The sequence below is a fragment of the Carassius gibelio genome, chromosome A6, assembly GCF_023724105.1.
Source record: "Carassius gibelio isolate Cgi1373 ecotype wild population from Czech Republic chromosome A6, carGib1.2-hapl.c, whole genome shotgun sequence".
NCBI classification, from domain to species: Eukaryota; Metazoa; Chordata; class Actinopteri; order Cypriniformes; family Cyprinidae; genus Carassius; species Carassius gibelio.
The window spans coordinates 16,837,606-16,909,694 of record NC_068376.1 but is presented as its reverse complement, the minus strand read 5'-3'; the positions used below and the strand labels follow the sequence as shown (position 1 = coordinate 16,909,694).

General features: G+C 39.4%; 1 protein-coding gene and 2 non-coding genes across 5 annotated transcripts; 2 read left to right on the top strand and 1 right to left on the bottom strand.

Moving 5' to 3' along the window:
• Positions 1-14,567: 14,567 nt before the first annotated feature.
• On the top strand, positions 14,568-30,248 carry LOC128015532 (vigilin). 3 transcript variants are annotated; one of them, XM_052599409.1, is made up of 28 exons: positions 14,568-14,710; positions 15,904-15,975; positions 17,305-17,419; positions 17,506-17,669; positions 17,756-17,971; positions 18,359-18,565; positions 18,703-18,918; positions 19,069-19,275; positions 19,456-19,563; positions 20,437-20,541; positions 20,660-20,738; positions 20,820-20,959; positions 21,257-21,361; positions 21,454-21,567; positions 21,713-21,799; positions 21,869-22,000; positions 23,632-23,850; positions 24,055-24,276; positions 24,620-24,838; positions 24,954-25,092; positions 27,324-27,472; positions 27,561-27,665; positions 27,826-27,960; positions 28,063-28,206; positions 28,305-28,484; positions 28,587-28,703; positions 28,804-28,944; positions 29,081-30,248. In XM_052599409.1, the coding sequence occupies exons 3-28, from the start codon at positions 17,344-17,346 to the stop codon at positions 29,171-29,173; spliced, it is 3,819 nt and encodes a 1,272-aa protein (XP_052455369.1). In that variant the 5' UTR covers positions 14,568-14,710; positions 15,904-15,975; positions 17,305-17,343; the 3' UTR covers positions 29,174-30,248. The 3 variants fall into 3 exon arrangements, with proteins under 3 accessions (XP_052455369.1, XP_052455371.1, XP_052455370.1); XM_052599411.1 differs by lacking the exon at positions 14,568-14,710 and adding an exon at positions 15,098-15,675; XM_052599410.1 differs by lacking the exon at positions 14,568-14,710 and adding an exon at positions 15,104-15,233.
• Positions 30,249-30,591: 343 nt separating this feature from the next.
• Positions 30,592-30,665, bottom strand: trnai-aau (transfer RNA isoleucine (anticodon AAU)). The gene has a single exon. It is a non-coding gene; the product is annotated as a tRNA-Ile (tRNA).
• Positions 30,666-30,920: 255 nt separating this feature from the next.
• Positions 30,921-30,992, top strand: trnap-ugg (transfer RNA proline (anticodon UGG)). The gene has a single exon. It is a non-coding gene; the product is annotated as a tRNA-Pro (tRNA).
• The last annotated feature ends 41,097 nt before the right edge of the window (positions 30,993-72,089 follow it).

Genomic DNA, 72,089 nt, shown 5'->3' with positions numbered 1-72,089 from the left:
AGTTGGGACAAGGCCATGTTTACCACTGTGTGGCATCTTCTCTTCTTTTTATAACTGTCTGCAAACGTCTGGGGACTGAGGAGGAGACAAGTTGCTCAAGTTTAGGAATAGGAATGTTGTCCCATTCTTGTCTAATACAGGCTTCTAGTTGCTCGACTGTCTTAGGTCTTCTTTGTCGCATCTTCCTCTTTATGATGCATCAAATGTTTTCTAGTGGTGAAAGATCTGGACTGCAGTCTGGCCATTTCAGTACACGGTTCCTCCTTCTACGCAGCCATGATGTTGTCATTGATGCAGTATGTGGTCTGGCATTCTCATATTGGAAAATGCAAGGTCTTCCCTGAAAGAGGAAATCGGTTGTTCTAGAACTTGGATATACCTTTCAGCATTGATGGTGCCTTTCCAGATGTGTAAGCTGCTCATGCCACACACACTCCAAATACTTTTTGGAGCCATTGTATACAGTATACTGTATAGGAATAATACCATTATCACACCACTTTTCAATGATTTGGGGTTGGTAAGTGTTTTTATATTTCTGAAATAAGTCTCCCATGCCAAGATTGAATTTATTTGATCAAAAATACAGTATAAATAGTAAAAATGTGAAATATTATTATAATTTAAAATAACTGTTTTTAATTAATTAATTGTGTGTGTATATATATATATATATATATATATATATATATATATATATATATATATATATATATATATATAGGGATGCACGATAATATCGGCACAACATCGGTACGGCAGATAAAAGCCTAAAATGACCATCATCGGTATCGGCCGATATGAATATTTCTGCCGATGAGCCAAACCGATATTCTCCAAGTGAAATAATTGACCTGTTTTTCAGATGTGAATGTCTGTCTACATTTGTAAAATAATACATTTATGGTAGAATCAGTACAGAAGAGATACATGGATTTCTCTTCAGTAAAATTAAAGTTTAAATATATCAGTATATATTTGTATATATATCGATATCGGTATCGGCATCGGCCAAAATTATTTTGAAAATATCGGCATATCGAATATCGGCCAAAATCCAATATCGTGCATCCCTATATATATATATATATATATATATATATATGTGTGTGTGTGTGTGTGTGTCCTGAGTAAGATATTTTACATAAAAGATGTTTGCATGTAGTCCACAAGACAAAAAAATTGCTAAAATTATTAATATAACCCCATTCAAAAGTTTGGCAACCCTTAGTTCTTAAAACTATGTGTGGTTACCTGATGATCCATGACTGTCTTTCTGTTTTGTGATGGTTGTGAATGAGTCACATGTTTGTTCTGAACAGTTAAACTGAGAACTGTTCTTCAGAAAAATCTTTAAGTTCCTGCAGATTCTTCAGTTTTCCAGTTTCATTTGCATATTTGAACCCTTTCCAACAGTGACTGTATGATTTTAAGATCCATTTTTTTCACACTGAAAACAATTGAGGGACTCAAACACAACTATTAAAAAAGGTTCAAACATTCACTGATGCTCCAGAAGGAAACATGATGCATTAAGAGCTGGGGGGTGAAAACATACCAGTATCTTCTGTTGCTTACGAAGGGCAGAACTAAATGGAAAAAATTTATATATTTCAACAAAATAAGAAAAATTGGACATCTTCATCGTGTTCAAAAGTTTTCACACCCCAGCTCTTAATGCATCTTGTTTCCTTCTGGAGCACCTTTTTTCAAGGGACTCATACACAACCATCTCAAAACTGAAATTCAGTCGTGGATCATCAGGTAACCGCACACAGTATTAAGAACTAAGGGTTACCAATCTTTTGAATGGGGTCATTTGAATAATTTCAGAAAAATAAACAAATAACACGCATTTAGTATGATCTCTCTTATTTTGTTAAAATTATTCACATTTTCACAGATTCTGCACTATTATTTAAAAATTAAACCAAACTTTCTTTGCATGGTGTATATAAGACGTCATATCATTATGTATAGGCCCAACGGTATTATTTTCCTAACATGACAATGAACACAGGAAGGAATCAGATCTAAATGTTTTCTCCTCAGACATTATGTAAACACAATGCCTGGTTCTTACCTTTGATTGATCACTGATCTTTGCATTGCTAGAAAACAATGACTTTCTGTCTCAGAGCGTATTTCAGCACTGAAGAATTTCGAAAATGTTCCACAGCCATTGTCAATCTCTGAAGATAAGACTACTTAGAAGTGACAACCTCATACAGTCTGGATGGGAGCATATGTTGTGAAGGGTGGTAAAGGGTGAAAGGGTGTGAATGACAGGCAAGAGCACAGAATGTTGAGAAAGGATAATAGCGGAGGGTGAGGACGGCCCATCTGATGGCAAGGCACTCTTTCTCGATGGTGCTGTACTTAGCCTCTCTCTTTGAGAGCTTCCGGCTAATGTACAGCACCGGCCCTTCCTCCCCCTCTATAGCCTGGGACAGGACTGCCCCCAGCCCCCTGTCCGACGCGTCTGTCTGCAACAGAAAAGGTAGAGAAAAATCAGGAGAGTGTAACAACAGCCCACCACACAGAGCAGCCTTGACCCGAGTAAAGGCCTGCTGGCATGGCTCCGTCCACTGGACCGTATCTGGCACCTCCTTTTTAGTAAGGTCAGTCAAAGGGCTGGTGAGGTCCGAATAATTAGGAATAAACCGTCTATAATATCCCGCCAGCCCCAAGAACTGCCTTACCTCCTTTTTGGTCTTGGGTCGTGGGCAGGTCGCAATAGCGGCTGTCTTACCTTGCGGTAATCTACACAGAATCGGACTGAGCCATCCGTTTTCGGAACTAAAACTATTGGGCTCGCCCAGTTACTAATAGATTCTTCTATTACCCCCATGTCAAGCATAGTGCCCAATTCAGCCTGAACTACTTGTTTCTTGTGCTCAGGTAAACGATACGGCTGGCTGCGAACTACCACGCCCGGCTCGGTCTCGATATGGTGCTGAATTAGGTTAGTACGGCCCGGTAGGGCCGAGAAGACGTCTGCAAACTCTGCCTGCAATCTCGTTAAATCAGTGAGTTGGGACGGCGAGAGGTGATCTCCACCTGGGGCCAGGGCGAGGGATTGTGGTTTGATATTCGCCTCTGGCCCGAGATCATCCTCTCCGCCAATCACCGTTGCCAACATCACTGATTCCGCCTCATTCCATTTTTTAAGGAGGTTGAGGTTGTAGATCTGACGGGACCCGTTCCTATCGGACCGTATTACCTCATAATCGAGATCTCCGACCTGTCGTGCGACCTCAGACGGTCCCTGCCACTTAGCCATTAATTTGGAGCTCGATGTTGGGAGTAATACAAGTACTTTCTCTCCCGGTGCAAATTTACATAGTTCCCCTGTTATACAGCTGGCTCTGGCGGTCCTGGGCTTGTAACAAATTCTCCATTGATAGCTAACCCAATGTGTGGAGTTTTGTTCTCAAGTCCAGCACATACTGAATTTCGTTTTTGCCCTGAGATGGTCCCTCCTCCCAAGTTTCTCTCAGTACGTCAAGCACCCCCCGGGGCTGGCTTCCATAGAGAAGCTCGAAGGGGGAAAACCCCGTGGAGGCTTGTGGGACCTCTCGCACATCGAACAACAAGGGCTCTAGCCACCTATACCAATTTTTGGCGTCTCCGTGAATGAAATTACGGATCATGGATTTAAGTGTGCGATTAAATCGTTCGACCAGGCCGTCGGTTTGTGGGTGATAGACGCTAGTTCAAATTGATTTTATGCCCAACAATCCGTACAGTTCGCTTAGCGTACGTGACATAAACGCCGTGCCCTGATCGGTGAGGATTTCTTTTGGAACCCCCACCCGGGAGATAAGATGAAGCAGGGCATCCGCAACACTTTTAGCGGAAATGTTGCGGAGGGCCACCGCTTCAGGATATCGTGTTGCATAATCAACTATGACTAATGCAAAGCGATGTCCTCGTGCCGATCGCTCTAATGGCCCGATGAGGTCCATGCCAATTCTCTCTAAGGGGACCTGCATTAAGGAAAGATGGCGCAAAGGCGCTTTTGGGGCGGCCGGTGGGTTTACCAACTGACATTCCGGACAAGACGCGCACCATCTGCGCATGTTGTCATGAATGCCCGGCCAAAAGAAACGTCCCAAAAACCTGTCCCAAATGGCCCGCCATAGGATTAGAATGAGCCGCCTGGCAAAAGCATTTCCCTGTGGCTCTTTGGAATTAACGACTGGGTTGTATTAAATTTTGTCCGAGCGTCTTGGGTCACTCGATACAACCGGTCTTTTAAAATGGCAAAATATGGATAGGAGAGCGGATAGAGGAAAGTCATCATTCTCCGAGAGAATTAGTCTCCCGATTTCGTTTGGTTCCCCTGAAGCAGACCCCAGCGGCCCTGGCTCAGTTTCTCCCACCTGTACCCGCATGGTCTCCTTCCATGCCTTATTTCCCCAAGAGGCATCCGCACATAACGACCCCAATAAAACCGTAAACGCGGGGCAATTCGTTCCCAAAATTATCGGATGCCGGAGGTGGGGACTAAACGCCACCTCTACCCTATGCATTTGTCCCCGGAATTGAATGCTAATTGGGACAACCGGATACTCCACCACATCCCCGTGTACACACCGCACCATAACCACGCGGCTTGTATCCAATGCCCCCGGTTGAATCAGGCTTTGATGGATTGAGGTTTGGTTACATCCTGAATCCACCAAGGCCGGATATGTACCCCCGGGGCGGGACACGAGGAGGGCCGGGTGGACGGGACCTGGGGAGCGGGACAGGGCAAGAGAGCGAAGGGGGAGAGAGAGAAGGAGAGAGAGATTTAGTAGGTGGGGGTGCGCCGACCCCTGGGCACGCCACCATGTGGTCCTCCGCCAGGTCCAGCGACGTGGGGCGGTGGCACTGGACCCACTCGGCCATCTTCTTGGGTAGCCGAGGGATGAACTGCTCCAGCACCACCAGGTCGACTACATACTCCACGTCGCTTCCCTCGGCTAGTAGCCACTTGCGGCAGGAGTCCCGGAGCTGTTGGGCCATCGCGAAGGGCCGGCCGGCCTTGCCCAAGTCCAGGGACAGGAACCGCTGGCGATGTTGGCCGACCCGCTGGATGACGGCCCTCTTTAGGTCATTGAAGAACAGGAGGTTCGCCACCGGAAGTTGTTGGGCGGCCACCTGGGCCTCTCCGGAGGGCAGGGGAATGAGGCGCACCGGCCACTGTTCCCGGGGCCACCCACAGGCCTCCGTCGACTTTTCAAAGAGCTCCAGGAAGGCCTCCGGATCGTCCTGGGGCCCCATCTTGTGCAGCGGTAGATGCATAGGCGCGGCAGGCGGCCCGGTGGCCTCGACGCGAACTTCTCGGTCGATCCAGCTCCGGAACCTCTCGCGGTCCTCCTTCTGGGCCTGGACAATGGCCTGGAACCGCCTCTCCTGATCAGTCCTCAGGTCCAGCAGGGCCTGATGTTGTTCGCGGTGAAGGACCACGAGGGAGGCGATGATACCTGCAAGTGGCGTGGCGGCCGGGCTTTGCATGGCGGCGGCGACGACGGTCCTTCTTCCTCCTGGGTTTCGGCACCAGTGTGACAAAGTTTGTGGGATGGAAGGAAGAGGACAAAGGGGTCGGCTGGACTACAGACAGGTTTATTATTAACAAAACAATGTAGGTTACAAACACCCAAACTGTGACTTTTATTCTGACATGCTCAGTAGCACTTTCGTTTCACTCTTTTCCGGTTTCCGCTTCCGGCCTGGGTCAGCAGTCCGTCTCTCTCTCCCTTGCTTCCGTCTCTCCTGACATTTTATACTCTCTCCACGCCAATTACTAGAACAAGAAACAGGTGATGATAATTTTTGCCCAAAGCACTCACTTACCGCTCGTCTCCTGATTCTCTCTCCCGCTGCAGACTTCGCTAAACCACGCCCCCCCTGCCACAACGTCCATGGAGGGTATTCAGGCCAGTAACTACATGGGACTGGATAGCGGACACAAGGGGTCATTAATATATAACCACCCCCCCCCCAATATAAAGTCCCCCCTCTGTGCCCTACTATCTTGCACCGTTTGACAGATGTTAGGCTTTTTTTTTTACCCTGGGAAAAGAAGTTCTCATCCTCCATTTCTGACCAAAAAGTCACAGCAGTTGAAAGGAATGAGAGTCAGTGTTTTGAACATCTGTTGAATGAGACGAATCTGTCCCCATCTTGTGGATGTAAGATTGCACTACTGCAACTAGTTAATCTACATATTGTAAATCTGCAATAAAAATATGGACCTCAAATAAAGCCTAAAGCCCAAAGCATGATTATATTCTCCAATAAATAGCATATAAATAAATATTTATTATTGATTTATTAGATTCCTCTGAATTTACAGCTTCTAAAATAAGAAATAAGGATTATTGTCTTAAAAACTAAGTTCTTTCCTGAGGAGAGCTAACATTACCTCTCAGTAATGAAGAACAGATTTATATGTAAGATTCAAAGAGTCACATTTCTGTTTTGTTTTGGACTTATAGTTTGTCATCACTTTCCTGTTTCCTTTGTTCTAGTTCCCTTTCTAACGGTCTCTCTTGTGGCATTAAAACATGGGTAAACTCCTGTTAACTCTGATACTGAAGCCTGATTTGATCCTGTTTTTGTAGCTGCACGAACCAATGGAGCTTGAACCTGCCAAAATGGGGTAGGGGAGCCATTTGCTATATGAGTCGGCTCTGAGGCCTTTTTGTAACTTTTTCTCCTTTAGCGATGAAGAGCTTCTCCTCACTGGACTCTGAAGCAGGAAGCCAAAGCAAGAAGCTCAGCCTGCTGCTCGCTGCCATGAGAAGAAGCCCCAGCAGCAGAAAATTGCTAGAAGCCTTCCCCTGTGGCTTTTCAGCATTTATTAAAGCAAATTTCCTTGCAACATTGTTGCAAATGTCTCACTGAGAGCATGAATCTTGCCTTTCTCCACTCACAGAACACCTTCTTCAATGAAGTGAGCACCATGAGATGAGAAACAAAATCACTATTAATCACGTGATTAGGACAGTGTGGAAGCTGAACAGTAGCACTGTCTGCAGGACAGATGGAGCTGCCGGTGCATTCACTTGCTCTTAAAATACTCCAATCATTTTTGTTCATACAGATAAAAGTCATAATTTTTTTGGAATATGTAAAGACTCTACGTTTATTTGTGTGCACTCAGAACAACAAAAACGAAACGTTGCACTTCTGTAAAATAATGGATGCACTTTCTGCTGTCTCGATCAAGCGAACTTGAGTGAGAAACTTTGAAACTCCTTATATGATAAATTTATTGGTTGCACATTCTTTTACGTGTACTTACATGTACTTATAGTGTACTTGCAGTGTATTTATCTAAGAAACTTCTGGTAATACAAGGTAACTACATGGGGTAGGTTCAGGGTTTGTACCTAGTATTACATAGTTATTGTAATTACTATAATAAGTACATAGTATGTACACGAGGAACAGGACTGTAAAATAAAGTGTTACTAATATATTTATAGAGAGTGAAATGTGTACTTTTAAATGAAAGAAATTCAAATAGAAAACGTGTGTGTTAGCATGGATGATTTACATTAAATGTAATGTGTGTGCAATGCACTCTGTGCATCATTTAAGCTGACTTTCAGTTCAATAAAATAACAAAAAACTAAATTTTTATTCAACAGATGCTGTGATGTAAACTGTATTTTTACTGTAACTGACTGATTCCGACCAAAAAACACAACACAGGAGTGGGAGGGAATGGGAGTCATTCTTCCGGGATTGAGACTTCCGGAAAACGTGATTTTCCTCCTATTTTTTCGTGGGATTGGGATGGGATTTTTTTTGTGGGAGTGGGATGGGAGGGGTTTGAAAATCCACTCCCGTATCACCCTATAATGTGCAACTGGGCTTGAGTGATCTCACACTGGCACATGCTGACTCTCCCCACAGAACTTTGATCCGCCGGTGTGTCTCGCAATAGGATCAGCAATTCTTGTCTACAATGAGCAGTTTCATCCTTTTAGGTGGATCAGAGGAGAATGCTGTCATCGATGATTCTGCATCGCTGATAGCTTCAGATTTGGGTGTGCCACTTGCATGGACCCCGCCCTCGCTGAGGGTCCACTCAATGAGACAGACTGAACTCACTGCGAGAACATGAGTCTGGCCCTGCCTCGCTCATGGATCACCTTAAATGAAGGTTGCCCCACCCCTCCCACTCTCACTTTTCTCCCCTCCCAGCTGACTCAGAGGAAGAAATCGTGTGATCTCACGCCGGCACAGGTCCCGCATGCTTTACTCTCTCCACTGCACACCGCCAGTGTGTTTTGCATGTTAGGATCAGCACCCCTCATCTACAACAAGCAGTCTGAACTTTTAGGTGGATCAGAGGAGAATAATGCTGCCACTGATAATTTTATATCACTGACAGCTTCAGATTTGGAGGATTGGGCATGCTCTGGAGAGAATCCTGACACTCTTCTCCCCAATGGCTTATTATGGGTCGGTGGAGAAGAATTGATTCGCATTCTCACCAGGCTGTCGAAGAATCTCATTTTAAAATGGTCAGCTCCGGAAGAGCCTGTCCGTAGCCATTTAGATGAATGATGCCCACTGGGCTGTCATCAGTGAATCTCCTGCTAGAGACCAGTACCGTTTTATTCCCTGGAAATTCATGATGAACTCACTGAGGTGTTGTGCGCCTCTACTCATCCTATAGTCTAATTCTTCTGGCCTCAACTCTGTTGACGACACTGAAGCAATAGGGTTTGGCAAGCTCCCCCTTAGAGAAGAGGTCGTCGCTGCACACCTCTACCTGCCAAGTCCCAAGCAGATTTGTAAAGGACTTCACTGCAACTCAGAAGTCATCGTAGAATGAGGTTCCTTGCTCCAGTTATCTCGCAGGCTAACTCATTTCAGAGGCATTGCTCAAACTCAGGTACAGGACAACAATGCTCATGTTCTCCGGTCTGAAGTGCAACTCTGCTTCCTAAAGGAAATGGTTCCTCTAGGGAAAAGCAGGTCAGGATTGTACTGGCTCAAAGCCCATGTCCTGTTTGGCACCTGGGACATTTTTACTTCAGTGTAACCAATCGATGAATCAAAGCTGTGGCCCCTTGGAAAACCCCTCAACTGTTTCAATCACACATCCTGCTGTGGCGGCCTCTATATATCACCAGGGCCGTCTCAGGTCATGCTCCCTTCACAGGTTGGCTAGACGCCTCCTTTTTATGGGCACAGGCAAACTCCTCTTGATGACAGAAGCACATGTGCAGGGCAGACTGAACCAGGGAGCAGACATGCTGTCCAGGGGTAATGAAACTTCAGAAGAAACTTCACCCCTAATCAGTTAAAAAAAACTGTTCTGTCTTTGGGAAGTCAAAGGTAGACCACTTAGCCTCAGAATGCAACTTTCACTGCCCAATTTACTTTCAAATCAGAGAGTTTTCCTGGCCCACAACTGGCCCATTACTCACCTGTGTGTCCTTCCTCCGGCTGCCCTGCTTCTCCAGGTCATCAGACGGTAAGGGAAGACAGATGTTTGCTCCTCCTGGTGGCCCCACACTGAAGGAACCAAATATAGTTGCTGTTGGCAGCCCCCTGACCGATACCACTGAGGACGAAAATCCTCACTCCCAAATGAGGGGCATGATTTGGCATCCCTGTCCAGGTACACCTCCACACAAGTGTGACTAATACCATTTTGGAGGCCCATCGACAAGACACCGCTATGCGCTTAAATGGTCAGTCTTTTCTGACTGGTGTGCAGCACGAAAAACAAGGACCCATACTCTTGTGATGCGTTCCATGTGCTGACCCCTTTTACAAGAGCTACTGGATGGGGCATATCCTAGTATATGTGGCAGCCTTTCGTTCCTTATCTGGCTCGGCTCGGTGTTCATCTTCAGTTCTCTCTTCACAGCAGTTCAGTCAGTGTACTGTTTGAGTACATGAATTACTCCGGGATATTGGTTTGCTTTAACTCAGAGGGAGTGCCAGCCACATTAAAAAAGTTAAAAGCTTAAGTCTTTTGTGGATTAATGTTTATTGGAGATGCGAACTGTTTCAAACGATTCAGTTCGATTTCGTGGACTGGTTCAAGAAGATCCGGTTACATCGAGTGTCATAAAAGGGTGAGGGTGAGTCATAAATGACATAATTTTCCTCTTTGGTTGAACTAACCCTTTAAGTAACCCATGATTCAAAAATCACAATGTCATTGGTGACATATGTAACCATCACTAAGCTACTTTTCCTCCCTAGATTTGCGAAAGCAAATTCACTACAATTTTAGTCCACCGTGGAATTATTAGGTTCTATCTGACATTTTAGTTGAAAATTGGGTTATTCCCATATTGTTATTCTGTGACAACTTATTTACATTATGTGATAGATTGACTCTGAACCTCAATATCTCAAAACTACTCGGAATGCAGATAGAACCTTATAATTCCAAGGGGACGCTGTGTGAGTTCCTCATTGTCATGAGTGTCCAAACTCCATTCTGGAGGGCCACTGTTCTAAAGAGTTCAGCTCCAACTTACCTCTACACCTGCCTGGAAGTTTCTAGTATACCTAGGCTGCATCTGAAAGCTTAGGCCGCTGACTTGCTGCCTCGCTGCTGTATTAGGGAATGACTTTGTAGGCAGCATTTTGCACAAAGGCATCTCATGACAGTGATTACGGACAGGTTTCAGAGGCAGCATAACCGTTTAATGATCTACAATAAAACAGAACGAGTTTTGGTAATAACTAAGTGAATATTTAATTAATAGAATACTAATTTCTTGCTAGAAATAACATCAAAATGTCAAAAAGATAGGCAGAAATATATATTTACACACAAATTGACCACCAAACACACCCTTCAGATGCTATCTTTGGCTGCATTAGAAAAGGAGGATACATTCCAAGGCAGGAAGGCATCAAGGCACATCCGAATTCAATGTTAGCTTCAGTTCCTGTCTCCTGAGATGCCTTCATCTGACCGGTTTTTGAAGGCAGCAAAGATGTACCCTTTGCTGCCTTTGATATCCCACAATCCTGTCTGTTCCATTCTGTGACAGTTAAGCCAAAAAATAAAGACGGTGTCTGAAAGTAGCCATCGGTGTTCAATTTGTGTGTAAATGTATGTTTTTGATCTACGTTTTCCACTTTTTATGTCATTTCTAGCGAGATATTAATATTGCAGTAATGAAATATCCACTTAGTTATCACCAAAGCTCTCTATATTTTGCTGTTGATCATTAAACCATTACTCTGCCTCAGAAGCCTGTCCAAAATCAGATTCATGAGGTGCCTTCATGCAAAATGCTGCCTGCAAAGTCTTTGCCTGATACGGCATAGCATGTCACCTGCCTAAGTTTTCGGATGCAGCCTTTATTTTTTGGCTCAACAGTCATGGAATGGAACACAGAGGATTGTGGGATATCAAAGGAAGCAATGGATACATCTATGCTGCCTTCAAAATTAGATCAGAAGAATGTACCTCTGGAGACAGAAAGCAGAATTTAGATTCGGATGTGCCTTGATGAGTTCTTGCCTTGGAATGCTGCCTTCGTAGAGAGCATTTTAGGGCTTTCGGATTAAGACCTTGATTAAGACCTTGATCTAGGACTGATTCTGCTTCCCAATGTGCCTACTTCCACTACGCCCTTAAAGTATGTACTTTTTGGTGAAGAAATTTACAGACTTTTGAGTGTGTAGTATAAGAGTAGGCAAGCTTTGGGACATACTATAACATCATACAGTTGAGTATTTAACGGAACGCTCTGTCACACAGTTACACTGTAAACTGGCCTGTCAATCATCGTGTCACAGTTAACATCCTCCACATTTCATTTCATTTAACTTCCTACCATATCGGAGAGAAACGAAGTAGCACGTTGATCTGTCAGCCATGGGTCACCATTCAGAGAACTCTGCTCATATTTTCTGCACAATTATGCATTTAAAGTTAATGAAAAAATTTATTTTTATAAAAGTTCACATTGCTGTTGCAGATGAAATATAACACAGATAGCATTAAATAAATGTTGTTTAGGGCTTTTAAATAATATAATAAATAAAAAGAAAAAACAGAATAGAAAAAGAATAGAGCAAGCTAGTGTTAAGAGGTTTTTTTTATAATTGTATAAAAAATGAAAAGAAATTAGAATACAAAAAGATTAGAAAGGTAGTTAGATTTTTTTTTTTAAAGAATAGAATAGAATAGAATAATGTAGAATAGTGAGTGCTAAAGTTAAAAGGTCAAATAAAGATGGAAGACATGGGTTTTAAGCCGATTCTTGAAGATGGCTAAGGACTCAGCTGCTCGGATTGAGTTGGGGAGGTCATTCCACCAGGAGGGAACATTTATAGTATAAACATTTATTTATTAGAGGATCAACCTCATGAGATGAGACATCTCGTTTTCATGGGGGTCCTCAGGATCATGTCCAAACAACATAGAACAGCAGAACAACAGAGTAGATACAGTCAAATAAAACAAAAAATCAAAATAATCATAATTATGGTGTGTCATTCACACAAGCCATAAGGACACGCACGCAACACATGCCCTCATGCACACACCCACAAGTTCTCACTATTGCCACCCATCACAGATGAAGTAAAGTAAGCAACAGTGGTTCCCAAACTGTGGTATGTATACCACTAAACACATTTTATTTTATTTTATCTAATACCCCTTTTGAGTAAAACCTTTTTAATCTAGGACTCAGAGAATGTCAAGTGATTTAAGAGGGGTATTTGGTGTGAGATGTTTGCAAACAACTGATGTAACATATTGCATATAACACAAAATCCCAAATATAACTATCAAAGTTAACATCACTATATATATATATATATATATATATATATATATATATATATATATATATATATATATATACAAGTAGATTCATATATAAACAGGTACATAACATGACACATGTCAATGCCAAAATCTGAAATGCTAGAAACATAGACAAGTGTTCTGAAGATGTGTTAACAAAGCAGTTCGGAACAGAGGAAAAGATCTAAGCGAGCGAATGGATGCAGGAAGACTGTTTCAATCTCGATGGGCTCTAACACAAAAAACATATTTCCCAATTTCTCTCTTAATTAATTCTAGGGACAGAAAAGAAGATCTGTTCATTGTGACGAAGGCTATATTGTGTACTGTAAGTAAACTGTAAGATATTGAAAGTAAATAAATGAGCTGAAGCCATTGATATTGATATTTCATTTAAAAGTCTGTGACTGTGAGCTTCTTTGGGATGGCACAATCAAGCGACATTCACTTGCAGAACAGAAGCTTCTAGAGGGCACAAGTCTGAAGTAATAAATGGGTGCAGAGCCAGTGGTAGTTTTGTAGGCAAACATCAATGCCTTGAATTTTATATGAGCAGCTATTGGTAGCCAGTGCAAATTGATAAACAGAGGTGTGACGGTTTCTGGCTGTTTTTGAAGGAGTTATGGTTGATGTGCCCAACTTGATGGTGAAAATATGATGAAACAATGGGTTTGCTGTATTTTTATTTTTTTATTTTTTTGCATATGTTTTGTTTATGGTTGTGGAGGATGAGTGTATGTCTGATTTGGTTGATAATCCTATTTATATTGTTAGTCTAGGCATTTTGCATGTGACCAAATGACAGTCACCAATCTACTGTTATAGATTCAAGTATTCATAAGTTTAGGATAAAATCCTAAACAAGCAGCAGCCAACCATACTGATTTAAAATTGATTTTTGATCATTGTGTGACATCATGATTGCATTATGCGAAGATCCCAATCTTGTAAATACAAAGTGATGTAATTAGCTACAAACTGTTGTCTTGCAGATGGATGTAATGTAATGTAGCTTAATGGCTATGAGACAAGGCAAGAAAGAAAACTTTCACTCAAATGACACAACCTCTGTTTAATTCTAACACATTAATGGGTGATCTTAGGGACAACGTGTTTTTGTGTAAATATTCAGTCATTCACTGTGTTGATGATTTTAACATGTTTCAGAAAGGTTAGCACAAAGATGAACTATCTCTTAGTACGACGCTGTTTTGACCTCGGTTGGTGATTAATAAATAAATAAAGAACTGCTCGTTTTTATTGTTTAATAATTGATAAAATAAAAATAAAAAATAATAATAAAAAATGATTCAAAGTACAAAAAAATAAAATAATACACTCACCGCCACCTAGCCTACTGCTGGTGTCACCTTCAGAAAAAACGATTCAGTGATAAATGAATCAGTGAATTAAAAAGATTCAGGTCACAAAAATGAATCAAAATTCCTACCAATGTTATTTTAGTTACTGGGTAGATAACGCACTTGGAATATTTGTAAATACGTTTTAATAAAGGACTTTTGGTAAAGGTTTCAGTAAAGTATGATCAAGTTTATCAAGGAATAATTAATTGACTGATTCAAACAATGCACTCATTTATTGCCACCTAATTTTGATGTAACCTGGGGAAAAGAACGACGAGTAAACTGGTGAAGGTTAAAAAGATTTCTGGAGAAAGGATACGAAATACTCAGAGATTCATCTGAGATGAATCCGAATCCCCACCACCATTATAGCTGTTCCTTTTCAGAAAGACATGTATGATCTGTACGGGCAATGTGACGTGAGGGAATGTGATTGGAGGAGGCTTGAGCTATATAACTCACAGGCTGCTGCTCATCCCTTTCGCCAGTGGAGTTTCACTACGAGCTTCTGCACCACACCGGGCAGACAGGAACACAAACACAAGTAAGTCACTCTTCATTCCCCAAATCAGTCTACATGCATTATACATCCTGAAGTCTGCATTGCTTCTTCTTGACTTCTGATACACGTTCATAGAATGGTTTGCTGTGAAAATGTGCTCTGGCTCGACTGTCAATGTCTCCCTACTGTTTCACCCTTTGCACTAATGCCTACGTGGACTTTGTGTGGACAGTCACTAGTGCTGATCTTGACAAAACATTCACTTTCGTCCGTCAGCAAAGGCCTTGTTTTCAGTGTACACTTGTGAGACGTTGCTATTCCCTGGACACTGGGAGTATTAAGGATCAATAAGAGTAAAGTTTTCTTTATCCAGTGTGTGTTAGCGCTCGCGCTAGCTGGTGTACGTGTCACTATCGCGCAGGCGCAGCTCAAAGTTACCGGAGTTGGTGTCTAGCCAGGACAAGTTTTTCATCGCCGCAAGCCAGAAAAACTGTCGTATTTTCCAACAACCCACCCTACTAATTCGGTTAAATATCCACACAGCCAACCATCTCCGAATTAAAATGTTTGTAGACGTGAATAGTTGTGAAATTATTACGTGTTAAACGAGAAATCCGTATGTTAGCCGTTAGCATGGCGTGTCATGAGTTGACGTAGAGCGCATGTATACAACAGGGTGAAGATATTATATACGAAACTCGTTTTTACGCATACTAAAAATGTATTTATTAAATTTGTTAAACAATCTTTCCAGTTGCTTTCCAGTTTGCCAAGAGCAAATGTAAATCCGCCATATTTAAATCCGTCATAACGTAGGAACGGCCACGTTAGCAAGTCGCGAGAGCCTCTGGGCCGTTACAGCAATTCAACTCTTATTTATTTTATTTAGCATGTTTCCAAGTCTTTATATACATTTATTGTCTAGTATTCACAACGTATCTTTTTAAGCGTGCTAATAACTTAATAATTTGAAACTCTTGTATGAGGATCACTATGAATAATTTTAGGTGACTGAACTTGTCTGATCAGACCAGTCTTTTAGTTCATGTTTCCAATGTTATTTAATGAGTCACATTCGCATGTATTTAAATGAGAATTATGCAATATCATAGGAAATGCAAACAAATCATGCCACGTATAACTAAGTTTTGGCAACCTAAAATGGATTTGCATCATTGGTGACAGTCTTGTTTTTTTTTTTTTTCTTCCTTTTCCTTTTTTCTGTTTTGTTTTAGGCAAAAGCTGGCAGGCTGACACTTACGGGCAGCTTTACAGGACGGATTATCTGGTAACTGACCATTTAGCTGGTAAGCTTAATGACCACTGTCTTTGTTTTTACTTGATTAATGTAAAGACAGGCCTAATGTTTGCTTTGAACCACAAGATCCTTGTTTGTACCCATGGGTCACAAGTTATTCAGCCAGATCATTAAAATCAATCACATCATATTTAATTAGTGATATGATTTTAAAGTGTTATAAAACTAGTCATTTGAGCGAGAGAAGGCTTTTTAGTGTTCAGTTTGTCGATCAGTACCCTTGGAGTGCTTTGATCTGCCTTGAGGAGCTGTCGGTCTGAAATGTTTAGCCTCTGGGTCTGAGTTTTTAGGAGGCCTATAGAGGAAGAGGCCCTGGCAGGGGCATGCAGAGAAGCACATTAAAACAGCCTTGTACCATGAAGAGAGGTTTGGGTTTGCATTTGAGGGGGTTGAGGGGCCAGGTTGTCAGAGCCAACTGGAAGGAATGTTGTATGACTTAATACGCGAGTAACATCTATTGATGATGATGATTTTCATTTTACTGTATCATTCTGCACACCAGTTTTGCTACCTACTTCGCATTATTTTGTAAGAGTTGTGTTAGTCTTTGACGTCAGTTTCTGCATCAAATGAGTGGTCTTTCAGGACTCAAGGCTGCATGGCTGAAACCGTAGACTCTCAGCGTTTATAATCTTGTCTTTTCCTCAGTCCTGTACTGGGTGGAGGGGAGCATTCTGCCAAGTAAATATTTCACTGAGGTGTGGCGTGAATGTTTTCAATTAAATGTGACCGTGCTTTGTGGAACTTTTATTTACAAAGTAGAAATGTAGTATTTTTGCTGTTCTACATACTAGGGGTACAGCAAATAAGAGTTAGTGGGGAAATCCTCTTAGCTTTAGAGCTCATTCAACTCGATGGCTTCGAATTAGCGCTTGGCCAAGGTAACAGACGGGCAACTCACTATTGTGACACTTCTAAAGGAAATGGGTTATTGTAAAATAAGAAAAAAAGGCAAGAAAAAGTGGGATGGGGGTCTTTGTTCCATTTAGTTCTCTCTTGTATGGTGGCAGAATTTTAGAAATGGGTTGGTCCACCCGATGTCATCAGAGAGAAGTCCGTAACTTTAACGCAAAACTGATTTGACAGTTTGGAAAATTGAGGTAAACCAAATACAATTTTTATTTATTCCCAATAAGATCATTAACCTGCATATGGGAAATGGATGCGTGTTTCTATAATTGTGAAAAGTTTTTAACTCCACCCATGTTGATAATGTGGATTGTCTTAACTGCCAGTGTGTATTTTGTTTGTCGTAATTTCACAGATACACCAAACACGGTTTCTTTATGCAGTAATCACATGCTATCTCCTCTCTTAGTGGCACACTCGGACTCCGTGTAAACGTGGGATTTCGACCATGAGCTCAGTCGCTGTACTTACGCAAGAAAGCTTTAATGAGCATCGCAGTGGCCTTCTGCCTGAACAGGGCAAAGGTATATGGCGGTTTTGACCATTTCTGACTTGCCGGTAACTGTTCTCTGGCAGTGAATGTTGAATTTTGTATTTCATTTCCCTTTAGCTGCTGTGGCAGGGCCTAGCGGTGTTGAAGAGGAGGATAGCCTTCCCACCTACAAGGATGCCTTTCCCCCTCTGCCTGAAAAGCCTTTGCCAGAGGGGGTACAGGAGACTGGAAATGCCTGGACGTCTAAGATCAAACCTCTCAAGTCCTCATTAATTACCCAGGTACAGCGATCAACTAGATACAGTCACTATCTTACCTGGGGAATTTCGATTCAGGTGTTTGACAGGTTCTGCCTTGATAAATGCAGGTTTTCCATGTGCCTTTGGAAGAGCGCAAGTACAAGGACATTAACCAGTTTGGAGAAGGAGACCAGGCCAAAGTATGTCTTGATATCATGCACAAGACTGGAGCCCACCTGGAACTCTCCATGGCTAAAGATCAAGGCCTCTCCATAATGGTCTCTGGGAAGCATGACGAAGTCATGAAAGCCCGCAAAGAGATTGTGTCCCGACTGCAGACTCAGGTAATGAATTTTTTTTATTCTATCAGTAGTTTCAACATGGTTATATATTGGGTAACTTGCAGGAAGGCACACTATTTTGGTATTTTTTTTTTATTTTTTTTAACCCTCAAAGTCAATTGTTAAAACAAATTGAATGCAATTGCATAAAACGTTCTTTCGCTAATCTCAAAATGGACATCAGTTACCATTTAAAACATCTTATTTTTAATAAAATAAAAAAAATAGATACGATACAATTATTTAATATAATAAAATATAATATTAAAAATAGATTTTTTATATATTGATTTATTGCTAGGGGTCATGAAAATGCTTATCAGCTTGTCTGTATTAGCCAGAATTATATTTATCAATCACTAGTATCTTTTTGTTATTACTTGACTGCAGGCTTCAGCTACTGTGGCCATCCCCAAAGAACATCATCGCTTTGTCATCGGCAAGAGTGGGGAGAAGCTGCAGGAGCTCGAGCTGAAGACTGCCACCAAGATCCAGATCCCTAGACCCGAAGACCCCAGTAACCTCATCAAGATCTCTGGAACCAAGGAAGGCTTGGAGAAGGCCAAGCATGAGATCCTGCTCATCTCTGCTGAGCAGGTCTGGTGCTTCATTTCAGTTTAGGCTTTTATTTTCTTGCTAATCACTGTTGCGTTTCTGATTATGTGAATGAGTGGTAATTTATTGACTGATTTTATTTTAGTACACCTAGTAAATGATGATTTCATTAATTGCAGGATAAGCGTGCTGTGGAGAGAATGCACATTGAAAAGGTGTATCACCCCTTCATCACTGGAGCTCATGCCAAGCTGGTGGGGGAGTTGATGCAGGAGACAGGAGCCCGCATTAATGTCCCTCCACCAAGTGTGAACAAAACGGAGATCGTCATCACTGGGGAGAAAGAGCAGGTGGCCCTGGCCATAGCCAAGATCAAGAAGATTTATGAGGAGAAGGTGAGTAATGACAGAATAATTAATGGACTTTTCCGAAATCCACAGTATGCTTCTGAACCTCACTGGGCTGGATTTTTCAATGTGAAAAGTAATGATTGACCTAAAAAAGTGAGGAGAATGCTTTAATTGTGGCCTTTTTGCTTATTTCAGAAGAAGAATACCACCACTATTGCAGTGGAGGTGAAGAAATCTCAGCACAAGTATGTAATTGGGCCTAAGGGTAACACACTGCAAGAGATCCTGGACAGGACTGGCGTCTCGGTCGAGATCCCACCCCTCGACAGCAGCTCAGAGACTGTAATCCTGCGTGGGGAGCCAGACCGGCTGGGCCAGGCACTAACTGAAGTTTATGCCAAGGTAAACAAGCTCGTTCCCCCCCCCCCCCCCCCCCCTCATGTTTCAGAACAAGAATTCCTTCCATCAACCTCTCTATTTGCTCTCTTCTGTTTTTAATTTAGAAAATATATTGAAAATGTTACTGCAGATGTGCTATCACTGTTACTGTATAACCTTTGACCCTTACTTTTATTTGTACAGGCCAACAGCTACACTGTGTCCTCAGTCTCTGCTCCTTCTTGGCTTCATCGTTTTATTATTGGCAAGAAAGGACAAAATCTGGCAAAGATCACACAGCAAATGCCCAAGGTGAGTCAACTTTCCACTAATGTTGGCGTGCTAAGCCAGTTTTCTCCATTGTCTTGCTCAATGAAGGGAATGTGTAGATGTGGCTTATGTTCAGCAAATGTTTTTGACCAGTGTGACATGTCAAAGTGACAGTACAAAGATTGCAGTGGTTGCGTCATCCAGCACAGGTAGTTTAGAATGACAATGGCCTCTAACCAAGAAGAAACACCCAAGATTTACAAATGTTTTTTTTGTTTTTTTCTTCGTATTGGTCTATTAAAATGACAAACAGCCATCTTCTGTTCGTTCTTGAAATGAATATTTCATGAAACCTGATATGTATCTGTTCCTCTATTGAAGGAACACCAGTCTTGAGGTTTCATAAACACATCATAAAAGTAATCCATATTAATAATTTAATCAGTTTTTCATATGTTGAACAGGTTTAATAGGTTTTTATTCATGTTAACACTAATGCATGCTCACTGCTCAAATTAATTAAACCTTAGTGGGTTGCGCATCAAGTACCCAATCCTTCATTAGCAATATGAATGTGTGGATTTTGTTAAATGTAAGAAAATGCTGAAATGTGTTTATCCTATAAAGTGTCATTTTAGAAGACTTAAGTGTTTTTTTTTTTTTTTATATATATGGATTTTATATGGATTTTTTTTTTATGGATTACCTAAGTATCAAAGTTTTGATGGAATAGACTGTCAGTGGAGGGACAGAAATACTGTGTTTCGTTAAAGCATCTCCATTTTTGTCCTAAGATGATTGGAAGATTTATAGGTTTGGAATGACAAAGATAAGTGACTAAATTTTCAGTTTTTGGGTGAATGGACCCTTTGAAATATGAGGCTAATAAGACCGTGCGCTGTGATTTATCAACAGGTGCACATTGAGTTCACCGAGGGAGAGGACAAGATCACATTGGAGGGTCCCACCAAAGATGTTCAGATAGTACATGAACAGATTGAAGCCATTGTTACAGATCTGGTAAGACTTTTACTTGCCTATTATTTGACACATGCTTCCTCTTGCTTTGTTGTATTTTGGCATATGTTGACCTCTAGGTCCTAAACGTGGTTGTTTTTTCATGTGTTCTTTATTATAGGTTAGCCGAATGGACTACACTGAGATTAGTGTAGACCCCAAGTTCCACCGACACTTAATTGGAAAAGGCGGTGCAAACAGTGAGCGCAGCTGTTTTGATGTTTATAGCAGGTATTATGTGAACACATTCATGTGTCATTCATAAACCCGTATTTTTCTAGTTAACCGCATAAAGGACCATCACAAAGTGTCAGTCCGCATTCCACCTGACAACGAGAAGAGTAACCTGATCCGTATCGAGGGTGACCCCCAGGGAGTGCAGGAGGCCAAGAAGGAGCTGCTGGAGCTAGCGTCACGCATGGCAAGTTGGATAGATCTGTAATTGAATAAAGAGGGCTCTGTTTACCATTCTCTCTTCACAATGTTATTTGGGTTAGGGTTTACTAGTTATATGCGTATATAGTTTGCTTTTGTTTTAGATTTACTTTAGTTACTGTCTGCAGTAAATTTGTTTGTGTAATAGTTAAATTGGTGACAGATGCATATGTGGAAAAAGAAACATCCGTAGTCTCTACAGCCTCGGAGTATAAGGACCTCTGGGTTATTTGGCTGGCAACTCTTGACTGAAAGTCTCTTAAGAATGTCATGATTTTAACAGGAGAACGAGCGTACAAAGGACATGATCATTGAACAGCGTTTTCATCGAGCCATCATCGGACAGAAAGGGGAGAAAGTTAAGGAAATTCGGGATAAGTTCCCTGAGGTAAATGTTTTAAGATACATGGTATATTTATCCAGTAGCACATTTCTGTCTCTTCCAATCGAGAAATAACCTTCTTCCCCCTTTGCTTTCAGGTCATCATCAACTTCCCTGACCCAGCGCAGAAAAGTGACATTGTACAACTACGTGGACCCCGCACTGAGGTGGAAAAATGCACAAAGTTTATGCAGAAAATGGTGGCTGAAATGGTAAACATTTATTTATCTCCTGAATTTTAATTCTAATCAATAACTGCTGATGTTGGGAATAGGGCTGGGTAGTTAAAATGTTTTCTATATTGATTTTGATACTGGTGAATAGCACTTCCTAAACTGCACTTATGCTCTTTTCCAGGTTGAGAACAGCTTTTCTGTCTCAGTTCCCATTTTCAAGCAATTCCACAAAAACATAATTGGCAAAGGTGGAGCAAATATAAAGAAGGCAAGTAGTTACTTTCTTAGATTTAGCCTTTCTCATTCAGTTTACTAACTGGCACTTTTTCTTTCTCAGATCCGTGAAGAGACTAACACTAAGATTGATCTTCCCGCGGAAAACAGCAACTCTGAAATGATTGTCATCACTGGAAAGAAGGCAAACTGTGAGGCAGCAAAAAACAGGATTCTGGCCATTCAGAAAGAACTGGTAAGGGTTGTTTTTTTTCGTCTTCTCTCGGTTAGGGGTGCTCCCTAATAGGGATATGCCGGTATCAAATTTTCCTGTTGCGATTTAATTGCTCATGCTTTTATCACGGTATATGGTATTATCACGGTACTGAAATGGTTTCAAAAAGCGGTCATAATACAGTATAACAGGTTAAATAACCTTTTATAACAAATAACTGAACATTTCAATACAATAAAGCAATACAGAAAAATTACGTTTTACACAGATTAATTTGCAAAAGAACTAGAAAGACCAATACAGGTTACACTTTCAAGCAGCATAGTGTTGTGCATTTTGACCAGCTGATGGGAATATTATTCTTAACATGCGTTCCAAATTCTGAATAATTTGTAATAAAAAATTATTCACTGTATTTAGAAGTGCCCACGATAACCATATAGTGCATATTAATTACCGTGATATCCCATTACCGAATACCCTCCCTAATAGTCTACCAAAAGAGGCTTGAAAATGTTATTAGTCGCACAAGAAGAAGAAGAAAAAAACGAGCGAAGTCACTAACAGATCGTTAACAGCTAGTCTAGTCTAGGGTAATACAGTACATCGGGCGGGATGTCCAAATGCTCTCCTTTCATTCCTCAACCTCAAATATGGCTTATTATCTGATTTAAGTATTTGCAACTTTACATGTCTGCTCAATGTAATGTTAACCTAAAGAAATGTCTAGAAATGTGTGCTATTCAACTGTCTGTGCGGAGTGTGGAAGCTGAACAGTAACTCACTGCAGGACCGATTGAGGCGCTGGTCACTTGCTCTTAAAATATTGGTTTTGTTCAACAGAACTGTAAAGACTACGTTTATTTGTGCTCTCAAAATAATCATGCTTTTGTGAAATAATGAAAGCAAGCAGGATGCGCTTTCTGCCGTCTTAGACGGTGTTTTGCACTCAAGATCACAGACCATGTCTTTACCTTACAGACATAAAAAAATCTATAGAGAATGAAATGTCTACTTTACAAATTAACCAATTCAGATGGAAAACAAATATTGTCAGATTATGCAATTCATATGAAACATGCACACAGGCGCACTTCATCACTTAAACTGAAACAAAGAACATTACATTTATTCATTTAGCTGACGCTTTTATCCAAAGCGACTTATTGCTATACATGTCAGTCGTCGCACGCCTCTGGAGGAACTAGGAGTTAAGTGTCTTGCTCAGGGACACATTGGTGTCTGACAGTGGATTCGACTTTTGAATTACTTTTGCCAGTGTGCTGTGACAAGGTTTATGTGTGTGCTTTAGCGCTAAAAATGCTATGAAGGCAATTAAAGGCTCCTTATAATGAATTAAATGGTTTAATAAATGTGCAATTAGTCAACTAATGCTTAAAATGAATGACTACAAGTCGACCAGAAAAATCATTAGTCGAGGACAGCCCAATATATGTAATGTCAAGTCATTCTCTATATATTTGCTGCTGAAAATTTAGCTTTGCCATCACAGGAAAAATAAAAAAATGCAATAAGCATACAAGGCTTATTTCAAAACCTTTACACACCCCAGAGTTTTGAAATGGGTGTGGGTGTTTGTGTATTTATATATAGAAAGGAACATTTTAACCCCCCCCCCAATATCTGTACAGGCAAATATTACAGAGTTAGAGGTGTCCATCCCCTCAAAACTGCACAACTCCCTTATTGGATCCAAGGGGCGTTTTGTGCGTTCCATCATGGAGGAGTGCGGTGGCGTGCACATCCATTTCCCAACAGAGGGCTCTGGCATTGATGCAGTGACAATCAGAGGCCCCGTGGAGGATGTAGAGAAAGCCAAGAAACAGCTGCTCTCCCTGGCAGAAGAAAAGGTATGTCTAAAGGGATGGAACTTGAAACTTAAAGCCGGTAATGCTGAAGTTACACTTGGCATGTTATCGGGGCTCTGGATTTCTTAGTACAAGTTTCCGAACTGCTTTTAACAAAAGGCCAGTCATTATTGCTCAAAACCGTTAAATCTACTTAAGCTTTGTGTGTTTATTGTATAACGAAGTATGTTTGTTTTTTGTGGTTAGCAAACTAAAAGCCACACAGTTGAGCTTCGTGCCAAACCTGAATACCACAAGTTCCTTATCGGAAAAGGAGGTGGTAATATCCGCAAGGTGCGGGACAGCACAGGGGCCAGGATCATCTTCCCTACTGCCGAAGATAAGGATCAGGAGCTGGTCACAGTCATCGGTACAGAGGAAGCTGTAGCAGAAGCACAGAAGGAGCTGGAGGCACTTATTAAGAGCTTGGTTAGTCCCCATCTTCATCTTTTTTTTTTTTTTTTTTCTTTTTTACCACAACACTGATAATTAAAAACAAATTATTCTGAATTGATACCATTTTGGGAAGTTCTGGCCTAGTGGTTAGAGAGTTTGACTCCTAACCCAAAGGGGGTTTGTGGGTTTGAGTCTCGGGCCAGCAATACCATGACTGAGGTGCCCTTGAGCAAGGAACTGAACCCCCGACTGCTCATCGGGCATGGCTGCCCACTTCTGTGTGTGTGTTCACCATATTCTGAGTATGGGTCACCATACTTTGCTGTGTCAAGTCACTTTCACTTTAATGATTCTTAAATCATATTTCTGATATCAGGATAACGTTGTAGAGGATTTCATGACCGTCGATCCCAAGCACCATCGGTTCTTCGTCTTGCGTCGTGGTCAAGTCCTGAGGGAGATCGCTGAGGAGTATGGTGGAGTTATGGTCAGTTTTCCCCGAACTGGCACACAGAGCGATAAGGTCACCCTAAAGGGAGCCAAAGATTGTGTGGAGGCAGCGAAGAAACGCATTCTGGAGTTGATTGAGGATTTGGTGAGTAGATAAAACTGTCTGCAATGCTTTAATGCAAATCCAATCTCAGGCAGTTCGGTTATTGTGCTTTTTTTTTTGAAGAGGTAATGGACTACATGTTCTGCTAAATCTACAGGATGCACAAGTGACCATGGAGTGTGTGATCCCTCAGAAGTTCCACCGCTCTATAATGGGGCCTAAGGGCTCTCGCATACAGCAGATCACTAAAGACCACAATGTGCTGATCAAGTTTCCAGACAGAGAGGACCAGCAAGGTAAATATTACAGTGCTTATAGAAAACACAACTCTCCCTTGTACAAGACCCCACCACACACTTGAAGCTGAAGCACAAAAATGGCCCATTTGAAGTCTTCATATTTACCCCTTACTTTTATAAAACCGTGATACTAGTGACTCCAGAACCATATGTTCATCAATATTCAACAATACATTATTGTTCGGGTCAAACAATAGTTATTGAAGGAAAGCCATTTTCCATTATTATTATTATTATTATTATTATTATTATTACTAGGGCTGGGTATCAATTCGATTTCAATTCTCGATTCGATTTTTTTATCGGAGCTGTAATTGGGCCTTAAAAGTTAAACCCGACAGGACCCAGGCCTGACAGATTCCGGCCCAAGCCCGACAAGTACATTTTGATTGCCAGCTTTTTAAAAGCCCGAACCCGTTTACAGCCCGACATTATTGAAATGTAAGCATGCACGCAGCTCTTTTGCCTTTTGTCAGGAATGAGTCATTTATACATGTTTTAACATAATTTATTCATGACTAACGTAATAGGCCACTTTGAAGTTTGAACAAAGAAATCAAATAAGTCCTCTGTAACATTGTAATATCTCAGCACTCTATAAATAGCCCTATAGGCTCATTTAGCATATAAATAGGCCAATGCACCAAAAAAAAAAAAAAAAAAATTAAGATAAATTCTAAATTATGATGGTTATTTGGCAATAACGAAATTAAGATAAAGGGTCAGCCGGATTTGCTTCGCCATAGCAGCTGACGTAATAAAATAATAATGCCAACATTAGCTTATATAGCCTACTCAGTCTACATTATGCATTTAAGACCCAATTAATATTTAGTTATTAATTGAAAAACATTTACTCACCAAGATTAGGTAAGGCCTACATGTTTTTTTTTGGAGGAAAATGATTGAATCCACTGTAGATGGCTTCAGCGCGTTCCTGCACTCACTGATGGTGTGTCCAGCAATATAACCCTCTGGCTCATTATTCGAGGATTCTCATTATAAACAAGGTCAAAACTTTTCCAAACCTCAGACTCTGCTTTAGTTGCTGGTGCTACCAAAACGTAATCGTCAGAGGCAAGCGTCCATTTCAACTACTCAGAATACATTTTCGCATCTTTCTAGCGCTAATCGAAATGCATTACATGACCGCTCATTTACCGCACAAGCCCGAGCCCGTGTAAAATGATATAAATGAAGCCCGAATCGAAATGAAGTCCGATCTGGTCCCGTCAGGTTTGGGCAAAGATCTTAAGCTCTATATTTCTATGCTCGATTCTCGATTCAAGTCAATTAATGTACATTTAATACAAATACTAGATGTATAAAAAAGAACAGTGAACATAAGTTAACAATTGGGTAATAAATAAAAAGAAATTGAGAGCCACAAACCTGTTTATTAAACTCTTTTATTTTAGGTACACTTGGGTACATTAAAACAGAACCCATCTCTAATTTAAATGCATTCAATTGTTAAATAAAAGTTTGATGCAAGATGAAAAATGCTTTGTTCTTGTCCACAACACTATTGTCACCATGTATAATTTACACATTATGTTAACAAAACAAACCAACGGGATTTATAATATTATAGCCTAGAGACTTGGCACACACACTCCGATGACGATTTTTACGTCATGCCTACCTAACGGTCCATAGCGGACTTACGGACGCAGAAAGTATCAGAGGCTTTAAGATGCAGTCTGTAAGATGCGCACGGTGGCATGACCTGATGCGCGAGGTTCTCTCAAGAGATGTTTTGCCACATTTTTTCAATAAAGGATGATTGCTGCGTAGTATATGGTGTTGCCCTTTGCTTTGCGGGTGTGTTCAGCATATGGTGGGCCGCATTTGAATTCGCGACGGGCCGCGGGTTGAGAACCACTGCTTTAAGCACTGAATGAATGAATGAATGAATGACAGGTTTGTTGATAACATCACACATGGCAAATAAGAGGGTGACATCTAATGGAGAAGATTTGTAACTAGATTAACGCTAATCTGGCGTTCAATGTCTGCGGAAATAAATATGGAAAAAAATCGATTCATGGCTTTTGAGAATCGATTTTGAATCGACCACTATTAAAAAAAATATTAATCGAAATGGTTTTTTTTTTTTTTTTTACCCAGCCCTTATTATTATTATTATTATTATTATTATTATTATTATTTTTTTTTTTTTTCGGCAACCCTCTAAAATCAAATCTGCACCTTTCGGTTTTATTCAGCTCCATCAGCTGATGCTCCAGTTCAGGAGAATGGAGAGGCCAATGGAGAGGTGAAGGAGCCTGCTGATCCTTTAGTCCCAAAGAAGTGTGATGTCATTGTGCTGTCTGGCCGCAAGGAGAGATGTGAAGCTGCCGTTGAAGCACTAAAGGTGTGAAAACTGCCCTTTTATGCAGTAGTTCTTACTTGTATGGTCTCGGTGCGTTTTTGTTAAATGCTATAAAAACGATTTCCTTAAGGCTTTGGTTCCTGTGGCCATTGCGGTGGAAGTGCCTTTTGAGCTTCATCGCTACATCATTGGTCAGAAAGGAAGTGGAATCCGCAAAATGATGGAGGAGTTTGAGGTTCGTCTCCTCACAGCTGATTTCAGTCGAATCAAAGTCTATTTCAGCAGTTAATTCACATAAATGGCTATAGAGAGATGTTGCATTTATACCTAAAGGTTTTTAAGCATATCTTATAGATTTTCTTGTTGCTGTCTTGACAAATATATTTTCCTCCCAGGTTAATATTCAAGTGCCTGCTCATGAGTTACAGTCTGACATTATCTCCATTACTGGCCTGGCCTCTCATCTTGACCGTGCTAAGGAGGGACTTCTTGAGCGTGTCAAAGAGCTACAGGCCGAACAGGAGGATCGGGTAGGTTTGAAGCCTGAATGGCAAATGAAACCTGTAAATGATTTCCACTCTGTAATCACACTTTGTGAATTGTATATTATAAATTTATGTTTTTGTCCATAGGCTCTCAGGAGCTTCAAGCTGACTATCACTGTGGATCCCAAGTATCACCCCAAGATCATTGGACGCAAGGGTGCCATAATCACCCAAATCCGCAATGACCATGAGGTCAACATTCAGTTTCCAGATAAAAATGATGAGAACCAGGTAACAGGCTGAAGCCTAAAAATGACAAATTTCTCAATGGTTTTTTTTTTTTTTGGAATGACCAAATTTTTTTTTTTTTCCTTGATCTGGTTTTCTAGGATCAGATTACCATTACTGGCTATGAGCAGAATGCTGTGGCAGCACGTGATGCTATTCAGGCTATAGTGGGTGAACTGGAGGAAATGATCTCCGAGGACATCACCCTGGACAGCAGAGTCCATGCTCGCATCATAGGGGCACGTGGCAAGGGAATCCGCAAAATCATGGATGAGTTTAAGGTGAGATGGTTGAAGGTGTCACATCTTCAATTGCTTTCATACAAAATTCCTTTTCCTTAAATGCACACTTTAAATGACCGTTTACATTTGTACCTTTTTCAGGTTGATGTTCGGTTCCCTCAGAGTGGAGCTGCAGATCCCAATTTAGTGACTGTGACTGGTCGTCCAGAACAGGTTGATGAAGCCATTGATCACCTTCTAAACCTGGAGGAGGAATATGTAAGAATTCTATACTTTGGCAGAGGGAATTTCAATTAAATGATTAATTTTAGAGCTTTAAATGGGCAAAAAGGTAATTTTTCTTCTTCTTTACCCTCAGATGGCTGATGCAGTTGAAAATGAAGCCAAAATGGCCTATATGAAGCCTTCTGGTTCCACTGCCTCCAGCATGGAAGAACCTCGAGGCCCATCCAAGGGCTTTGTTGTGCGGGAGGCTCCTTGGACCTCTGGCAATGAAAAGGTAAACTAGTTTTATGTATTGAGTGCCATGCTGTGGTAGAAAGTTGTATTCTGTCATGAATTAATGAATGAAATTAAGTCACAGATTAATGCATAAATCTAATATAACTTAACCTTTTTCCCTGTGTGTGTTTTAGGCCCCCGATATGAGCAGTTCTGAGGATTTCCCCTGTTTTGGTGCACCTGTGACTAATGCGAGATCATCTCCATGGGGACCCAAACGTTTTTGAAATGTGTTTCCTTCAGTGGTTGCAACCTCCTGGTTCCACTTACTATAATCCCTCATTTGGATTGTGGATTGACACCTTACCATGACAACCCTGACCCCCGCCCCGCCCAATTTATCAGCACATTTCCTCTGCTCAAATTTATTCTGCTAATAAGGGTTTTGATGATGCTCTGTGACCCTTGTAAACAAAATGGATAATAAACATTATTATGGGTGTGGCCTCCACCAGGTTCGCCTGAATTGGTATGAAATGGTGTGACCTGTTTGCATTTTTAAGATCATCACAAATTGAAGGAAAACAAAAGTAGTCTTGGCCATATTTGAGGTCTGTAATAATCCAGGTTTAAGTCAATTTTGATATGACTTAACAAAAACATTATTTCATTACAAATGTTATTTCTTGGGTTTATTAAGCTGCTCTCTCTCATAGTTGCCTTCGCAGTAGGGTTTGGGGAAAATGTACTGTATACCTCTGAAAGATGTTGCTTCTGGTTGAAGTCCGATTAATTCATAGGAAATGGGTGACCAGCTGTACTTTTTGTCTGGTTCCCTGGGGTAGCCGTTGTGTTGCAGACATCTCGCTTGTCTCTTTCCCCATTCCTAATTCCCTATCTCTGGGAAATTATTCCATGCAGCCTTTACAGCTTTCCATCTTAATGGGGGTCTATTCACTACAAAGTATTTTCAAACTGCCATTTGCTTTGGAAATCCCAGGGATATTATCTCATGAAGTAGAACTTTCAAGGTTCCACCAGTCTCTAAAACGTACACTAAACTGCTTCTACTCTTTGTTTTTGATATTCAGAAATCATGTTTATTAAAGATTATAATATTTGGAAGAATAAATAAAAAACCAAACATTTTGTGCCATTGAAATGTCACGTGATGTCGTGTTGCTCATTCTTGGTAATGGGTCAGTGTCCAGCCCCTTTTTGTCTTCCAGTTGCTATGCAGATTGATCTTAAACCATAGCAATGACCCTCTTAATAGCCTTATAAGACTTATGCAAAAATGTCAAAGGAAATGATTATGGAAAACACTGGAAAATAAACTGTCCAAAAAATTAAAACTTAAAATGTGTCGACTTATTTGGCTTTTAATTGACACTTTTTCTGTTTTTTGTTTTGTTTTGTTTTTTGTTTACACATTCACCGTAACCAATGAGCATTGTGGTGAATGCTGATAGGGCGTTGCGGAAAACTAGCGGTCATTTTCACCATTTTTCAAAAATATTTGAAGTTATTCAGTGTTAATTTGCATAAAAAGTAGACACTTTAATTGAAGAAGATCTATTCCGTTGTGCATAACCAGAAGTTTAATTGGTAAGACGAAATAATATTCTTAATTCTAATCGGTTATAATAACGAATGGTTTTAAAATATTTGTTCTTGTACGTGGCAGAAAATACCTAAAATTCAATGGCCAGTACGGGGATCGAACCCGCGACCTTGGCGTTATTAGCACCACGCTCTAACCAACTGAGCTAACCGGCCAATATCCAAACACACGTAATTCTCTGTAGTCTGTGACTGTATACAGCTACACCAGATGCGACCAGATCGACGAGACGCGACAAATCCCCGACAGTGAAACTGGTGACTCGTTCTTTCTATGACGTAACGTTACTGACACTATATTAAAATGATTTGCAACGGGCGCTTTGTCGAGTCCAGTTCAGCGTCATACGGTGTTAGCACACTATTACACACTTACTGATTCATAAGCACTAAGGAATAAACTCAGTGTATGGCTCGTTGGTCTAGGGGTATGATTCTCGCTTTGGGTGCGAGAGGTCCCGGGTTCAAATCCCGGACGAGCCCGTAATTTTTTTAAACGTCTGGGCGACTTTTCTGCTACAAGATGGCAGCCCCCAGCCGACTTCAACTTCTGGTCGACTTCCTTGCCGCCTGGTTTAACCCTGCGAGGACTGAAGATCATTAATAAAAAAATAAAATAAAAACCTGTGTTGCGTTTTTGTACGGTAGACTTATCAGTGCAATCATGATCTCCATGGCTGCCATGAGAAAATTCACTGGAGGAAAAAGTTCGCACGGGCGGCCGTCATCAGATTTGGAAGTCGCTCAAAAGGCTCGTTTGCGGTGGTTCGCGGTTGTGGCTTCAGTCGAATTCAATGAGGCGCGGTGGTTTATGGGATGAGTAGTTCCTGCGCTCGAAATGAAAATATGTACACAGTCTTGTACCTTTGACTTTTTTTTGGGATTTTCTCTTAATTTTTTCACTCTAAATTATATGTTATATGCTTATGAGTTCAGCCGTAGCTGGTTATCCTCACACATGCTCTAAAACTCTTTAGATACAGATTTTTCCAAAAGTCAATGGGAGAAATGAATGGGAAATTTACTTCCGGCACCAGAGCTCTCTTCGTCTTTCACAACAAAAAACCTATAAAAACTAATAATGAACAATATGAAACTAAAACGACATAAGCTTAATTTAAAATGTCATAGGAACTGTAGGCTATTTAGAGGTGGATAAACTCAATTTAGAGTTGGATAAACCTCTCCACTTTGGAGGTGGGTAAAAGCTGTTTACGTGCGTTTAGCCTCCACTACATCCCTGATTGTTTGGATTAACTAGACGAGTAGACAGACATGAGACAGAACCGTACTGAAAATAAGTAAATATTGTTGGCTGATGCTAACTGTCTAGCTAACAAGCTTGCTTCTTCTTCTTCTTCTTTTTTTTTTTTTTTACCTTTATTTAACCAGGAAAGTGCTCGTTGAGATTAAAAATCACTTTTTCAAGAGTGTCCTGGCCAAGATAGGCAGCAGTACAACCATACATACAACACAGAATACACAATAACATAAGACAACTAAAATAGCAGATACAACAACCACAAATCCTTAGCATATCATGCAGAACAACTACAGCCAGATGAGGCGGCTTCCAAGTCAGTTAATATCCTCTTAAAAGTAACCAATGAGACAATCTTATTAAGTTTCAAATTTTTCTGTAACTTGTTCCATGCAAAGGGAGCAGCAAAGTTACACGCCTTTTTCCCCAGCTCAGTTCTAACATTTGGTACAGACAGAAGAACAAGATCCTGGGACCGAAGATTGTAAGTGCCAGTATTTTTTACACTGATGTAGGTCAGAAGGTAGGATGGAAGAAGACCTAAAATAGCCTTATATATAAAAACATACCAGTGATGAAGTCTCCATGTTGACAGAGAAGACCATCCAACACAGTTCACAGTGGTGAGTGAGGACTTTAAGACCAGTGATGAACCTCAAAGCTCCTTGGTATATAGTATCCAGTGCATGCAATATATATATATAGATTACAAGATTACATCTGGGGAGAAAAGAAAGGATGTGATGTTCAGAACATGGTAACTACAGTAATTATCAAAGTGGGAAGAGATGCACCCCGTTTGGCCAGTGGTGTTTTTACACCACAGACATGGTTAGAGAAGGAAAAAATCATTATGAAAATATAATTATATTTTCCTTAAAATGTTCTTCCCAACTCCAGGCCTTATTATCACGTCATATATAGGCCTAACTGTGATGTTCTGTAAAACAACAAACTTTAAAATACTTTGTTCTAACTGGTGAAAATCAGATGGTCATCTCTGTTTTCTCTCATCAAAGTGTAAGCTTTCACAGTTAACATGACTCTCATCAGCATAGTCCATATCAACAACAAAAATATATCTTGACTCCACATAATGGTTATTTTGGAAAAAATCCCAGGTATTTTGAGCAGTAGGATTATTAAAAATATGTGCTAATATAAAATTAAATTAAGTATCCTATAAAAAATTTCAGCACTTTTTTACTTAAGTACATAAAAAATCGAGTACTTTTGTAATTTCACTTGAGTAAAATTGAAAAAGGAGTACTTTTACTCTTACTGGAGTAATATTTTATTATATGTAACGTTACCTATCTACTTTTACTCAACTACTTGATTTGTGTACTTGGTCCAACACTGATACTTGTGCACGTGATTTAGTATTAACGCCTCAGAATTCAAATATGCCCCTGTATATATTTCATATTTATTTAATTTAATATCTATGTAAACCAATATTACACAAAGAGTGCCGTTTTTCTCCAAATATTAGCATGATTACAAATGTTATGATTTTTTTCAGCGTACAGTTTAATAAACGGTAACTTAATATCAAGTGACTTACATTTTAGACACCAAATCGTCTGTTTCGCTGTATTTCGCCAACGAAAATGGTTCCAAAGTCCACAGAATTGTTTTGCGTCTGTGAGCAACACTTCCTGAGTGAATCAGCCTCTTGAATATATCGGTTGAATCGCAATGATTTGCTCCTTAACAGTGATTTGCTGCCACCTACTGGCGGGTTTAATTTCAGGTTTAAAGTGTCTTCATTTTTTTAATAATACCACAGTATTTAACGTTTTATATTTTTCATAAGTTTTATGCATCTGTAACTGCTCTTGACTGATGCATTTTTAATAAAGTGAAATCTATATAGTTATACATTAGATTACAACTTCTGTACCTAAACTTCTTTAAACCTACATGAAAAACTTGAAAAACACCATTTATTTCATTTATATGTTTGTTCTGTTGTATATTTATTTGTGCTATTACTCGTAATTTGATTATTTTTTAACTATTTTATTACTTACTGTTTATTTGTCTAACAATATTTAAAATATAAATGAATCTAGCTGTCATCAACCTATTATTGAGGTTAAATGTAACAAAGACAATGAAAACAATATGCTTATTTTATAGGCCCATTTTCTTGTCTTTTACTTTTATAATTTTTTTTGTTGTGGAGCCTCTGGTCACTGGCCCGATCACTGGCCCGACCGGGGTTGAGGCCTGCCTTCATCCATTGAAACTGCATAATTAATCGTTAAAAGTTATGGTTCCACCCAGGGTTCTAAATTAACTTTTTTGATAACCAGCCAATGTGGCTGGTAACTTTCTAAAGTTACCAGCCAATCAGAATTTCCACTAGCCATTTTTTTTCCCCGGTAAAAATAACAAATTATGAGTGCCACTGAATGCATTTGATCATTTTATTAACATTGTTGGCATGAAAAACTTCCGTTTATAAACCGTACTCACGAATTCATAAACTGTTACCTTGGTTTAACAAATCGTGCCCACGAATTTCCAATCCGTGCGCTCAGTTTTTGTAAACCGTACCCTCGGTTTTTGAATCCGTACCCACAAATTCATAATCCGTGCGCACACTTTCGCAATCCGTTCCCACGGATCTGTAAACCGTACTCACGGATTCATGCAGCAAGCTCCTGTTAACATACAGTTTTATTGACTATTATTATGTGGAATAGGTTTAATAATAATAAAGGAATAATCTTATAATAGCAACTGATTATTATTGTACAATAAACCTGGCATTGTGACTAACTCTGGAGTAATTTTTTCCTCTGTTGTAAATTGTTTTGGATAAAAGATTCTTATGCATAACCTGTATAATAATATATAATAATATATAAGTTATTTTTATCATTTTAATTTGTAGGCTAAATAAATGAGTACAAGAAAATAATTCATGAATTGCTTTATTTTTAAATAAACTTTGACAGTTTTGTAAATGCTTGTCTACAATTCTTTCTTAACATGCATGAAGACTTATTTTTCTGATTGTATTATACTAAGCTCCATCCACCCCACCTGCCGGAGTTAGATGCATGTTTCACTGTTAATGTTATTAATAAATAATGAGGCCGAAAATAACATTGCATTCAGTTACAGAGAAAAGGAATGAAAACATAACCGGCATATTATTTGTTTTGTATTGCTTTTTACCCTTATTTTCTTTTTAGAGTTTTTTTTTTTTTTCATAAAACACAGGCGGCTGTGTCTTATCCTATTGGTGATTAATGTAATAATCACTATTAAAATAAACGCTAAAAAGAAGACTATTTGTGAATGCTGATCGTGGACTCATTGGATACTATGAAAAATAATGTTTAATAAACAGAAATGAATCTGCCGGTGGGGGCGGAGCTACAAATGCGTGTCAGTTTACAAATACAAATCCGAGGGAACGGATTGTGAAAGTGTGCGCACGGATTATGAATTCGTGGGTACAGATTCAAAAACCGAGGGTATGGTTTACAAAATCTGAGCGCACGAATTGGGAATTCGTGGGCACGGTTTGTTAATCCGTGGGTACAATTTGTTAAACCGAGGGAACAGTTTATGAATTTGTGAGTACGGTTTATAAACTGAGGGGACGGATTGCAAAACCGTCGTCACGGATTGATTTTTTTTTTCTCCTACAGGTGACGTGAGGTGCTCTCCGTAATATCCTCATCCCCTGCCTCGTTCCTCTTTTTGCCCCCAGAAATCTGTCCCAACCACCGCCACATTTAGTTTAATCTTAATTTTTTTCTTTAATAGCTAATTCCCTCCTCTTTCAGTCTATGCTCCCTGCTCTGGCTCCATTCGTTCTTTTTCCTTGTGTTTTCTGATGGACGCTATTCGTTTCCATGTTTTTTCGCGCTGGTTTCACTGCAAACTGCGTGCAGACAATGAGCATATGAAACGTCATCACGTAGCATTACAGCACAGTGTTCATGGAAAATGTAGGAAGTGCTGCCAGGGGGATAAATGACCGAGAACAGAGCCTCATGTCATGCATCACCAGCCGAACTGGCTAGTAAGTTTTAATTAACACCCGCCAAAATGAATTTTAACCCGCATTTGGCGGGTTGGCGGGTGTTAATTTAGAACCCTGGTTCCACCCCTTTTACTGTTAGGCCGTTTGTATCTATTACACGTTACCCCACCAGGTGGAAACAAGTGACTGTTAAAAATGCTTTTGTCATGGAATCATTCTCAATTTAACTCACTCTTCTTAATCACAAAGCCTTTTATTTTACATGAATAAATGGTATTAAAAACATCCAAATCTATAGGTCTGTCATATAAAATACACAAATATACCCAAGTGAAAAAGTACACTTCCATAATGTACTTCCATAATGTACTTAAAGACACCAAAAATTTCCAGTGAACTAAAATGTGCTTTTAATATACTTTTTATTTTTTTTTAAATACAGAGACATCATATTAAAAGTACATTTTAGTTCATAATTCATGGTGTCTCAAAATAGCAGTTGAGTATACTTAGATGTTTTTAAGATTATCGTAGGAAGTACTAAAGAAGAATTTTAGTATATAAAGTAAAGAAAGTAAAGAGTCTGCTATCACAATCAACCTGTAAATGGCGGTGATTCCATTTCCTTTTCCCCTTCACCATTATCTGCATCTTCATCTTTCCCTGGGCCTGCGTTAAAATATGCTGTTAGTTTCTGAATTTTTTTTTAACAAACTGTTCTGACGTTCTACTTTATCTTGTGCTGTTTTTTTTTTTTTTTTTTTGAACCACTTTCATATTTACGAGACATTGCTGTCACATTAGATTAGCTATTAGATTAGTTATTGTCATCATTAGAATAGGCGGCAATTATCTTATAAAGAATTCAACGTAAGTATGTCACGTGAGTTCGATACAGGCCAATAACTGAATGCTTTCAGAAAATGATGAATTTAATTAGATTTCAGACAAGTATATAATGCCCACTGTGACTGATGATTGCAGGGTTCATTGAGTGAGAGGGTTTGACTGACACTTCTTGAGCAGGACTTGAAACGCCCGCGCGTGCATTCAAAGCAAAGGGATAAAGCATAATTTTAAAGGGACAGCCAACGAATTATAAAATCAGATTACAATATTTTCCGGCATCATCGGGGCCCTCCCCCAGCCCGGGGCCCTGAAGTAACAGTGGAAACACGACTGGCACTGGCACGCACTAGCACACCCGCTTTTAGCCTGACAGTGAAAACGCGGCTATTGTTGCTCTGTTGGGGTAAGGGCCAGAGATGCAAAGTATGGCTCTGATGGCTGTGGCCAATGCATCACAGGTGGCCATGGTTTTACAGGAGGAACTAAAATGTGACAATATAGGGGGTGAGGTGAGTTCGGTTTCAAGGGTTTGCACCAACTCTGTTTATTCCTTTGTCCACACCCAGGGCTCATCCAGAATAGCTGACACAGAGGGACTGTGATGGTTTAATAGCTGGAAAGAACTTTAAATAGTAGCCTGTCATCCCTAGGAACGAAGCAACCTGGGCAGGTGAGGTTGGTTCTGGGATAAACTTGATGGCCTCTATGATAGACTGAAGTGGGAGCAATAAGACACACATCATTTAGGATGAAATTACATGAATGGTACTAGACCAGAAGTAACATTGTGGATGATAGCTGGTGAGGACTGGTTGGTGCATGTTTGTTGTCTAATTGGGGATGAACGGCAGACAATAGTGACATTATCACAATTATGACATGCCTGGCCCTGGGCTGGACAAATTTGAACTCTGGTGGCATGAGAACAAAATCCACAATTAGCCCAAGGTAGTTTCTCATATGGTCTTCTACGCTGCTGGTGTGTGAGTTGCAACACTAGGAACATCCCCAGAAACTGCTTCGCCCCTCAACCGTTTGGGGTTTGTCCATAATTGTATAATGGCTGTGTGCAGATTTTGTTTGGCTCATGAGTGTAGCTGCACATTGAGTAGCACTTTCCACTTGAATTGTTATAGTTATTACATTAGAATCAGATCATCCGGCTGTAACAGTGGGGTTTCTCTAATTTTGTAGTTATTAACAGGCCACACCCGGTCAGGCAGGCGGTTACCAAATACCCGTGAGTATGAAGGGGAGTACATATCTGACCTTGGTGGATTCAGGATGTAACCAAACCTCAATCCATCAAAGCCTGATTCAACCGGGGCATTGGAAACAAGCCGCGTGGTTAAGGTGCGGTGCATACACGGGGATGTGGTGGAGTACCCCGTGGTCCCGATCATTATCCTTCCAATCTCCTCCGTGGGACTTGAGACCGGTGAGTGTCGCAGGTCTCGCTGATTTCCAATCACTCCACCGGCCGCGCTCCGTTCCCACTCTCGGCCCCACCCCACCCCACTCGTCACATATATATTGTGTTTTTCTTCAAAATTATTTGTATATCGCTATTTCCTGTTACATATTCTATTTGAATTATCTGCGTCGTCACTGTGATTCTGTTTGCGCTGTGGAAGCTTCTGTCACCATAACAAATTCCTCATACCTGATATAGATACTGATAAAGATACCTGGTAATAAAGCTCTTTCAGATTCTGACTCTGAAATATGCATGTGTATACATGCTAGCACTTCTTTTGTCAAACAGTAAGGCACCTGCTATTATATAGCACTTTATTCCTGCTGCCTTTTTGTGTTTGTGTGTACCTGGATTGCTGCTCTTCTAATGTGTTCACTTACACTTTAAAGGTCTTCCCATCTTTGCTAGTACTTTTTTTAACGGATGCAATAGTTGCTCTCATAGGAGCTTAAAGGCATAATCATGGTACAATTAAGATAATTTCAGAACGACAGCTGGTGGGTAGAGAAGTCATTTTCACACCTCCTAATCGAAGAGGGCTGTCAGATTAAGATAGAGAGGTGATTTGAGGGAAATTGTCTTGGCCGATTCTTTGGAGTGAGGCCCAGGTGGCCACAGGTATCTACTCATCCGTGTCTACTGCTGTCAAGAAGGAAATTTTGTTTTGATTTGCCACACTGGAAAGATCATGGGAGAGCCAGACTTCCTCCACACATCTCTTGGGATTTGCCAATTTATTCCCAGCGTCTTCTGCTCGCCATTACAGCTTGGCTAGATGGAAAGCTTCTTCAGCCCCCTGCTGGTTTTGGTTTCCTTGTTGAGTGGACCCCCACTATATATATAAGCTATAATCTATCTATCTATCTATCTATACATATGGCGGGCAGACAAAGTTGGTAATAAATTGACAATTATATATCACACTTTTTTGAGATTCCACATTCTAATAATAAATGTTGCATTCTTATATTGTTTTATTTTTTTTATCAATATTTATGTGTATTTTTAAACAAATATTTAAATACTTGTAGAACATGCTATTACGTATTAGAACTGTGTTCTTACCGTTAGCACAGAGCATGTGTTTGGTGTTACTATTTAATGTCCACTAGATGGCAGTGTTACCTATACTTCGTCGAGATAAAGGGAGACCACGGCTAGTGTCTTTTTTTTTTTTAATCTACAGCGAATATCAAGGGTATGTGTTTTTCAAAGTATGCAAATGCATACCATAAAATTTTGACTACAAAAAAGCTTATGAAAAAGATTCAGCTCATTTAATACTATATGGGGTAAGTTGTCACACGGGGAACCTGCTGTTCATTGACAATAATTTGAAAAAAATATTTCTTTGATATCTAGGACATACAACAGAAAGTCCACCTTTCTTCAAATTTGTATTTACTAAACATTATTATACTTTTGATTAGGAAAAAAATGGATAAATTGGACACATACAGAAAATGTTAATAACACGTTAATAACAATTAACAAGCAATTGAATACAATTATTAATATATAAAACAATATTATATTTTAAAATACTCTGTTTATGTAATTCAAGTTATAAATTAGCTTCATTAAATAGTTTACCAATACCTTAATGTCTGCTAGTGGGGGAAAATGATCTTGTTTGGAGGACAGAATTTATATAATTATTCTAGTTTAAGTCGGTTAACCAGCCAGTGATAACTAACTAGTTCCCACTCTTTTGTTTTATAATTTGTCTGCTCAATAGTAAAGATTGTATTTGATAACAGTCATATTTATGCCTGGTAAGAGCCACATTCTAATCTATTTCAGTAAATGGGTTTTGTAATGTGCTGTCCTTTTTATTTGAATCGCTTTGAATGCCCAACAACAATGAAGTCCGGCAACCATTAGCAGATGGTTTCCGACCACTTGTGTAAAGCATGATCCACACAGTCAATTACAAACAAAGCTTATGTTTTCGATGTCTGAATGTATAGAGAGCAATCAAGAGAGAGAGAGAAGACCTATTCAGAAGGAAATCACTCCTTGGGGGCCGGTATGAAAATATGAAGTACCCTGACTGAGCTCTAGAACAGGATTAATTGTTTAAATGCCACTGAAATTAAAAGGCCCCAAATAATAATTACCAAGCGTGCCACCCACGCTTCCCGTGACTTAACCTGTGGTCAAAAGGGGGCAGAAGGATGTGTACAACCGATCAGTGAACCAATGCCTAGGCTCTGTTCTTTTCTTCCTTGTGCGCTCTGTTCTTTACTTCCACTTTTTAATTGATATACTGGGTGCTTTTAATCAAAGTCCTCCTGGGTTCAACCTTTCAGAAGCAAAACTTGACAGTGATATTTCAATCAAAATCATGCCAGAGGTAACAGCTCTAATACAGTGTTTTTTTATTTTTTGCCTTCGGTTGTACAGAGTGAGTCTTTTCAAATTAGTGGTCAACCCATATTTGATTTATATATATATATATATATATATATATATATATATATATATATATATATATATATATATATATATATATATATATATATATATATATATATTATAATCTACTTGCTGATACGTGTGGGAACCCAGAGAAACACAGGAGACGAGAGATCCAAATGCAGTGTGGGTTTTAATGGGTAATCCAAATCAGAATCCACCAAGCAGGGGTCAAAACCATAAATCCATCCAAACAACAAACAAACAGGGAAGGAACAGGAACGTAAATAAGAAACTCAGAAGGTGAGGAAACTGGGTGACGGAAAGAAAGGACTCCATGAAAACAAACAGAAAAAGACAGGTTAATATAGGCAGGGTAATGACTATCAAGTGAAGACACCTTAGTGCAATTAACAGGAGTGCAATTACTGTGATGAAGGGACAAGGCTTTGTGGGAATTGTATGTGACTGTGGTGAGGTGTCTATGGGGAAGTGAGACCACTAGTGGACACTCAGGGAAACAGAGACCAGACAGCGTGACACTTGCTTAGGTTTAGTAAGCATGTAGATCCTTGCTAAACCTAAGCAAGCAGATTACTTACTGCTCTTACTGCTGAATCAGTCTTACTAGGTATGCTTGAAACTTCCAGGCTGGTGTGTTGAAGCAAGTTGGAGCTAAACTCTGCAGGACACCGGCCATCCAGGACTGAGTTTGGAGACCCCTGGCTTAGTGGATGTAGCCAGAGTTTCCATACAAATCACATTAAACAAATTCATACAAAATCTCCTAAAATATTTTTATCATTAGATTGGGTTGGATACACCCACTCTCTTCGTTTCATTTACCTTGATGTTTGTCAAGTTCTGTCATGTTAATGATGAATTCATATGTTGTTGCTTCATCTGTGTATACAGTATGTTGTGTTGTAAGCGGTCAGTGTATTTGAGGTGATTTTTTTTTTCTTATCTGTGTGTGAGTGTGTTTTGTTAGACAGTGATTAATGTTTTTTTATTTTTATTGCAAGTGCTTTAGTTGCGCCAGCACTGCTTCACTGAGCTGTGACACAGGGCTGCCATTCAGATCCAAAGCATGTGATGAGACTGTAAACACACTGTTGTCTTTACATTGTACCTTTTCCTTTGTGATATTTCAGGGTGAAAAGCACTCAAACAGTCAATGGGATTCATACTTATATCACAATTTTGTTTTCACTAGGGAGCCTAAGCAAATATCAATGGAGGGATCAAGATTACAGAATGAGCATAAAAAAGGCATTTCATTCTTTAAATAAAAAAAAAAGTCATGTCCATAAACATTTATTTTTTTATATATATTTGAGGGTCAATGCTAGTTCCTTAGTCTACATTTGCTTACAGTGAATGTGTAAGATCAATGGATCTAATAATGTCTTTACATAATAATGTTTTTAAAAACCGTATAGGTTGTTGGAAATAAAGTTTTCTCGATGCACCAAAACATTGCAAAAAATAATTTCTGGTGGACGTATTCTTAAAGTTGTTTTAGATTTGGACTAAAAAGCTAAATAAGCAAAGGAACAGGCATTCACATTGTGAGGCATAAATTCATGGTTGATGCAATTTATTTATTTATTTATTTTGGTTAACATTTCAAGATCATTACTTCCTGCAGCTTAATTGAAATGACACCCTTCAAAAGACGATGAAAAACTTTATTAGCTTTAAACAGAATTTTCCTCTTCAAAAAGCCACCAAAATAATTTGTAACATTATGTCAGTAAAGCATATAATTTAAAAGTGAATATCATTTAAAACTGCAGTGTTTTTGCCAATTAACAACTATTACATATGAACATATGTACATATGAAAAGTCTATTACATATGTTTATTCAAGTTTATTCAAGTTTATTCAAATTTCTGACTCTGTAATAACCTCTCTGGGAAGTATACATCCCAAGGTCATATCTCTTACCGATCTTTTTTCTAATGATAACTGTAAACCTAAAAACAGCCATGCTGCCTGCATGTGTTCACTCTCTTGCAATAGAGATAGCACATAAGAGGTGATTCCCCATAGTCCAGCTCTGAGATCCATGGTAAACGGTTGTGAAATGGTGGGAGAAAAGGGATTTGGTGAGACGGTCCAGCACAATGACATTGTTTGGACTATAGCCCTTCAACTCGCCTGACTTCAGTGAAAAGCCCCTTCAGTATTTCCTGTCAAACAGAGCATTTTTTCCCTTTACCTATTCTTAAGTGTCTAGACAGTGGTTTTCTTGCTTCGTTGGTTCTCTTGGACAGGGGCCAAATCTCCTCTCTTGAAGGCGATAAGAAAGCGGTGTTATCAGAGCCTGAGAAGGGAGAACCAAGCCCAAGCGCGTGCCACTAAGGTGGGTTGTGTGATGATTTAAATTGTATTCCCTCATTTTTTATGAATGTGGTCTTTATGGGACTACATAGCCTGTGTATTTTCATTTAAATCCAGCATCTAGGGCTTCAGTGATGTGCAGTGGGGAGTGGCATTGCAATTTAATGAACCTAACGAAGACATTATAAAAAGTTTAAATGGGTTAGCTCTCCAGAAAGTGAAAATTCTGTCATCATCACCCACATGTCATTCAAAAGCAATTAGTTCCATTCATTTTCTTAATAAAAATGTTGTTGTTATCTCAACTTTGTTGTCTGTCCATTGGAAGTCCAAACAACCAAAACTTTTGCTTATATGATCAACAAATGTAAGTTTAAATGTATATATAAAGATCAAATATGATAAAGATGGAACTATGTTTGTACTTTACATGAATTTAATCCTTTATGTGCATCAAGCAAGCCCGGCTGCCAAAATACCAAAATAATTTTACTAATAACTGTGAAGCCACATGAAAATGATGTTATGACAATGCAGACAGATGCACAGTCCAAATTAAGGCCTTTATTAGCTTTTAAGAGCATCAGGCATTGTTAAATGTCAATATATGATGAAATATTTGCATTTCCTCAATCAGAATATACGGCTAAAGTTAAATGTCTTGAGACAATTTTGCAATTTCATCATCTACCAGCAGGCAAGGGGCTAATTTTACCATACTAACCAGCCAAACCTTGACCCTTGGTCAGAATAGTCACTAATCAAGAGCTCCCCCACCAATTTTCAGAATATTTATGGTAACATATCTTTTGTGCAAGTGTAACGGCAAATCAAGGTGAGGAAGCAAGTGTGCTAGTAGAAAAGGAATTTATTAAACACAGGAACACTAAACATGATAACAGTTGAGTGAGGCGAAGTCTGATGGCGATCCGGGAAGTATAAATGTCCGATGGTGATCCAGGAAGTGGCGGTGAGGAGATGCAGCAGGAGAGTGTGACACAGGAACTGAGATGAGCGATCCGTGGGGGTGAGTGGTATAATCCGTGGTGGTGAAGAGTGGATGGGATTCCAGAGACACAGACGATCTAACGAAGAGAAGAACCCAGAGAACAGGAACGAGAGACCAGGCATAAACACGGGAGACTGCAAACAATGCTCTGACAAACACAAGACGAAAGACGGAAATGAGTAGGGATCGGATGGTGAGTAGCAGCTGGTGTAAATGAACAATTAACAGAGACGCCCACATGAAACAGTGCTGACGCGAGACACACACAAACTCCACCCACAAATCCAGAGACCATGGTCTACCAACCGTGACAGCAAGTTCCTGTTCTCAATGTACTTTGTGTTACATAGATGCAATTGAAGAAAATGACCTGACAATCTCAAGTCATAGAGCTGACAGTATAGGCTTTTATTCCATAAACACTGAGTGTTTGTGTGGGTGTGATCTCTTACATTATTTCACAGAGAGATTTTTCTTGTTCTTGTCTGAGCTCAGTGTGTAAGGTAAAAAGGTATCAGCAGAACTGACATAGAACTACAAAACTGCAGAACAAATATTATGTGACAAGTCACAGAGCTGCACTCACCCCATGGCCATTCTAATAAGGTGTATAAGAGATTGAGGTCACCCAGCGAGGTCTGAAGGTACCTGTATTCCCTTGACACAGGCTGCGAGGGTAATACATCACCCATTCCTGCCATTCACGGCTTAATGTCCATCTTCGGCAGATATTGTGTGTTTTGAAAAAGTCTGAGGTCCCTGAAGTAAAAATCAATCCGTGAATTGTGCCCCGTCCCTTGTTTAAAGTCTATTGTGGCTTAATTCCCCAGCCAGGTAACACAAGAATGCCCCCTTTCTTCTGGGCATAGTTGATCCACAATATTGGCTACTGGTCCTTAATTCCTCTCTATGCAAGGTAACTCTCCAGCTTCAAGTCATTCAGACTCCTTTTTTCTCCATTTTAAAAGGACGGCCTGTGTTGTGAAACGAAAAGGATTCAATAGATGTGAATGATGTATTCAGGAGAAAGCATCAAGACTTTGGTATGAGAAGCAAAGCGCTATTCTTTCTTGAAGGACACACGCTCGTTTGCAGCAGCACAATGGCAGCATATTCTATGCCAGTTTCAATCTGTTTCCATTTTTCCCCTTCACCTTTTTTTCACACACAAATGAATTGATAAGAGGCAGTTTTAGCAGAGAAAAGTTTTGCCCGAGAAATTTTATGCAACAAGTCAAATTAGATTGGCCAAAATTTCATTACTGTCACACAATAGAGTTATTTTCTGTTCCCAGGGTCATTCAAAGTGTACTTGAGCAAGCTGGCAATTGTAAAGTGTGTTTTCATTCTTGGAGTGTCAAGATGGGCGATGGGCACGTTTCCATTTTTGCTCTTGTGCTTATTTCATAATTTAGGTAAAATATATATTTAAATTTATGGTCCCACTTTATATCAAGTGGGTTGCACTTTATTTTACAGCACGTGTACTAACATGTACTTATGGTATACTTACAGTGTATTTATCTAAGAAAGTTCTGGTAACACAAGGTAACTACATGGGGTAGGGTAAGGTTTAGGGTTAGGTTCAGGGTTAGTACCTAGTTATTACATAGTTATTGTAATTACTAAAATAAGTACATAGTATGTACATGAGGAACAGGACTGTAAAATAAAGTGCTACCCAGAATGTTACACTTTATATAAAGTGGACAGTTCCTGAGGAGTTACCATGTAAGTACACTGGTATTACAGTGTCCAACTTAAGTTTGTTGTTACCAATGTGCAGTTACACATTTGCACTTACAAAAACCATCCTAAGGGTTGTTACATGTGTAATTACATAAATATTTTAGCTGTAGATACTATATACCAATGTGGTTACATACTACGCCCACATTTAGTTACTATGTAAGTATAGGGACAATATAAAGTCGGACAGTTTTTTATGTCTGTTTCTTTATGACTGTTTATTATAATTCAAGCATATCAAGGGATATTAATTACTTTTTGTAAATGTATTTGCATAACATGTTGACATATCATCTATCCTCATCTTTAATCCTTTTCACTCTCTTGATAAGTCCATTTTGCTGGATGGTTTCCTTTGCTTTGGCATTCTGGCCATAAGGCAGACTGGTGTCCCTTTAATGGTACTGCCCCAGTGTCAAGCTTTTATGTTAAATGTTAAATGTGGTAAATGGTTTTTCAATTGTACTGTGATCCTAATATTATTATATATAATATCTCAAGGCCTTTTATACAGTTTCTACTGATATGATGCTATCTGATGGATGCGTTGGTTTTATTGTTTTAGTTTTTTCTTTAAACTTGTTTAGTTGATCTCGTTTGCTCTTAAAACTGAGTAGGCCCCTCTTCTTTAGAACAGAAATAGTTCTGTCAGGGGTTAAGCTGTAGAGAGCACTCCAAAGATCATTATTCGAGGCCTCATTGAGCACACCTGCTGGCATTAAACTAATCACTGCCGTAATGATAGGTTCAACTGAACCTCCAAACTCACCACGAATCACTCGGGAAATAGACCCATTTCTGATGTTTTCTACGGCCAAACAAGGGAGACAAAAGCTGCTGCTCCTAATTCACAGGTAAGCCTTTCACCGCTGTTGCTATAGCCTGCATTTAACTGACGGAGTGACTCAAGCTTATGCCAGGTCTCATTTTTGGCTATATAATGGTGTCTGAAGATCCCTTCGGGTCCATTGTGATGAACGGGGGTACGTTATGATCATTTAGAGAAAAAGACGGAAATGTCCCTGAGGGCTTTAATCTTTCTTCATTATTTCCCCATTATGGATAAATGCTCTCTGAGGGCCTCTCTCTGATTATAAATGAAACACTTTGACTCCTTCTCCATCCCTCGTTCTCCCGCCTGTACACCTTTCACCCTATGCTTTCATCTTTTACTTTGGGAAATCTCTCAGAATGAGGCGGTGGTGTATTCCACTTGCAGATAGAAGGATAATTCAGTTGATAAACAGGGGTTGAATGGAGTTAAGTGTTAAGGGAGTGGGGAGAAGCTCTCTTAGTACTGATGGTGTATTACTACTTCTGCATTGAACTTTATACGTGAGTCACCAAGTGTTATTTGATGACGGTACCTGTCAGAAAACAAGATCATGACAAACCAGCTATTTGAAGGGGTGGCATTGAAATGGTCTAATAGGCTTTAATGAAGCTGCTATTTTTTTATTTTGTTTTTTTCTCACAAAACTGCAAGTATTTCCTATCATGCGTATAATGCTGTATGTGTTCATGCATATAACATAGTCTACTTTTATCTGTGCTTGGTAAATAAAAACTTTGATGTATAAGTATGAGAAATAATTTTTAGAGTGATATTTATTAATGTACGGAGCCCTGCACATGACATGCAGGAAAAAAATATTAGCATAATCGTGTGCACGATTTACTAATTCGTTCCCTCAATTTGCTAAATCATGCGTACGATTTAGCAAATCGAGGGAACGCAATAGTAAATCAAGGGAGCGCAATAGTAATTGTGTGCACGTTTTAGCACATTGACGGAACGAATGAGTAAATTGTGCGCACAATTTTTTTTTTTTTTCTTGCACGTCATGTGCGGGGCTCTGTACTAAAGTAAAGATCTGCAACCTTTTTTTCAGTAAAATGTATTAATAATTTTGGTAGATGAGAAATGGGCAAAGCAACCCATTCATTTCTGTTCTTATGACGACTGATTGCAAAAGGCTTCCTTGCAAGTGTTCTGCTGAGATGAGGAGGAGAAGGAAGAGAAGAATAAAAATAAATAAGTGCATTTCAGATATCTTGATGGATCTATCATCAAGAACATTTGCAGCTACCTGACCACATTCAGTACACCACGTTTCTCCATTCCGTGGCCATTTGAAATTTGTGTTTGGTTTTTGGTTGCCGGGTGGTGTGCTAGTGCTTGTAGTTCCTTAGTAATTTTCAACAGTAACATGTAGAGGTGCTATAGTTTAGTGACAAGTGTTTTTATAGAGGTTCAGAATGTATCTGGGAATTTTTTGTGGCTCAACAATAGTGTCTTGTTCATTCTAGCAATGGCAGATCTACTGTTGTGTATTTATCCAGCAAGACCACAGCCGTACCAATCAATCCCAAGAAAAACCCAGAGAAATCATCTCTTTTTATCCCTGAAAAACTGCATAATGAAGAACAAATCAAACCCGGCTCATCTGGAAAAAAGAGAATCTGAATAACATTGGGAGATAAAAATAAAGCGAAGAAATGATTAAAACAGAGTCTAGAATGTCAGAGAGAAAGCAACCGCGAGAAAAGGAAAGAGGAAAAAAAGAGTTCTTTGGATTAAGCGCGCATCGGGGGAAAAAAAAGAGAAGAATCTAAATTCTCGGGTCTTAATCTCTTGCTCGAAGCGGCGCTCTGTTAAGCCCTGGTTTGGGATGACAGGTCCCCCACCTGGACAAGCTTGGACGATGTCTCTGCAATGTCTCATTTCTGCAGGAACAGTGAGCCACAGACGGCTAATCACGTCCGGAACCAAAAGCACCTGCCCTATCTGCCTCTACATTTGGTGAGGAGTCTTTAAAGAGGCTAAACCTCACTTTCATGCTTGTCTTTTATTCATGGTAAGTGCTTATCGAAACCGAGCTGTTGCCACTGCCCCCCGTTCCCTCCCACAAGCTCGGAGAATGCTTGACGTAAGTACAGCCAATCTGGGTAAATACGAATCTCTCCTTACTGTCACTGTTGGCATATTATGTCCCTGAGGGAACATTCTTTTCATAATATCATAAGCTGCTTAGCGGTGTGCTTCTATTTAAGGCATACATATTAATAGCTATAAGGAAATCATATTTGAACTGTTCCCTGCAATCAATGTCTTTAGGATTGCTGTTATACTTTGTATAAGAAGGTGCTAATAACCTGGAGGCTCTTAGACTGGGCGATCTAATCCCTTTGTACGATAAAGACTCACCATTCCGGGAGTGGTTGCCATATTGTGGACCAGGTGCTTCAGAGGGTTAGTTCTTAACGTCATACTCCAGCTACCATTGCCATTTTTTTTTAAACTTCCCAGAAACCTGGCAACATGCTGAAAATCCAGCAGTGAAAGTGCTTGGTTGCCCATTGAATGCTTCGGACGGTGAATGATGACCGATGTGACTACCGGGATGTTTCCTTCCTCTGAGTCATTCTCAAAAAGTGCTTGGTTTCTTGGTTCTTGGTATTCTGTCATAGGCAGAATATAACATTTGTAAGATAGAAAGCTGCATTACAAAGACAAACCAATTTATGCAAACCAATGTTAATAAACTGAAGCGCAGTAGGATGCTTGAATCTTTATAAACTTAAAACGCATTTTAAATGTGTATATTTACATTAAATAAATCTCAGATGGGGGGTGTCCCCCCAGGATTTACATCTATGGGTGAAACCAACATACAGAAGCATGCAGGAAAAAAGGAAGTGATATAATAGAGACGACTCCTGCAGCCCCTTATGTTTGTGTGTCAAGGTCAATAACTCTCCTAAAATATCAGATGATTTGTCTGATTTATTTCAGGTTGTCATGTGGTGCAACACCCCCAAAATTTTGAATTATTTATAATAAATAAATAAATAAATTAATTAATAAATACCTTGGAAAAAAATATTTTTCAGAAAAATTTTACAATGTGTACTTGCATGTATTCAAGGTCTAAGGAAAATATAATTTCTGTATACTTGAGGTTTTTTGGAGACGTTCAAGTTACACTCATTGAAAATGGCTTAAATGTTTTTTCAAAAGCATATGAAACCACCATAATACAAAGAGAACAGACTTCTTCCAAAGGTGTTTCATTTTCTTAATTATGGACACTGTTGTACATTATTTATCTGTGTAACCTTGCTTCATATTTGTGCTATATCACATTGAGAACCACTATAATGCAAAGGCTCACTCAAGAATAAACTGTGTGTATTTGCCCTGATGCCTAGAGACTTCTTTTTACCCAGCTTAATTATCTAAAAATGTCAGATATTGTTTACCAGTCATTCTTAATACAAAAACACATAAATATCTGGATGTGCCCTCATTCCTAATTCTGATGGGCTAATTGCTACAGTAATGCAATCATTAATTAATGCTCCAGTGTCAGGCCCTGATCACAGATTTTACAACATCCAGTCCTTTGGCATACATATCAGTGTTATTTGCTGATATGATTTACATATTTTCTTTTAAGATCTGGAATGATTTAATATGGAGTTAATACTAGTAAAATAACATTTGCTTTCTCAAGCATGTGAATCAAGGACAAATGCTTAGTCATGTTTTATCTCCACAGATGTGTTTTTTTTTTCAGTGCATAGAATTAATAAAAAATGGATGAATACAAAACGAATAAATTTTAATTCAAGCTTAATTATTTATATTTTAGATCTCCAAGCCCATGTGTCTTGTGCCTTTTTATTAGCATTAAATAGGCATGCAGTGTTGAGAATATTAATGTTTTATATTCAGTGCAACAGATTTTTTTCCATAGGCCTCAACGATCAGCCAGATTTAAGGTTTTGTGGGTGGCCTTCGGATTGGACAGTCAGAAATATGTTTGTGTTACTGCACATGTCACCACCAGGAGGGGCTGGACCACAGTGTTAGGAAGCAGGACGCAGGCAGGAAGGAGTAGAAGCAGAGCAGGGGCATGGTTCTTTGAGCTTAGATGAGTGCCTCAATTGTGAGAGTTTGTTCCTCTAAGCCTCTGGTTGACAGCAACACAGTACTCTTATTTAAAGCAATTTCAAACATGTCTTGTCTGACAAGTTTTAAATCCTACTTAACACCCCGTAACAGCCACGAGTTTACTGTCAGAATTAAAGAGGCGAATTCTCAGAAGGGGAGAAATTATCACTTTCATTTTGTTCTCCTCTGTTCTGCAGAAGGGACATGGCAGGGCTGTTTACCTAGGGATGAATACATTACTCTCCATTTGCAACACAATGGCTTTCAGAACCATGAAAGGCTGTTGAGCAGTTTACCTTATTTTCTAATTGCTGGCATTAAGGATGAAGGAAAGAGAGGGAGGTTCAGTCACTGCGGATGGCAGGATGTTGGGTCTTAGGGGACAAAGCAGATGCCTCTGGAGATCAAGCCCAGAGGTCTACATGAGCTCTGTCAGTAATGGTTGTAAATTATGCGGAATAATTATGCTTTTTGTTCATTTGAAGGTATTTTTTTTCTTCTGTATTTAAAAAATATCCTTGAATTAAATTTAAGGTATTTCCTACATTCTTTTTAGGAGGCAAGACATTTTAATTAATTTTTTACATAAAAAATTAAAAGGGGCAAAAACTTTGACAAGTAGATCACCTAAAAATGAAAATTGTCACATCCTCACCCTCATGTTGTCTCGAACTGTTCTTTCTTTGTTGTAAAGTAAAAATGTTTTGTAAATAAAAGAAAGACTGAGTCTTCTACAATTTTACTCTCTTAATACTTCAAAACTTATTAGTGAATTTGTTTTTAAGTAAATCCTAGACTTTTTTTTTTTTTTTTTTGCATTGTGGGACATAGAAAAAATATTGAGATTTATATCATTATTGTTACTATATATATATATATATATATATATATATATCTTTTTTTTTTTTTATCCATTCAATGGAAGTCAATGGCATCCAGTACTGTTTGGTTACTAAAATTCTTCAACATTTTTTATTTTGTATTCAGAAGAATAAAGAACAGCATAAATGACAATAGAAATATCATTTTCATCAGAATTCCATAGAGTTATGCACATTTTATCTGCTTTGAGAAGTAAAAACAAATCACCAAATGTAACAATCTCCTCTCTCTCCAGGTTGCACTGGCATGTGAGGAGGTGCAGAGATAAGCGCCCTGGTACGTGTTGGTGCTGTGTCAAAGACACTCGTTATCTGTTCCTAACGTGGACTCCTGCTTAGTCTAGGCAGCCACAGAAAAATGTTGGGGAAATCTGATATGAGAAATCAGCCCATCTGAGCATCAGTGCGAGCGCATGCCTTGCAGGCCGATGTTTACTTTGCCCTGGCCCTGTGTTCTTGAAGGAAATATGTCAATAGCCAATGCTCAGACTGGATCCGGCACACTGGCGGGAGCTTCCTTAGTGACCTCATAGAGATGAGACGGCTCATAGCTGTGCTAAAAGGACTTAGTGGAATGCGAACTGATCAGAGATAAAAGGCAAACAAACATCTATCCTATTCAATCTGGAAAAAATCAATAGATGCAATGTGTTTAGTACAGTGAATAGTGTAGTAGTTGATTTCATGTGGGAGTACTGTGAATTACTCTGGGATAATCTTAACAATGTAGCTACATCAGGTTTGCTACAAGTAACAGTCTTTTTTTTTTTAAGTCAGCGATCTTAAGGCAAACTTCAGCACTGATGTTGAATACAAGGAGTTTCACTGTTACAACCATCATTTGGATTATTAATTCAGGCCACTTATAAGACTGGGACAAAGCAACATTGAATCCACATTATACCGTTTGCATTTTAATAGATTTGAACAACAGAAAAAAAATATTATTATGCAGATCATACACCTGAAATGTGAAATATTTAACTTACAAAAAGTTATTTACAATTATTTAAAAACTGAGTTGTGATTTGGTTTTAAGTATGTTGACAATGTTACAGACATTATGGGATGACATTTTGCAGTCTGTATGTTGTATAGTTCATAACTGCATATTTCATTAGTCAACTTGATCTTCTTAATCTAAATTCCGTAAATCTGATATCCTTATACTGATAATCATTAATAAAAATGCAATAAATGATTATATGATGACTTGAAGGGATACACAGTTATATGGCTGACTTTCTTCTGTTGAATACAAAAGAAGATATTTAGAAAAAATGTTGGTAACCACACACTTTTGGTTACTTTTGACTGCTTATGTATGGACAATTTATACATTGTATGATACATTTCCCATTACTCAAAATGTTACAGAGAATACATTTTCTGATGGAATTGGAATGACATGTGATTGACTAAAGACGGGGCTTCACCCGAACTCTTTGGGTGACGAGTTTTCACCCAAAAATGAAATCTGTCATCATTTACTCACCCTTATATTGTTTTACACCTCTATGACTTTGGTTCTTCTGTAGAACCTAAAAGAAGATATTTTGAAGAATGTTTGATTACCTTACACATGTGTACATTGTATGGACCAAAAAGACACTGTAATTTCTCAAAATATCTCATTTTTTGTTCAACAGAAGAAAATCTTACTTAGAACAACCTGAGTAACGGATGAAAGTTATCACTTATGGGTGAACTATCCCCTTGAACAACAGGCTTTACTGGCCAACTGCAGCCTTTTTCAGAATGTATACTATCTTTTAATCTTAATGTTTAATAAGCATAATGAGAGAGAGAGAGAGAGAGAGAGAGAGAGTGTGTGTGTGTGTGTGTGTGTGTGTGTGTGTGTGTGTGTGTGTGCCTTTAGGTATTTTGTATGGCGATGGTAAAAGATTATAAAATGTTTTTTTTATGCATTTGTAATCCAACATTAAGGCCTGTTCACACCAAGATAAATATATTTGTTGTGAAAATTGGTTGCGATTTTTAAATATTTTAATTTAGAACAAATGGCTGGTAGTAACCCAGGAACCTTTTCTTTCTTTCTTTTTTTTACAGTGAGGAGTTCTAATCTCTTTTCCATCACACCGTGAGTAAATCTGATGAAGAGAGTGCTCCTGAAGGGAGTATTTTGCTAATAACACTTAATATCAAAGAAAGAATCTGGAACCTGCCCTTTTGTTTCAGTACTCTTGTATTTGATATCGGCTGATAATCACCACAATGGATACAAAATCTGAATGTAGATTTTACATCTAAACTTAGTTTTTGACACCCACTTGTGGCACTATCTATTGTCAGAGAGTGAATCTGCATTTTCACTAAGCCCGTCTTCTGTTTTTTTATTGGTCTGAACAGACGAATCGGATTGAAAATCAGACCGCATTTTTAAACATTTGTGTTGGTGTAAGCATGTCTCTTTTTAAATATATAACAAGCATTGTCACAACACACCCATGTTACAATCACCTGTGGTCTTCTACTGTCAGTACTGGTCAAAACCAAACATATCTTGTGTTTGTCCGATGCATTTGTTTGTCAGAGATACCGGCTGTTTATTTCACATCTGACGTAGAGAGTGAGAGAGAGATCGAACAGCTTTGATTACTGCTTTGCTACTTTTATGGAGGTCCGAAAGGCCATGCCCTCGCAGTGGGAAATCAGTAGCTCTGTAATTAGCCCTGTGGGGGAGCTCTGCTGTTTGCATGCTCTTCACAGAGCGAGCGTTAGCCTTGCCGTTTTGCCCTGTTCCTACTCATCTCCAACACACTCTCATTACACGCAGAACTGCAGCGAGTCCTTACACAGGGTCAAACACACAGTACAGCCGTAAAGAGCACACGGCTGCAAAGATCAACATGAATTTTGCCCGAAATAATGGACTCCAAAGCTGAATGCTTTAATAGATATGTGGTTTGTAGGTGAAGTGTAGTTTTGCTTAAAGTTAACCCTGCTTCTGTTCTTTTATATCGCTTTGAGATTTCAAAATGAGGTATTCACTGTGAGAATGACTTCAATTTGACATAGAACATGTCAGTGAATGGTGCAAATTCTTGACTAACTTGACACATGCCCTGGGCTTTTGAGCAGTGCACAGGCCAATAGAAAATGTCTTGTTTATATTAGATCCTACTGGGATTTTCAAGGTTGCTCACAGCGGAGCCAAGTTGGATTTATTGGGATGTTTAAGCTTTAAATATATTAACTACTGAAAATGACGGTTTTGTGGCATTTTCAGACCTGGTTTTCGAGCTTTCGGAAGTGGTGCGGTTCTCTTGACATAATTTGCCTTTGCAAAATTAGTTAAACACATATGATGGGAAATGGATTTGTAATAACACAAAAAAGAGAATATTATAACATTTCTGGATGACTGAAGAACACAGACCTGGATGTCCTTGACTAGATATCAAACTAAAATTTCTTCTGCATAAAAAGCTGTAGGCAATTGATTTTTTTTTTTCTTTTAAAGTTTAATATTTCACCCTGCATTTTAACGAGTGGTTCAAGTTGTTGATTTGCATTTTTATGTATTTTAGGTGCATTTATACTGTAGATCTAGCAAAAAATCTATCAGAGCATCCCATCATTGAACTCCTGACACTAGGCCACAAGTCTTAACCAATACATCCCCCATTTTAATAAGAATTTAAACCAAGTTGTTTATGTGTCACGGTTTTGCCTAAATTGTCTGTACATTATATGAAAAATGTGTCACCCAATATTAACCAAGTAATCAAAGGAATTGCTAAAAGCAATGGGGGCTTTTGGATTAATAGCATTATTTACAAAGCTATAGCTGGGTATTGCAAATGTGTCTACGTTAGCAGCTACACATTTGTTCCTAGCACAGTAATTGCCTTTTGAAGTGCAGTACTTTCACCCATGTTGCCTGAAACGGAAAACTGATCAGAGAACAAATAATAGAGCTAAATGAAATGTGTCTTGTTGCCGTAAGTCTACCCTGAATGTCTGAGCCTTTCCAGTCAGCTTTGATGAGCTCTAATCTCGTCCTTTCTCTAATCCGTATTGGTATGCCTTGTGTAATGTCGGTGCATTTCAGTGTCAAAAGAAGAAAACTGGTGTGTGTTTTCTTGCTATTTTTTCACAAGGGAAGAAGCGCCATCATACATTGTTGCTGTTTTCTGTTCTATAGTTTTCGTTCAAGCGCAGTGTCTAAAGCACTGGATAACCAGTGTCCCAATTTACATTTGTTAAGCATTCAGTTATAATGCTGCCTTTTTTTTTTTGAAAACCTTGGTTTAAATTCCCATGTAAAAAAAAAAGAAAAGACCAAACCTTCACTGACAAATCATATATTATATAATCTACCATTGAGAAGTATTACAAAAGGTAAATTCAGAATAAATTTGTGTTTAGATAAACTGTTATTTTTCAGTGCATTCACACATAGTCACTTGAAAGTGACCTGGTTCACAAACTGCATGTCATAATATTTGAGATGTTGATAATGTCTTCAGAATAGCAGATGCCAGTTTAATTTATTTGCTTTCTTGGCTCTGGGAGGTCTTGTTCCCAACCCAACAAAGGCAGACATTTGTTACCATCCATTTTCCACGTCAACAGCAACTTTGTCTGGTTTGTCATCCAAACGCTGTGCAATGTGTGGATGAGGGTATTTGGAGGCGAAATAAAGCTGATGGAATCCCAGGTAAATGAGGGAAGATTCACATGGAATAATGAAGGCCGGAGCTGTTTCTCTGTGGCTGATCTGTATCTAAAAGGCTCAGTAAATACTGTTTCTGAACTGAAAGTCTTATCAGCAGATATACATATCCACTGCAACCACTGGCCCCACATAAGGGCTGTATATCTCCTCCATCACTTTTAGTCTTTACAAGATTTCTTTTTACCATTCTTAGGCAGGGCTAAAACATGTTCCACTTCATCTGAGGCTTTACCATTTTCCCTTCTGAACCCATGGTCCTTTTTTAGTTCAGTTTTTAAAGTTTTTTTTTTCCACCAGTCCATATATGGTACTTTTTTTTCATTTTATGTATACAGATTTATTTATATTTGTATAATTAATTTTTATTAAAAAAATAAAAAAAAAATAAAAAAAAAATATATATATATAAATAATCTGGCCTGGTTTTATAGTAAATTCATTTAATTTTGTTTACATATTGTTTTCCAGAATTAAAATTAATGTGATTTATGTATTTGATTATTTATCCTGGATAAGAATAAAAGTGTATTTTTTTATTCATTCATTTATGCTTGAAAACAATAACAGTTATTTTTAACTTCCATTATTGCAATTTATTCATTTAAGTTAACAATATTTATGTAATTATTTATTTTGGAAAAATAATAAAAAATTAACTAATAATAAATTTTTAACCATTCAGACTTTTTATTTGTCTAATTATCCTTGAAAATAACCAATTTATTTATTTATTTATTCATTCATTCATTCATTCATTCATTCTGGAAAATGAAAGTTAACTAATTTGATTTTATTTAATCAACTTTACTGGTTAAAAATAAATCAAAATGAACTAAATTTATTAATTAATTAAAGGAAATTACAAAAAAAAAAAATACAAGCTAAATAATTGTTAACAAATTTTATTTATTTTATTTATCTGTTTATATAAAAAAAAATTAAAAACAAAATAATAATTGAAACTAAGCCCCAAGGGCCTTGTCCTGCAACCTGCTTCACATTACTTGCTTATCAAGGTTGCCATGTTAGTTTGGACTTTGTTCCATCTGATAGTTCTTCTTTCTATAGGTAAAGCATGTGCAGTCTCCTCAGGCCAGCTTATTAAATGATAAACTGCGTTTCTGTCTTTGCCCTGCTTGTGATGTATGCTAGTAACACAGGAGTGGAGCAGTGGGGCTGTCTTAGTGTTTAATAGGCTCACTGTACAGCCCACTGCCACAGGAACTAAAGCCAGAGTAAAGATGACAAGGTCAAAGTGCAGGTGAGATGTGGTCCTCATAGTGCCGGGACCCTGACTCGGTTTGGCAGACTTCCTGTGCAGAATCGGTGCCTCTTTGGCCTGCATTATGTGTTTGCAAAGACAAGAACTCAGTGGGTAAGGAAAAATATCATTTGGTAGCATCGTAGCAGGATCTGTCATCTGCTGGCTTGTTGTCACGGAAACTGAGTTTATACTTTAAGTCATAAGTTGAATCTCTCACTTTGTATCATACTATATACATTTACATTAGATGACCGAATACATAGTGTGTAGCATATTCTATGATTTTCATATGAAATTATCTGACATGGAACACTTTTTGTTTTGTTACTAAATGATTATTATTATTATTATTATTTCCAGCTGAGGAAAATTCAATGGCCGATATTATAATTCTATACTATTTTGTCTACATAAATGAAAGACCCAACATTTTTTTTTTACTACTGTTTTCCTGTTGGTTTAATTTTAACATTTGCTAGAGATTAAATTTAACAATGTTTATTGCTAATTATTAGTGTTTTAAAGCCTAACTTTAAGTGAACATGAGATGTAAAGATAAAATGTCTAAATATCTTAAAATATATATTTATTGCAAATGAAATTTGGAAAATTACTCCCAAAAGATAATTTAAAGTCATTGTTGTATAAAGCATCAAACAGGCATTACAAAAAGTAGATTCAGCAAGAAATATTTTGTTTGATAAAAATTGATTACATATTGTAATTTTGGGTTGGGTGAACTATAACTTTAATAATTTATTTTTGACATTTTATTATTATTACCATGTAAATATGAAATTATTTAATTAATGAAATTATACTCTAAATAATAAACTAAAACTGCCAGTAGTTGGTGGGAAATGTCTTAATGATTAAATCGAGTCATTTATTCATCCATTTGATTCGTTCAAATGGCTGATTCATTCAGGATTGAAGTAAATGGTTGTTTATGAATGGTTCATTAAATCATTAGGCTTGTTCGACTTGAAGCAGATAATCACCATCAGACCGATCGATGTGTGACATCAAAGTACTGCAAGAGCTTTAGAGAGCAGACGACTTGTGCCTTTGAATCGCTCTCGCAGTACTTTGATATCATAAACCGATCGGTCTGTGCAGCGCCACTTCAAAGCCAACGCAACTATGGCCAGTGGTTCAACACGCCAAATAGTTCACCCAATTCGTTCAAAACGTGGATTAAGAAATGAAATGCCGCTGTGGGTTGCTCAGATGAACAGTTCTGGTTGGCAAAATTTAGCAAAACAGACAACACTATGTCCAAAATAACACAATATTACCTGCTGTATAAGATGAGTATCACATTTGCACTAGTGTGATATTACACTTAGCCAACTTCTCTGATGTAATTAAGAGACACAATATCAGATAGGCGTTTTGCCCCATATCTGGAATTTTAGGAACATTTTCTAGGCTCCATCATGCAGTTGTTGTTGCCATGCATCATATTAGTCATCATGTATATATATATATATATATATATATATATATATATATATATATATATATATATATATATATATATATATATATATACACACATTGGAGACAAGGCTATTCATTTTGTGTTCGTTGATATGCTATTTTTTATTCTCAAAAACAGGCAGCCACTGACTTGCATTTTATGAGTCACCAAGGACAATGGTTTAAGCTAAAAGTCTTCTTTACTGTTCTACTCAAGAAAAGAAACTATCACCTAAATCTTGCATGGCCTGAAGGTAAATTCAAAGCAAAATTTCAAAAGTCAAAAGTCCATAAATGACCGACATTCCCAACATCTTTTTGCCGTTGAATGAGTATATCATCCAGGTACTCATAGTACACTAGGTCTTATTAAATGCATTACTGTGAAAATAGTATATATAGTATGCAAATTTGGATGCATGTACTGTTTTACATAATTTTGCCTGAAATTTACAGCATTTGATATTTAGAAGATATAACTTGATTTTTCATTTATGTATGACAAGTTCTCATTTCTATTGTTCTTCGTGAATGAAGTCCAAAAAGTAATACCTTAACAAATATTATTTCAATGTTTCTTAAGAATATCATAATAAAACACTGACTATATAAATACTTTTGGATATTAAACCTGCATGTTTATATTGATGACACATGTAACTTTTTATATTAACGTCAGGGAGTTTTGGAAGCACAGGATTTATGTCCCCTCTCAAGCAATCTGTCCTTTTTTCCACTGTCACAACAATTGAAGAACAGTTGGAAAGGAGAAGAAAAAAAGACGAAGGAGAAGGAAAAAGCAGACGAAAGGTCAACAGGATGTGAGGCTTCTATTATCAGCAATCTTCTCCTGGCTTCCACGGGCAGCTTGTTTCTAAACTGCCACCTAGCCAAGCATGAAGGGAGTATAATTTTAGCCAATCTTCCAGTAGCTTAGGTGTACAGAAAGCCATTGTAAGCCAGCAAAATGGTCACAATAGAGGCACTGGCCACTGATAAAGATCTGCATAGGTAATGCCAGGACAGCAATAAGTGAAATTTTTGCGTCCCTGCATTCAGACGGCACTGCCTTACAGCTTTGACCACTATTTGCCCCTTTGGCTTTGAAAGTGATGGATAGCATTTTTTTTGTGCAGTATAATTGCAAGGGCCAGGGCATGTGTGGAAATTGATTAATTCCCTGAGTGAAAAATGCATTACCCTGGATACTACTTTACTGTTTAACAGGCCATGCAGCCAAAGGCTTTGTTTGCTCTCTTCAACTTTCCCCAGCTACCCCTAACAGGGCCTTTTCAAGGGATCTCTGCATTGGCTTCTAGTATTTGTTGTGCTACATCTTTGTTATCAAAGGTAACAGTGAGGGCAGAAAACAGAGACAAACACATAAGCTCTTTTACTATGCATCTTGTAAGAAATGTGTTAAAGGGACTGTTAGCCCAATAATGAAAACCTGTTGTGATTTTCTAACCCTCAATTTTCTTCTCTGCACATTTTGAAAAGGCCCTGTTAGGGGTAGCTGGGGAAAGTTGAAGAGATGTTACATGCCATGTTTGATGTGTAATAAATGTTGAGCACAAGGTTGAAATGTCCACAGATATACTGAAAACTGTGACTAAGGAGAATAACAACTTTTTGAAAATTCCACAATTTCATTTTGTATATGTGGGCATGTTTTTGTGACATATCAAGACACAACTTTGCACAATGACATGGGTATGACACAGGTATTACAAGGACAGGGTGACTTATGAGGACATAACCCATGTCCCCATTTTTCAAAACGCTTATTAACCATACAGAATGAGTTTTTTTTGAGAAAGTTAAAATGCAAAAAGTTTCCTGTGAGGGCTAGGGTTAGGGTTAGGGTTGGTGTAGGGTGACAGAATATACAGTTTGTACAGAATAAAAACCATTACGCCTATGGGATGAACCCACTTTTCACAAAAACAAACGTGTGTGTGTGTATCATCATCACAAACACACACACAGTTTCTAAAGATCAAATGCTATAATTAAATGCTACTATTGTTTATATTATTTACTGAATAATAATATTTAATAAACAACAACAACAACAACAACTATCATAAAAGTTGCTTGGCAATTTATTCAAAAGTACAAAGAGAGTGCTCTGATATACAGCATTAAATATAACGTTATGATACTTTGCCCTTTACCAAAACAATTTACTCTGCAAACATAATAGATTATTGAGAGCAAAGAGTGCCCATTACATTGACCTAAAACACAGAATATCTCATGTTTAACCACCATAGAGACATCTAAGAACTGGTGGCTCTTAAAGGATTCAAGAGCGCTGTCCGCCCACTAATAACCTGAAGCAAAATTACAAATAGACGTCATCTTTATTAACAAACAGTAAAACTCTTAAAACTACATGTGACACAAAAACTGTGTTATTTATAAAATTATAGTGGATTTGGGCGTACGCCACGAAATATTGCAAGCGGAGTGGAGTACAAATAGTGAAACGGTTGTAGTTCTGTTATCACAAGACTATCGCACTGCTGGAAAAGGCTGTCAGCCAGTCAGATTTGAGGACCAGAAAGAACAGTTTTATAAATAGATGTATAAAATAGAATAATTATTTTTATTATTAGATTTTTACATTTAAATTAATCAATCTGGGGCGATTTGAAACAGAAATTGAACAGAGAGAAAAAAAAATGTATTCTGTTTCTTTAAGAATTGCTTTAAATACAGCTTCATATAGTTCTACATTTTCCTGCAGATTTTCTTTATACTTTATTCTTGGTAATGTATATATTCTTTATACTGAGTCTGATACCTTTGCTGCAACATTTTCTTTTTTTTATATAATTAACATTAATTATTAAACATAACTTTTTGTTAAAGGTCTTTACAGTGATAACAGATTTCAGTCAGAGCTAATCTACTGAAAGAAAAGAAAAGAAAAAAGAAATCTGAAAGCAGTAGCACTGTCTACAACTCAGTCTCTGTATTGTCTAACCTGAGAAAATGGTGCTACTGGGGTCTTTGAATGTAGCCACTGTACACATTCCCATCTCTCGTCTAATCTTCCTCTGAACAGATGCCTCAACTTGAAGTGGTGGAGTCGATGAGGGACACAAGTAATGATCAAAGCAAGTTGGCTGAACAGGACAAAAATGTGTCATAATTTTCACAAGAGAAAAATGCAACCATCAGAGACAAACATCTGAGGTCCTCATCACGAGCTATTTGTCAGAGGTCTGATAACCGGCTGCGGGAGTGACACAGCTTGTTTCACCTTATGACTCAGGAGCTGGTTCTCTAGAATTTCAAACATGGAAAATGTTGCTCTTTACAGTTGTATATGTAATGTATTCTTACCTGCATGTAAGTAAATATGTAAAATATATGTAAAAATATGTTAATGTAACAAACATATATATATATATATATATATATATATATATATATATATATATGTTGAGTGGATAATTTGTTTTCTGCAATATAACATTTGCAGTTACAACAGCTTAATACATTAACAAAACATTTTTTTTTTCCTTTTTTCTTTTCTTTTTTCTTCATTTACACACATTGTGATGGTGCCCTTGTGTGGTTCTGTTTAACTGAGCATGCAAATCTTTGTTCAGGATTGCTCTCCCTTCAAGTCGTCTCTGATGGAAAAATTCCAAGAAACCGCAGTCGGCACTTAATTAACCTCTTTAACAACCTCTTGCTCATGACAGTTTTACCAACCACTTTTCTTAATAGTTTTATGACCTTGCCGTCAATAAGACTGAGATGGACTGAATCGAGATATGATTTAATTAAAGAAGTGCACATGTTTAAGAAATATAACCACACTGTATGAAAACCAAGGGGTGTGGGGAGCACAGAAGTGTGACCTTGAAATTAAATATTAAACATGAAAGAGTTGAAGGCAAAAGTAACTAAATCAAATTGAAGTTTTACTTTAGTTTGTGTTCAAGATGAATTTGATCACTGCGCTGTTTCTAAAACTCTTGAAATACAAAAATAAGAGAATAATAAAGAGCATCGCCACTTGCGGCTTTAGACTCTCCAGCAATTTTATTTTAAATCTTGACATTAAGTTTTTACGGTCTATAGCTATAATTTCAATAAATGTTCCTTCCTTACAAGGTCAAGATAACTGAAGTTTACAGAACAAAAGTTGATGTTTATTCAGGTTATGTGATTGTTGAAAGAGTATGAAGTCAGTTTGGTGAAATGAAGCACTTAAGTGATTGCACTTTCCCTTAAAATAGAGTTTATGAGTTTTATAATTTCCCCATTTATATAGTAAATGTCAGTATATAATGTGAATCACCAGTGAAGTGTATTCATTGAAGATGAAGATGAAGACTAAGTTCTTTCTTTTTCCCTTCTTTTTCTAATCTTTTATTAAAACACTGTAAACCTACATGCTTTGATAACTATTCATCACCATCTTTAACAAAGTATGAACACTGTTCCTGTTCACTAAAATCCCAATCCGTACATACTGGTCAAGTTTTTTCTTCCTCCACTGCAATGTGCTGTGGCTCGCTCCAGAGACATGACTCTCTTAATATGAATGAAGAATACGTTTCTGCACTGTTGGATTTCATTTTCCTCAGATCAAATATTTAAGATCAAGAGTGAGAGAGTGTGCAGCTTAAGTATATTAAACTCCTGAAATAGACACTGTGCTGCTCAGACAATGGCAGATCAGAAGCGCAGTCACCCATGATGGCCTCAGTTACTGCCAGGGACCCCTGCCATTCTCAGACAGCAGTCCTGAGGAGAATTAAATAACTTTATAAGAGTAGGGGTGTTCCTGGGTTTATACACTGATATAATAATCCGTTTTCACACAATAGAGATAATGATCGTTATTATTGCTGGTGAGAGGGGTGGGATTGAGGAAACAGTTCGGAATGGAGACTTTACTTTCTAATCCTCCTGCTATGAAAGGTTAAAGATGTATTTTAATATTATCATCCATTAAATGCACAAAACTGATGTATTGACTAACCAAAAATGGATCCTTATAAATACTGAAATTGTGGCATTAATTTTATTATTGTTGTTTTTAGTTGTCATATTAATGACCATGTTTTCAATTCCAGTATTAAATTGTTTACTTAATATGAAATAATAACATGTCGTTCTGTTCTCTGTGATTTCTGCTGCCAGTTCTTTTCCAAGAAAATGCAACAAAAAAGACTATACTTTAAATAACATTTCTGCAATCGTTTAACCTTTACTTGTCAGGTAATGTTTACTTTGCCATTGGCCACAAAAAGGAGTTCCCTTTCAAGGACTTCCCTTTCAAGGACTTCCCTTTCAAGAACTTCGAACTGCATTCTCTAGGGGTCGCTATGGAGAAATGCCTTGTCGTGACCCGTGTCTGAAGCATACAGTACATAAAAAAAAAAAAAAAACACCAACAAGTTGGCTGGCGACAGCCCCTGATGTCACTACTGGTGCGACCATATAATAAATAGGCGCCGGGAGAACACGTCATTCTCTTCTTCGTCTTCACTGACTGTTCTGTTTGAAGTGTGCATTTAAACATGGTAAGAGCGATCTTTCTCTATCAGTCATAGTAACTACTAGCAAAGAGGTTTCTCTTCAGGAACTCGAGCTGCGTCGATGACACTTTGGGGAACGCCTCCAGTGTGTTGTCTGAGTAACGTGTGTAATCAGTCCAATGGATGGGTGAGACGTCATAGGCGGGTGACGTCAGAGACCAGGAAGCATAAAGCATGAGTGGCGAAGCTGGCAGCCAGCCTTCCGTTTTCAGCAAGCGCTCTGTGTGTGTGTGTCAGTCGCTATCTATGAGTCTTATTTAGTGTCGTTTGTCCACTGATAAACTCCTTTGTCAAAGCTTTAACCAAGAGAAGTTTTGGGCGAGAGCAGGCAGCGTTCAGGCTGTGTGTTTTCCCTGTCAGCAAAAAATGGTTGTGCTCGCGGGTTTCACTTTTGGATCCGCTGGAAGGAATGTAGACGGGCAAGTCCCTATCTTCTTCCTTAACCACCAGATCCGGCACCTGCTCTCGGGGGTTCGGAAGCCCGCATTTGCGGTACTTTCTCCCCGGTGAGAGGGCGCGATGAACTGCATGTCTCTCTCTGAGGAGATTGTTGTGGAAGGCGTCGATGAGCTCGCCAGTTGCACAAGCACCAGTTGCACAAGCACCAGTTACACAAGCATATTATGCCTAATATTATAATAAGCAGCATTAATGAGAAGTGGAGCTCGCGGAGTCGGCTCTCTGCGACCTGATTGTGCTTTTCTTGCTGTTAAGCGCTCCGCTCTCGCCGGACACGCTCGTCCTATCTCCACCTGTGTTCACTAGATCTAGAGCTTGTTTTTGAGGCTTGGAAACCCGCACCTCGGTTTCTTCACCCTCGAAGGCAGAGCTCGCTGCAGCATTCATCTTTCTCTGAGGAGATTGATGTTGTTTGTGTTGATATTGAGTGGCAAAAAAAAAAAGACATGCCCGCTGCCGAGCCAACGCGTGTATTACATTGTTTCATTTTTATGTGAGTTTTTCTACACCAGACCATGTTGACTCGTCTGGTTGTTGGCTACATTTAATTCTGAGGAATAAAATGACATATTTATCTGACTGTGAAGTTAGATGTACAGGGGCTCTTGGAATGTAATTTCATGTGCGAGAACATGTGTTTACCTTTCTTCCTTTGAGGAGGTTGAGGTGGTCAGGGGCTGCTGGGCGGAGCAGCCCCAACCGTGTTCCAGCCCCTCGTGCCGGGGGTGTCACTTTTGTACTCCGCAGACGCTAGAGTCAGAGTGGCGCTCCCAGGCCTAAGGCTTCTAGTGGAAAGCCGTTCTGCGCACTGTAATTTTTGCTGGATAGCCTTCGTCATAATGTCCTGCCACCTAAGGCCTAGGACGTTTTGAAGGCAAGCTCCCTCTGGGGAAGAGTGGTGTACACCGCATTACACTGTGTCCGTCTCTCTTCGGTGCCCTCAGGAGATCGTTCTGCCAACCCTGCCGGTGTTCCAGGGCAAGCGCTTCTCTAAGTTACCGCCTGGAAATGTAGCAGTGCTAAGAGGCTCGTTACCTCTACAGAGGTCTCCAGAGCAGCTAGTACGGTCGACCCCTGCCAGTCCACCACTTCAGGGCACCGAGCTAGTGGCTCTAGGCGCACCAGAGGCCAGTCTTGTGAGACTGGTTCCCTTAGGAGGTCACATGGCGGTGTGGGAGCCCCTGCCAAGTGTGCTTCATGGGGTCCTGCCCCGAGCAGACTCTGGTTTAGTCTTCCTAGCAGACGACGTGTGTCTGAGGACCGTCGTTTAGGAGACTTCAGCTACAAGAGTCCTGATGCTGTGGTTCAGGACCTCAGAGGGCAGGCCACTCAGGGGAAAAGCAGTGTACACTGCATTACATGGTGCCCATCTCTCTTCAGTGCCCTCAGGAGATCGATCTGCCAACCCTGCCGGTGTTCCAGGGTGCAGTGGTCTCCAGTGAGCGCTTCTCTCAGTTACTGTCCGGAAATGTAGCGGTGCTAAGAGGCTCGCGACCTCCTGGGAGGTTTCTAGAGCAGCTAGTTCGGCCGTTTCCTGCCGGTGCGCTGCTTCAGAGCACCGAGCTAACTGCTCTGATGACACCAGACATCAGTCTTGAGAGACTGATTCCCTCAGTAGACTATTTGGCAGCATGAAAAATACTGCAAAATGTGTCTCAGTGGGTCCTGCACACTGTAGTGAGAAGCCACAGAATCCAATACTGGTGGGCCACAGGCAGGCTCTGGTAATGCAACAGAAGTAGACTCTTTCATAGGATGGAGGCCATCGAGGTGGTCCCTCCTCGGGTTGCAGAGTCCGGGTCCTATAGCCGGTACTTCACTGTTCCAAGGAAGGATGAGGTGTTGTGTCCTTTTTTTTAGATCTGTGCTTTTGAACCACTCAGTCAGGGGATTGAAGTTCAGCAAGATTGCACAGGCCAAGTCTGAGGACTGTTGTGTCACAATGTATCAAAAATATGCACTCATCTCCATCCTTCTTCATCTGAAGTCCCTAAGGTTTGCTTTTTGGGGCAAAAGCTTACCAATACAGATCTTCCTCTGGCCTTGCACTCTCACCCCACACTTTCACGACTCAACCACATTGACTATTGGTTGATATTAGCTCAATCAGAGCAGATGGTTCGGCATTGAGGTGTCGTTCTCACTCACATGAAAGAGCAGGGCTTAAGACTTAACGCCAATGAAAGTGTGCTTTCTCTAGTACAGAGAACCACTTATCTGGGCATGGAGTGGGATTCGACCACGATTCAGGCACGTATGTCACCTGCTCAGATCGAGTCAATCCTCCCTGCAGGCGTGAGAGTGAGAGAAGGCCGGTCAATCACTGTCAAGCAGTCTCAGAGAGCTGCATCCAATGTGAATGCTATTGGCCTGCTGTACATGAGACCCCTACAGTGGTGGCTCAAGACCAAGGTGTTCTCCCTGTGGGGAAACCCACTTTGCATGCTAAAGGTCATGCGGCGGTGCCTACATGCCTTAGACATGTGGAGAAAACCTTGGTTCTTGTCTCAAGGCCCAGTGTGGGGAACTCCTTGTTGTTGCGTTATGCTAGCGATGGACGCATCCCTCACCGGCTGGGGTGCGGTCATTAGTGGCCACCCGGCCCGCGGTCTGTGGATTGGCCGCCATCCGACATGGCATATCATGTGCCCGAGGATGCTGCCCGTACTTCGAGCACTACTTTACTTTCTCCCAAGAGGTCACCATGTGTTGCTGCGCACCAACAACACAGCAGTGGTCTTTTACATCAACCACCAAGGAGTTCTCCACTCATGCCGTTTATACAAACTAGCATACCATATCCTTGTGTGGTCCCAGGGTGAACTCCTCTCGCTGAGAGCAGTCCACATTCCTGGGCATCTTAATATGGGAGCAGACATCCTGTTGAGGCAGGGGCCGAGGCCCGGGGAATGGCGGCTTCACACCGAGGTGATGAAGCAGAGTTGGAGAGGTTGGCCAGACTCAGTAGATCTGTTTGCGACTCGAGGGACATCGCACTGTCCCTTCTGGCTTCCTCTGACTCATCCAGCCCCACAGACATGGCAGAGGCTTCATCTGTATGTTTTTCTCCCGATTGCTCTGCTCCTGGGAGTTCTGGAGAGCTGCTTTAGTAGCCCCGTTCTGGCCAGGCTGGGTATGGTTCCTATTCCTGATTTCTCTTTTTGACGGCACTCCATGAGAGGTTCCTGTCAGGAGAGATCTCCTCTCACAGGTGGAGGGTGCGCCCCCGCATGGAGCTTAGAGGCTGCATGTGCGGTCTCTGAGGAGGCACAACTCTTAGCTTCCGGTCTCTCAGCCGAGGTTGTTGAAACCATTCTCCAATCCAGAGCTCCCTCAATGAGGAAACTGTATGCCTTGAAGTGGAAGCTTTTCACTTCTCGTTGTGGAGACCGCAGCTTGACCCAGTTAACTGCCCGGTTGGTACAGTGCTGGGGTTCCTGCAGGCTCTCCTCAGGGTTGACCCACTCCACCCTGAAGGTCTATGTGGCGGCCATGGCGGTCTACCGCGCCCCTCTCAGTGGCCAGTCAGTAGGCAGAAACCCTCTGGTTACATGTTTTTCTCCACGGTGCGCTGAGGCTGGAACATGCTGCAGGCTGAGCCCCCTCTCTTGTAAGAGTTGGGTTGTGCTCCCTCAGTTAGGTAAATTATTGCTAACTGTTCCAGCTTTGGGATATGAGGTAGGTAGGTCGAGTTCCCTTTTCATTTGAGAGTTGGGTGTTTGCCCTTCCCCTCAGCTAGATATTTACTGCTAGCCACTCCAACATTATTACCATAGATCTGAGTTGATGTCTTTCATAACATTTTGTTTTTGGGATGCCACGAGAGCCCCATGTTATGGTAAGTGTGCACATGAAGTCTTTGTGCACTTTCTAAAATCCACACTGTGTTATGTTTGCATGCTAGTTCTCGGTGTTCTTTCTCAAATCCTATATGGTGAGGGCTTCGCACGGTTGCTTTGTGCCCTTTTTTAAGCTGGTAAGCCCCATTTATCATGGGCGCCAATCCACCTATGTATCCTCAGGATACCTATTTAAACAGGGTGTTGCTACTAAGGATCTGTTAAGACAGTTCCTTCAGCAAGCTTATGCAAGAGCAAGCGGTAGCCCCTGTGTGACGGGCCAAGACTTAGTATTCTACTAGGCTCTTGGTTGTATCCCTTTAAAGGAATCCATCTTGATTCCAAACCTTGAGCTCTACCCCGGGCCCAGGAGTCTGACCCTAACAATTAAGTTTGGGTCACAGACAGCTATCTAATGTCCCAGGGGCAACTCCAATGGAAATGGTAGAATGGGTACTTAGTACTTGCCAGGATTCTGGCCTGCCCTCCCCTCATCATGGTGGCATGGGTTTATTGTCCCCCATAGCGACCCCTAAGGGACGCAGTTCGAATTTCGCTTGAAAGGGAGTGTCTCAGGTTATGAATGGTTATAACATGGTTCCCTGAGTAGAGAACGAGACACTGCGTCCTCTAACTTTCCTGCCATGTTTAGGATGCAAACTTCAGACGAAGAAGTGAATGACGTGTTCTCCTGGCACCTATTTATTCTATAGTCGCACCGGTAGTGATGTCAGGACCAGTCACAGTCAACTTGTTTTAATGTATGCTTTAGACACGAGTCACGACAAGGCGTTTCCCCATAATGACCCCTTAGAGGACAATAGAGTCAATATCTAGTTGGTAGCAATTATTGTGAGGATGCAGTGCAAACTTGACTATTTGGTTTTACCACAACTATTTGGTTTTGCATATTGAATGGAACAGGTGGAAACCACTAGGATAACCTAATCTACAGTATGGGACGAGATATGTTTTTATTGGTAGATGTTTTTGAGAAGTTGTAAACTGGATTACCAACACCATCATGACTTAAAAACATAAATGGATGCTCGGTGATGCTCAGAGACATGGCTAGTAGGATAGCATTTGACCTGATTCTTTTTTGTCCTTTGTTCTGTACCCACATAGATGACAACGTTGGTATCAGTCCAAACTGGTGCAATGTGGGACCAGGTGCCTTTCCCTCTCCTTCATACTGTAGGAACAGTGCCTTGTCCCTAGCAGACAGAGGTGCATTAATGGCTTTATATGGTCGCTTAATACCCTAATCCTGTCGAATAGAGTTTGGATGGATTTGTAGGAGATTTTAGGCCAATCCGCTGGTTCAAAAACACTCTTGTAATAGTGGCTCTGTTTGTGTAAGGAGAGCAGGAGAGATGGTACAATGAAATGGGCCTACCTGTGGTAGTTCAAGTGAGCCATTCTGAGGCAGAGAGGGGTTTAAGTGGACTTAAGTGAGATTAAATCCTTGTATGATTCACACTTTGTGAACACTGTGGCAAATTGGAAGCAAAGCTCAGTGACCCAGTTCCACTTACCTGTCCTGGAACACTCCTGTCAGATAACAGTATGAAGCAGACTCGTGGAGTTGAGATTTCCATGACATGTAGGCCATGGCTTATTATCATAAGCATGTTAAAGGGAGTTTAATTGGTCAGTGTTTTTTATGCCTTTTGACACAATTAAATAGATCCTAGCTTAATCTATGACTGAATATAGAAGATTTTGTATTTATTTATTATTATTATTTTTTTAATCAGTGAAATATTGCTTTTAATTTTAGAAAGAACAAAGTTTCTACTGCCCTTAAAGAAACTTTCTGGGTGGTCAAATACAACTCTGTTACCCTTCTGGTAATCATTGGTGATTTTAGATTAAAAAAAAATGTTATGTTTTAAACTATTATATATTATAATTTAAAACAACATTTTCAATCTAAAATCACCAATGATTACCAGAATGTATTTTATTTTTTGTTTACTTTGTTTTTTTACTCTATGTAACTTGGTGAGTTTTGTGGCACACAACAAGAGCACACAAATAACTGTGGACCTAATTGGAAAATGTTCATTGGTCTTAAAAGCCACACTTGTGATCTTCTCGGTCAAAATGACCACTATAGGAAATGACTGAAATTTTTATGGCACAAATTACACAAAATCTACAAATCAGCTACAATTAAGTAGTTAAAAAAAGTCTAAATATATATCCATGTGTAAAACATAATAAAACTAAGTAATCATTTCTGAAACATTATCTTATATGTTTTTTTTTGTCTTATGTGGAGCACAAATAAAGAGGGTATTTTGAAGAATGTTTTGTTTTGGTTGTTCTGTTTGTGAAAAAAATAATAATATAACAACCAAAACTAAACTTGAATATCTTCTTTTGTGTTTCACGCAAGAAAGAAAGTCATATAGGTTTGAAACGATTTAATAAATGATAACAGATAACATATACCATTAAAGGGATAGTTTATTCAAAAATGTTAAGAATTTTATTCAACCATTTAATGACCATTTAAAGACTGCAGTGTTTAGGTCTGGGATGGTCCTAACATCATTAACCATTTGTCCAGGGCGCCTTTTCAGAAGTATTGCCTTCACACAAGCAAGAGCTCCAGGGAGGATGGAAGGATGAAGATGAAGGAGTGGTGCGTCTTTGCGTCTCTCCTCTCGTCACCTTGAGATTACTTTTTCGTTACACATGAGACTCATAGTGAAACTGCTTTCTGAAGCATTAAATACAGTTTAGCTGTATGACAGAGCTTGCTGCACCTGAACAGTCAGCCAGCTAATGATTCCTGAGAGGCAGCAAGAGTCTTTAGCTGGTCACATATAGAACTTAGATTATGCCCATACATGTCTAATGTAAATAAACAAACAAACACACACTACATATACGTTGGTTCACACGGTATACGTTGGGTCTTTTATTAGCATGCTAATGCTAGTGTCCACATATGTAGCAGATGCAAACCTTCTCGGGTATGTGGTATCATCTCTCATATCTGAGGGAGATGAACTGTGAGAAAGATTAACAAAATTATTAATAATAATAAGCAATGCAGTCAGCTTAAGCGATTCCTTATTTGTAGGATGTTAATAGTTGGTTACAGCTACATGCTCCACTGATCAATATGAAATTCCAAATTTGAATAACCAGGTGACCATTTTCTTGTCTGAAATCTTACAGTATGTCGGATTCCCCAAATCTCCCCTTCACACGGCTGCCCATTCAAGACAAGATTATAACATTCTGCATATTAATTAATAAGATTTACTGAAAGATTTAGGAATACAAATGCAG

Coding starts and splice junctions, on each gene's coding strand:
- LOC128015532 (XM_052599409.1), top strand. CDS start 17,344: ATGAGCTCAGTCGCTGTACTTACGCAAGAAAGCTTTAATGAGCATCGC. Junction 20,542..20,659: donor AAGCCATTGTTACAGATCTG/GTAAGACTTTTA, acceptor TCTTTATTATAG/GTTAGCCGAATGGACTACAC. Junction 20,739..20,819: donor TGGAAAAGGCGGTGCAAACA/GTGAGCGCAGCT, acceptor GTATTTTTCTAG/TTAACCGCATAAAGGACCAT.